Raw genomic sequence first — 72,089 nt, 5'->3', positions numbered from 1 at the left:
AATGACTTAGAATAGGGTTTACAAGTCGCGAAAATGACCAAAATAACCCTAGAAGAATGCAAAACATGTCTAAAACATTTGGCAAAAAGTTCTACATGGAAGGCTATACGGTTCGTGAAGACTTTCACTGACCGTATAGGTGTCTGTGAAGGTTTTCTTATCTGATAAGGCTTCATTGAAATAGGCACAACTTTTTAATCCGAACTCTAAATGAGGCAAACTTGGTGGCGTTGGAAAGAAAATTCATAGAACTGTAATTTGATAGATTATGGGTTACCTAACTATTTATATTCTAGGATGTATGATTATTTGAAGTTTATTTAAGTAAAATCTTATATCAAAACTCAATTGGTAAAGAAGCTTTCAACTTAACTTGTGCTAGAGGATTCTTGTGACCTTAATTCATCTCCAAATCTATTCTCACACTAAAAAATTGACTTTAAAACCTATGAACAATTAAGAATCTTTAGGTATAACCCTATATGTGTATAAAAAATGGTTGAGGTCTTAACTTAGAAATGTTTGGGGTGTTACAATGTGTAAAACGATTGTTAGGTTTGTCATACCCTAAGTTTACACCCTAGGTATGACCAGCACCCAGAAACCACTGTTGGTTCTAAAGCGTACCCTTGGCTTAGCTAACTACTTAGCAGAAGATTCAACTCAATCAAATAATTTAAGATGGGTATGCGAATTTATATAAATGCTACTTCTCATAAATAAGTCTCAAAATACTCTGAATATATATAAAGGATTGTTAAAACATAATCTCTAAAAAAAACTAAATAAACTCTAAACTATGTTTGTGTCTATAAAGCCTCTAAAACAGGCTCTGAATAGGTACCAAGACAGGCCCACAGCTATCTCAAAATAACTACTAAATAAATACTGAATTAAATAATAAAACTGAAGGAGTTCCTCCGAATTTAAGGAGGTCTCACCAAAAGATAGATGGAAGGTGATTTTCAATGATGAGCCTGTTTAGAATCTCTAATATCTATATCTGCATCATAAAATGATGTAGCATCGAAAGACTCCAGTACATAAAACGTACAGTATGTAAAATAGTTGAAAGGAAATATACTCAAGGAATAATAGGCTATATGAATACTGAAGTAACTCAACTAAATAAAGCATGCAAATATTAGAATAGACAATGCTTTACAACAAATAAATAAGTGAATATAACTCAGTCTAAAATAATATTTACTCTTTAGAGAGTTTCTCTAACCGACAACCATCACTATGAGCATCTTGATGATACAAGGAACTGTTGTCGTTGCCAGACCCGTCCAATAACTTGTCAGGGTAAGGGATGCAACCAATCTAGTGGATCCAATAAAAGTCCATATCAGGGACTAAAATGAGGAGTCGGTCGAAATAACCGCACAATCCTATCCTACACTGGCTATGTAATTTATGAAATTTGAGTTGTTCTAAACTCTTACCCAAATTGGTGATCAACACTACTCTTAAAAATATTTTATCATGCTCATATACTCAAGTAGGTGTAAGTACTCAAAATAATATCCCATTAGCCCCGTTGGACTTTACTCAATCTAACTTCACTCTTCTCAAACTCATTACATTCTTTCTAAAAATAGTTATACTCCTCAAACTTAGTATATGTGTAAAACATAACTTTTGATTTCTCAACTCAGTCTCAAAATAAATGCATAACACTCTAACTCATTAGAGTTGATAAGGATCATGCTCAAAATCAGTGAATGAATGACTTCACAACTCAAATAATATATTATGCTCAAAACTTCTTTTTCAAGTAAGATATGAAATTTAAATCATTCTTTAAACTCAAAACAATGCATAGAATTCAGTCATGCAAATATCAACTAGGATACATGCGAACGTAAACATGAACAATAATTTAAGAACTCAATCATGAGAATCATCACAATAGAATAAATATACAGAGAAATCAATAAAATATTACATAACTAACTCAACAACTCAATTTATTGGGATAGAAACTCAAGCTTGAACTCTTAAATTATGAAATTGAAATGTAGGGCACGAGTATGAACTCGGTTCAATGTTATGAATAGCCTTAAATACGTGGAAGATCGTTTATCTAAGCGAAACTTAAAGAACTTGATTGAAATAATTGAACCGTAGCTTTTCTCCTCTGCAAATCTTGCTCTCAAAATATTCTAAGTGTTAATGAGAGAAAAATATTATGGAGTACTGATATGGGTCTTATTTTATCCCCTAACTTCAGGATTTTGGTTTGGAAAAGGCGGAAAAGCAAAATTTTACCCCTTATTAAAACTATCACTAGGCCATCTACGGGTCATTCTAGGATGTTAGAAGCTTCTACGGACCGTATAAGACCAATCGTAAGAACTGAATACCAAAATGTTGACCTACTGGACCTTGATGCACTGGGTATATGTACCCCTTCTACGGGTCGTAGAACTTATGACGGATCGTAGAAAGTGGCTCATAGAGTCTTACTAAGGAAATTAGGCTTGAGGTTTATGGAATCTCCTACGAGTCGTAGATCCTCATACGGGTCATAGAACTCTATCATAGAATTAGGGGCATATTCCAGTAGCTACTAGAATGTGACATTGGGTCTAGGAATTCCTTTTATGGGTCGTACTTTGACTGATCGTAGAAAATAACTCGTAGGACTAGGTCTTCAGACCGTCTTGGATACCTATTCTACGGACATATCCTACAGTCCGAAGAAACTCCTATGGGATGTAGAATCCATTCATAGGAGGTTCTTAACAATTGAAAAATTTATAAAGTGTTTGGGGATATATGCATCATCCCTTCGACTCGTAAAACCTTCTATGGGCCTTAGGTTGTACTGTGATCCACTGAACAATATACTGCCCTTAATTTCTCTGAGATTCTCGAAATTAATCTAAGTTAGAATAGTACGAGGTGTTACGACATCTCTGCCTTGGTATGATTCATCCTCGAATGATGACCAAGCTAAGATTTATCTCAAGATACGAATGTAGTACAAGAACTCAAAGACTCAAAGTCATGAATAAATACTCAAATACTTAAAAAGGCGCTAAATTTGAGATAGGGAAATGAATATTACTTTCAACATCAATACTAGGAGGAACGAATAGATGAGGATACTTGGATTTCATGTTTTCTTCGTCTTCCCATGTAGCCTCTTCAACAAACTGATTTCTCCACAAAACTTTGACTGAAGTGACGTCTTTGGTCCTTAATTTGTGAACTTGATAATCAAGAGTTTAGACAGGAATCTCCTTATAAGATAAACTATCTTTCACACCACTATTTTTGTAGAAACAATGAGCGAAGGATCTCCTAAGCACTTCTTAAGTATGGAAATATAAAATACAAGATGAAAGGATGCTAATTCCGATGGTAGCTCTAACTCATAAGCGACATTACCAATCTCTTAATAATCTGATAGGGACCAATGTATCAGGGACTAAGCTTCTCCTTCTTCTCAAATCTAATAACACCTTCATGGGAATTTCTTTTAGATATATCCAATCATTACCTCAAACTCTAAGTCTCTTCTCCTAACATTAGTGTAGGACTTTTGATGACTTTGCACGATGTTTAACCTCTCTTGTATAATCTTAACCTTCTCTATAGCTTGATGAACCAAGTATGGTCCTATCAACTCAGTTTCAGCAGCTTCAAACTAACTAATTGATGGCCTACATCTCCTCCCATAAAAAGCCTAATAAGGAGCCATTTGAATACTAGTTATTATTGTATGCAAATTCTATAAGTAGCTACTTAAATGTGACATTGGGTCTATGAATCCATTCTTCATAGATCCTTCGGCAGGTCATAGAAAATAACTCGTAGAAATGGGTCTTCAAACTATGCTTAGGACCTCTTCTAAAGATGTCTCCTACGTTCCGTACAAACCCCTAAAGAGTACATAAGCCATTCTACGAGGGTCTTAACAATTGAAACTTTTACTAAGTGTATAGGGGACCTATGTGTCATCCCTATGACTTGTAGAACCATCTATAGGTCATAGGTAGCACTCGTCGTCCATTGAATAGTGAATTGCCCTTACTTTCTTTGGGCTTCTCAAAATTAATCTAACTATAATAGTTCGAGGTGTTACAAGGTTGTAGTGGGTTCCTAGGCTTGTATGAATGTGGAAAATGGGATGAAAAAGTAAGGTACTAAGTTCGTGGCATTAAGAAAGGGATTTCCTGAAAATGGTCGTATGCTTCTAAATAAGTCCAGTATGGGGATGTTTGTGTCATATGCTTAATTGATTAGGCCAGGGTTATTCTTCAGATGTCTTCTATGTTGGGATAATGAATTAGGTCAGTGGTAATAGGTGATGGTTGAATTGTTTTCCAAATTACGTTATATGTACATGTTAATTCTTTTGCCAGCATTGCTGTACATTTCGTGTTTTAGGGGATAAGGGAATGAATGTTAATGATATTCTATTGTTAATCTCATATAATGAACTGTCTTCAAAACTTGATTTACAAGTGTGAGTTGTTTTTCATTGTGGCTGTTATTATTATGATGTTTGTGATATTCGATTGGCTCGGGCATCACACTTGGTATGAAATACCTATCGATCGGCTTGGATACCACGCCTAATATAAATTCTACTATGGTTGACTTGGGTTCAACGCCTATTACATGTTTGGTTGTGCTTTTGAGTGTTCGTTCCGTGAGTGAATCGAATTTTCTTATTGTGAGGTAATTATTACATGTTGATCTATGAGTGGCCGAATTGTTGTATTTAAATACTAGAGTGATTCTTATGTAGACTGACATTGCATGTTAAACACTGTAGATGATATCTTAGGGATCCTTGGACAGTCCAGGTTACTTGCAAGTGGTGACATAGATATAGGTAGTATGTTTACCGATGCAGTTGGGTGTAACCCATTTTTGTAGAGTCTTAGTGTTATAAGGGTTTAGGTTATGACCAAGATGGAAAGGTTAAATGACTTTTAAAGGTGCATTTGGCAACGAAATGAGGAAGGGAGGTTTGGAAAATAGTGTAAGAAGTTCATGGATATTATACCCGAGATAGTAAAAACATGTTGATAAGGACTTATTGTCTAACTTTTATATTGTATGTTTCTTTTAAGTATTTACATGATATTATGTGGCGGATTCTGATTGACCGGTGATGTCTATTAGTACGTGTTGTTTGTAATAATACTACTTTTTCTATTCTCTTTGGATATAGTCTGGTTGCGCGGTCAGTGATGTTCCTTAAGTGACGTGGATAGCAATCTCCAACAACTTGTACTCATCTCCGCCTATGGTGGGAGCTGTCTCTTTTCATATTGTTTCATATTCTTAAAAGTTCTTGTACCTATTTAGACTAGTTCCTAGGGAGAGTTTTTCGTTGTTTTGTAAAAGATTTCCTTGTACTTGATTTTACTTAACTGTTTTTAAATACTAAAGGCATTTCTTACGTTTTTTATATTTTTGTATTGCCTGTTTTAAATTGAGTGGTAAGAGTTCTCCTATCTAGATGACTAAAGTAACTGCGCGCACGATTCGATGGCTAGGTCATGACAGTTTTATTTTAGTACTATATGCTATTGATAGTAGTAATGAAGTGAAGATATGAAAAAAAATCAAATCAAGGAAAGCATATGATGAATCATCTATTTAAGGGACAATAAAAATCAGCAAGTCGTGGAGAGGTTTTTGAACAAGAACCTCCAAACTTTCTAGGCTTTGTTTCAAGAGGTGAAGGAATCAAAAGTTGAATGTCATTCATTCCAAGCTAATGTTAATTAATGATGTCGAAGTTGAAGATACAATTTTAGAGGTAGAGAAGGACATCAAATATATAATTGACGTTGACGCAAGTGTATATTATGATGAGGATGCGAAAAAGTTTTTGTCTTTACTTCTTATTTAATGCTAAAATTTTGGCTGAAATACTTATGTATGAACTAATTTCGCAATTTAATTTGGAAGATATAAGTTAGAGATGACTCGTCTTATAGGGCAAAAGTTTAGAGGACTAAAAGATGTAATTTGAGAGTTCTGAAATTGATTTTATGCCTTGTAAAATTTGTGGTTTACAAATTTTGTCTTGCAATTGTTTTGTGTTGATCTTGTAAGACAAAATTTGTGTATTGTAAACTTTGTAAGGCATAATATTTTCAAAGGGAAAAGGCATTAATTTTTCGTGAAGTTGTATTAAAAAGTCAGTTACACACTTAAACTATCATGGCGATCTATTACACCTAAACTATCTAAAAGTGAATTTATTACCCCCTAAAACTGACGTGGCAAAAAAATAAAATTAAAAAAAATATAGTGCGTCAGAAGTAAAAAAATAAATTAAAATAAAATCACCCCACCCCAACATCTTTTCTTCTTCATACCCACCCACCCTCTTCTTCTTCACACCCTACCCATTATCCTCTTATTCTTCATTCTTTATTTTTCAACACAATTCTTTATTTTTCATCACACTTCTTTATTTTTCATCCCAACCTCAAAGTGTGAGACCACGAAATAACATCGAAAAATCTCCCTCCGGCTACCGCCACCGCCGCCAATGAATCTTCAAGTGTCTTTGGAACCTACCTGCCCCACCTTTGCTTTCCTCCATTTATTCCTCATTTTCAATCTTGCTTTTTTTTCTTTCAAAATCCATTAAGAAGAAGAAGAATTGTAGCTAAAAACCTATAAGTCAATCTTCTTTTTTGTTCCACTTTAGCTATGGAATAGAAATTATCTTTCATTCAAATTGTTCAAATTCAAGCAAATTAAATTTGTGAACATTTAATATATTTTGACTAAAAAAAATAGAGTGTTTGGGTATGGCTGAGAAGACGAATGAGTGCGAATTTGATTTTGGTGGAGAAGACGATTGGGGTTGAGAGTCGGGGGAATGGGCGGTGATATTTGGAGTTAATTAGTATAAAATATAATTAATAAAAGAAAAGTTAATTAATAAAGAAAAAAATATAAAAAATTATAATTTCAGATGTGACGTTCACGTAACAGCGAGTGTAATACACCACATACTGTGAGAGTGGTGTTTATACATTTCAAGAGGTAATAAATTCACTTTTAGATAGTTTTGGTTTGTAATAGATCGTCATAATAATTTAAGTGTGTAACTGATTTTTCGAGGTGAGAATTTATGTTTTTTCCCTATTTTCAAACTGAATTAATGTCTTGAAAGACATAAATTGTGTCGGCATAACTTATGGATTATAAAAAATTTTAAAGAGATAATCTTTCTATTACTTTGAAGTGCTGAAGTCTACCAATTAGAGGGGCAAAAATGAAAATTCATCCCAAAATAGAGGTATTGGTGTTAAATGACCCAAAATTATTTACACAGAGAAGCAAAAGCAAACGGACTTTTTATTGGGCCCATCAGCATGTTCTGTATGGACTTGAATGAAAGCAAAAGTCCATTTAAAGAAGTTATGCCGCAATCACATACATTCCCCTACTTAGGTAACTTATAAATACATAGATACAAAACAAAAGACAATAAGATAACAAAGGAAAATTGGCAGAATGAGTGATCACAATGAGATTCAATTCTGAAACTTCATTTGGACTTGAATGGGATGGCCCTGATCACAACTTGGTGGTATAGAGCCGCTAGTGCTGCCCCAATGAATGGTCCAACCCAGAATATCCACTGTAACAGTCACAAAATAATCACATGTTAGAGAAAATTTCGTTTTAATGCTTAATTAATTCCAGCTAACACTTACATATTCTAGATTTAACGTTGATCCCATAAAATTACTTTAAAAATCTAATTAGAAGTTATTATCCACAAATTGTGGAGATTATTTTTTTAGAATGATAAAGGAAAAAGAAAAGAAAGTTAGTAAGATAATTAAATATGTACGTGGTCATTCCATGCGTGTTCCTTGTTATAGATGATGGCTGCCCCAAGACTCCTAGCTGGGTTAATACCAGTTCCAGTGATTGGAATTGTAGCCAAATGCACTAGGAACACCGCAAATCCAATAGGCAATGGTGCCAAGATCTGTGTACAAGAATAAAATTAATTTCAAGGAACGTACACATGATATATATATATATATATTATTTCTAGGTGGAGGGCAGCAATACTTACAGGGACATGAGAATCTCGGGCGCTACGTTTGGCATCAGTGGCAGAGAAAACAGTGTAGACAAGAACAAAGGTGCCGATTATTTCAGCGCCTAGGCCATCACCCTTTGTGTAACCAACATTTACGACATTGGCTCCCCCACCCTTTGTTTCGTAAAGTGTCTTTCCAAACGCTTTGACAACTCCGGCACCGCAGATGGCTCCAAGGCATTGCATAATCATGTAGAACAATGCCCTTGTCAACGACAATTTCCTTGCCAAGAAAAGCCCAAATGTCACTGCTGGATTTATGTGGCCCCCTGCACAACAATCAACCAATTGGTCAATTCATCCGAAAAAATTAATAAGATGATAAATAAATATATGTACCTGAAATGCCGGCAGTACAGTAGACTAAGGCAAAGATCATGCCACCAAAAGCCCAAGCAATGCCTTGAATTCCAACAGTTGAACATTTGGAATCGGATTTAGAAACACCCATTACGGTTAAAACAGTGATATAAAGGAAGAGGAAAGTGGCCACGAATTCAGCAATTCCAGCACGATAGAAAGACCAAGACATCAACTCCCCTGGCTCAAACAGGGGAGCTGGTGGTGGCTCCTTGTAATCCTTGTCTTGACTCTGTGCTGCTGTCCCAATTGCTTGCCTCTCTGAGTATTTGTTAGCACCCAATCTCACATCCTCTTCTCTGTGCTCCATTTCTCTCTAATTAATGGTCAACAAAATGAAGAGTAGTCTCAAATTCCTATCTTCTTTACAATTGAGTGAGTGAGTGAGTGAATGGGTGAGGGGGAAGGGTTTATATTTGCATTATTGGTAGGCTAAAGGGGCCCCGGGTGGTGATCATTAATGGTTTTAAGTTTCATTATCATTGTGACCGACCATTCATAATTCAGTATTTTGAATCATTATTCTTTTCATGCGGATAGTTGTTGGGTACTACAAAACACTGTTGTTTTTTTGTAAAAATAAATATAAATAATGGTATTGTGGAAGAAGACGTTGGATTTAGGATTTGGCAGTGTTTATGTCCTGTAGCTTTAAGTACTTTTTTGCATAGTTAGATCCTAGGTGGAACGAGGATGTCCATATGACATACAGCGTTCATTTGATGATGGGACCAGTCGGCCACCGCCCAATTTGGTTATGTGGTGGAAATGGAAATACGGCTATCCCAATTCCTGAGCTTTACTGGATCTAGACTTCTTTCGGTGACTTGAGTTACCACTTACCACCCATTTATTTGTGAATCCAAAGTAACGTTGTAAAACATTACACTATGGGTATAATTTAACACATGATAATAAAGTTTACATTTATGTATGTAAAGTTAACCAAAAAAAAAATCGCATAAATTGTGAGAGGGGGAGTATTAGATATGTTGTTATTTAACTCTGTAGGAATAGTAGTGGGAATAGTAATACTTCTTTGTTTTGAGCGTCGGTAGCTTTTGTGAATAGTAAAAGATCACGTTTTGTTTGTATTTAACTTGGAGAGACACATGGCCAAAGCTTGTTTGTTTCATTTTGCAAATACCCAAATTCAGTGCATTTAGTCAAAGATACAGAAATCAGAAGCTTGTGAAAACTGGAAAGAAATCATGGTTGTTGAGCCAATTTTGGCAACCATGTGCCTAGTATCACCTTAATTAATTTACGTGTTGTCTTTAAAAGTTATTAAGAGTCCGTTTGATTTAATTTATCTAAAACAGTTTATAAGTTGAAAACAATTTATAAGCTGTTTTAGATAAGATAAGTCAAACAAGTTCAATTATTTTTTTGGATTTATTTTAAGAACAAAATGATTTTAAATTGATCAGACAAACACTCAAAAAAACTGAAAACAACTTATAAACTATTTTCATCAACTTATAAATCAATCCAAATAGGTCTGAGACTTTCATAAACACATAGCAGTATGTCGTATACAATTTTTTACATAAGATCATCTTTGATTTAGGTTCTAAAAGTTAAGAAAGGGAAACCATTGAGAAAAGCAGCTAGTACTGCACTGATTTTTTAGACCACGGAATATTGGTGGATTATTTTCTTATTTAGGTCCACCATCTATTTTTAAAATTTTGATATTAGAGCCAAGTTAATTATAGATCATGTTTTATTTGATTTTGATTCCTATTTATATTGTTCAAACTCCACATATCAAATTCTACCTGTGCAATTAGGGGATGGTATCGGTGTGACAATAAGAAATTGATCTCTTTAGGTAGTCTTAGATCCTTTTATATCAAAAGGCGATTTTCGAAATTGAATAAGGTCTAAAATCTAAATTTTTTAAAATCATCTTTTACTATGTTATTAATCTTTACTGACAGATGGATTTTTAACTAAAAGAAATTATAGGGGGAGAAGATAGCAAACTTATGAATTATTTTCTCATTTATACTCGAGTTGACGATTGTTCTTTTGCGAGCCAACGATTGATCTTTCCCAAATTAAAATGGAGTTTCTACGCTGGCTTTTTGGTAGTCTGGTCTGTGGAAATTGGAATGACCAAAAGAACACTGGGATACGTAGAATACAAATATGTTTAATGGAACAATTTGTGGTTTAAGTATTACTCTCTCCTTTTACTTCTATTTATCCATTATAATAATAATAGATATTTATTTTTATTGTTCAATTTAAAAAATTTAAAAATAATTTATCATTTAATTTCTAAATTACCTTTATTATTAATTATACTTATTTTCTAAAATATTGAATTTATTATATTCAAAAAATAATATGATAAAATTATTATTCTATTTATTACTCATCAGTGTTTTAATAGGCGAAGGCATGAGGCGTTACACAACACGGGACGAGATGTAAGCCCCGAGACATAGGATGTAAGTCCCATAGATCTTATCTCATGTATTTTCAATTTTATAATTTTATTACTAAGAAAATAAATAAAAGTAAATATTTTATTAATTCTGGCAATAAATTCAAATAAATCACCAATAATATAAAAAAATATAATAATTATTATTTGAGAAAGGTAACAATTCAAAAAATGATAATGATCTAGATATTGTTTAAATAAATCATCATCAATCAACACAACTGCTAGTCCTTCTCATCCTCAACTAACATTTTCACTGATTATTATTTATATATGTCAAAGAAGGAAAGGGTAAAAAGTGTGGTAATGACAAAAAATGGATAAACATAAACCTATTAAAAAATTTATCTTATGCATGATTATCTAAAAAATTATTTATGTCAGTGTCATTTTCTATGAAAGTTACTTTATTTATTTACATATTCAGTAAAAATATGATAGCATAAAACATAAATATCATTACACACATAATAAAAAGTACTTAAAAAATATTTTTTTTAAAAATAAAATTAACGCACAAGGCATACGCTTTTAAGCATGGGACTTATGATTTACGCTCTAGGCTTATGCCCTAGAGATTTACGCCTTCAATTTGCACCCTAGAGCATTTTTGGTATGCCCTACTTTGGAATTTGCCCTGAGACTCACCCCGAAAACACTTTTGAAAATACAGTTACTCGTTAAGAGATGTGTCAAATTAATACCGCATAAATAAAAATTGACGAAGGAAGTGATGATTTCTTCCGTAATAAATTAACCATGTTTTTGCTAAAGACGTGGACAACATTTGCAGATCATATTTACAATAATTCACTAAAATTTAAAAAGGGTACAGTGTTGTAAAATTAAGCTCAGACAATATAAGTATAAAGAGAAGAAGGCAAGAAATGTAGATGAAGGAGAGAATTTTTCTTCTATTCAAGTGTTACTTACAATGGTGAATAATACCTCTGTTTATAGGCTGAGATATCATCGTATAGATTATCATATTAAATGCCCAAACTAGTAGATACATTGACATTTAAAAAGGTTTGTATCACCTTGAAAATATACATACACGAATTTGCTAGTTCATGAATAAACCAAATGGACAATCCACTATTCATGTATTTATAACACTCCCCCTTAGATGTCCATAAGTAATGTGCCTCGTTAAAATCTTAATAGAAAAAAGCCTAGTGAAGATAAAAAAGTACACACATCTCATAATACGCTTTAAATATTGCCACATTAAAAATCTTACCAGAAAAAATCCAATTGGGATAAAACCATGGTTAAGAAAAAAAGTACAATGCGTATTTCACTCCCTCCTGATGAAAGCTTCATTTGATATCTCGAAAACAGCGCATTCCAATCTTATGTCTCAACTTCTCAAATATTGATGTAGGCAATGCCTTAGCGAATAAATCGACAAGATTATCACTTGAACGGATCTGTTGAATTTCTATCTCACCATTTTGTTGAAGATCATGTGTAGAAATATTTTTTGGTGAAATATGCTTTGTCTGATCTCATTTGATGTATCCTCCCTTAAATTGAGTTATACATGTAACATTATCTTCGTACATGGTGATTGGTATATTTTTTTTCAAAGAAAACCACACATTTCCTGAATATGGTGGGTCATTAATCTCAACCAAACGCACTCCCCACTTGCTTCATGCATGACTATTATTTCTGCATTATTTGAAGAAGTGGCTGCAAGTGTTTGATTCATTGAATACTAGGATATTGTTATGCCTCCACATGTACACAAATAGCTCATTTAAGAATGAGTTTCATGTAGATCGGATGAATATCATACATCTGCTTAACTAATCATTTTTGTCTTGGATTTATTGGAATAAAATAAATTCATGTCCATGATTCTTCGAAGATATGTCCTTGACGCCATTCGAACATCTTTTTATTGGAGAGGAGCTGAATTTTGCCAATAAACTCATTATAAAATGTTTGATCATGTATAGCAAGATTTATCGGTGTACAAATTGATTAATATATGGAGTTTCATCACTAAGAAACTCTTCATCCTTATTTTGATATGGATCTTTATTTATGTCAATCAATCTCACAATCACTGGGGTACTCAATGAATGTGATTTATCCATGTAAAATCGCTTCAATTTTTTTTGTGTATGTTGATTAATGGAGAAATATTCCATTTGTCAAATATGTAGGCCAAGACAAAATTTATCTTACCAAAATTTTTCATTTCAAATTTCCTTTACAAAAACTCAATGGCTTTTGAAAGCTCTTTAAAAGTGTCAATGATGTTCAAATCATCAACATACACAACTATCCTAACAAATTTAGATCTGACCTTCTTATAAAAATGAAAGGACAAATAGGGTCATTTTTATACCATTTCTTCCCTGATTGTTTTAATCCATATAAGGAATTTTGAAGCTTTAATGAACAAGTTTCATCCAAACTTTTATATGCTTCAAATACCTTGAATGCTTCAAGTATTTTCATACAACCTTCATCATCTAGCTAGACATGACAATCATCCATTACACATATTCAAGTATTTTATTTATTTTCAGACTTAAGAAAATCTTATTGCATCCACCATTAGAAAATATATCTCAATTTAATAATGCCAAGACTTTTGCGAAAAACTCTTCATGCCCCGATAGACATTATATCTTCAACTCTTCAAGCAAGTCTTATCTTCGTACATGGTTATATTCTTAAGGTTATACTTTCGCATAATGATTCATTTGTACCTACATAGACATTATATCTTCAACTATGAACGATAAGTCCAAAAACATCACTTTTCTAAGTGAAATAAAATATACTTGAATCGTGCATTTTATTTGGCCAATCATTTATCTATCCAGACTATATGACATATTTAAATTTAGGATCCTCCTTACCATCTATAGCATTAAACGCTACTTGATATCAAAGATACCGTCGATGGTCATTTGACTCGATTCCACTATGATATCACTTATTGAGATCTCTTCATTTTTCTATCATTTCAGGTATCTGAATCTTTGTCAAAATTTTATGAAGTGTTATATCATCGTGCTTCTTTAAAACACTTGCCTCATTATCCTGATCATCTTGGTCATGTGTCCTCTCCTTCCTCAATGAGTTTTATAGTTGAAGTCGATTGGTCTATCACGCTTCAGGCTTAACATAGACTCTGTTCTTCAAGGATTTCTCATTGGAGCATTTGCAGCTGAATTATAAAATAAGGTCAGCAAAATCATCTGACAATTAATTTTCAACATTATGCAAATGAATTATCTCTTGAACTTCAAGTTCACATTTTTTAATGAAAATCTAAATAATTCATCTCACTCATAATTTTCAGCTGTCAATCATCTCTCACCCTAGTATTAGAAAATCTAACATTCACCCCAACCTCATTTGGGGATCAATCTTTGTGCGTGGTGGAACAATTAAATCGAATATCATACATTTAACCTTTATATAGAAATTATTTGATTCCTGACCCTTAACCAATTATAATGGAGAAACATCGTTAGCTTGATGCATACATGTATTTTTACATGGTAAATAAACTTATCTCATACCAAATATTATTTGAGAGTTTTGTTCTCATAGCTATGGTTTAGCTATAATTGGAGGCATACAATTTCTGCTAAACCAACCAGCATTATCTGTAACAACCCCTAAAATATTGTATGTCGGTATTTCAATTCTCGACGAAAATAATACAGCCTCTATATTTTGGGCATAACTTTTCATAGGTTAGTCCAGATTAGGTGATTCAAATTTCTGGGTAACCACAACATCCTTACCTACAACTTTCATGGGAACATATCTTATGATTCGGAGTATAAGTAGGTCAAATAAATTAATCTTTGCAAGATATAGTACTATGACGGAATTGAGTATTTATAGAAGAAAATTCATATCTCACTGTAGGTTGCTCCAAATTGGTTGATTCTTAAACGATATGAAACTAGACTTCCATATCTACAATTCTTATGAAGAAACCAAATACTAATAAGGAATTTATCTTATTCAAACGCAGCTTCGAAAAAGAGTATTCTGTTAAAAAGAACCCATCTTACCTACCATGGAAACATCTAGATACATTTGACATCATGCATTACATAAATTGTCCTCCATTTAACATCATCCATGACATCAATATATTCCATTAAATTTTCAGATTTTTCTTTATAATTATTTTATTTATTGTTAGGTCCCTTTTTTCCACCTATAAATACCCACCTTATTTCCTCATTTTATTCATCAAGCTTTCTTAAGCATTTCTTCTCTCTATATACTTCTTCTCAAATATAGTTTTAGTTTTAGTAGTATAAAAATACTACTCCGGTTATTCTTATACTCCGGGTAGTACACAAAACGCTCCGGCGAGAAGAAAAGGCTAGGGGTCCAAGAGTGTTCAAATTCGGAGTAAACCTTCGGATTTAAGGTATGTAAGGCTTTCATAGCATTGGATTGAGTTCGTCCATGCGCCCAATATTTAAATTCATTATAATTGAATTATAGTTGAATTTTATCCAAATTTTGAATTCTAAATAAAATAATTCTTCTTCTATTGAGTTGGATATATTTATGCATTAATATTATTATTATTGTTATCTCTCATATTATTGAAATTATTGTTCATGGCTACTTTCCCATGAATCCTAATTGATTTAATGTTCATGAATATTTTTATACATGTTTTGAGTAAAGATGTTGGCTTTTTATTATTTTCATTGATAAAAAGAAAGCTATATGAATTAATACTATATATGTATTTTATTGAGTTTTGAAAGAGCAAAAGAGTTGAGTTTGAATGAATTTGAGCAAATGATATTTTGAGTAAGATGTTTTGATGAGATGTAAATAATATTTTTGGAAGTATAATGATTGATGAACATGAAATGAGATGAGTTTGATGATTTAAATTAAAGTCCAATGAGACTAGATGATGAGTTTAATATGAGCACATATTTTGAGAGTAGTATTGAGCACCGAGTTGGGTAAGAGTTTAATTGGCTCAAACCCCAGAACTACGTAGCCAGCGTAGGATGGAGGCTATGCCTCTTAAGTCCCAAAAAGAGGACTTTGATGAGTGGATCCAAGATGGTGATGTCCTTTACCTTGGCAAGGTATTGGATGGATGTGGCAACGACATCGCTTCGTTGTATCATCGCTAGCTCATAAGTGATGGTTGTCGGTTAGAGAAACTCCCAACTGAGTAAGCAATTCTTATTACTATTATTTTTATTATTATATTTTAAACTTGCATTACATATTGATGTTGAGATGATGTTGAGTTCTGAGCTGAGTTTTATTGAGAGGAGTATCTTGATATCTGTCCTTACCTTCCTGCCATTTTACATACTCGTACATTCCACGTACTGACGTCATTCGATCTGCATCATTTTATGATGCAGATACAGGTGTTAGAGATCCTCAACAGGCGCATCGTTGAAGATTATTTCTTTTCGGCTATTTGGTGAGTCCTTCTTGTATTCGAAGGAACTCCTTATCCTTTTATTATTGTTGAGTGTGATGTTTCTTTTGAGGTAGCCATGGACATGTCATTGGCACCATCTAAGAGTATTAGAGGCTTCATAGACAGAGTTTAATGATGTAATTGGAGTAGTTCTCCTTTGAAACTATTTCTTCTAAAAACTTCTTCTTTCATGAGATGTTGTTAATGGAGAGCCCATATAAGTATTCTTATTAAGTCTTCCGCTGATGAACGAATAAGTGATGAGACCAAGTGGTTCTCTCAGAGGCCAGAGATAGTTTTTAAGTGCCGGCCACGCCTAGGGTACCCTCTCGGGGCGTGACATTATCAGTATACTTTCATAATTTGGAATTGTGCTTTTAATTTGATAATTCGAGCAAAAAACTTTACAAAAATTAATTTGGAAATTGAAAACAAAGTACGTGTGACCATTTCATAGGTGTAACTATCATTAGTTGCAAACGGTCCACATAACAGGTGAAAGGATCCATATTTACCCTTTTATAAGTTCCAAAATCTCAGAAAATACAATCTCAATCTTAGCTGGTACAATGATACAATGATCATTTTATCATGAGAACAAGCAATACAAGAGAATTCTTGAAGAATATTTTACTTCATCATCATATAGTCACGTGAATTTTCAATTACTTTTACATCACATTTGAACCAAAATGGCCAACCGGTCATGCCAACTGATTTTTATTCCAGTAAACATTTAGTTTACTTTTTCACGTGATTCCATCATCATGCCCATCTTTGTATACAACAAACAAGAGAAAAATACGGATAATCTTTTACATAAATATTTATAACCCGCTTCAGTTATAGTAATCTGAAGATATTAAATCTTCTCATAATTTATAGTCTCAATTATAATAATTTTTTTATTTTCAATTCCTCTGAAACTTTGAGTTTCTTGTGAGACTTGCTACAACCCCAATATTATTCCTCCGATAGTATAATAGCTCTTTTGAAGTTCATAATTAATTTCATGTACTATCACATGACACCATCCGTATGGTGAACATCTCCTTTAAGGAGAAAATTATATTATTATTATCATGATCAAAATTATTACAGACAAGACATGTTTCTTGCTTTACTTTTGTCGTACCATAGGTACACAACCAATGACTATTTATATCAAAATAAAATTTATTTATTTCTTTCAAACCTCCCGTAGAAGTGAATTGTAGCATATATCCAATCCATAATATTTTTATTTGTTTCTCTCAAACCTTTCGTAGAGGTAAGTTGTGGCATATATCCAACCCATAATATTTTTTATCACATCTTGTCTCATTCACTTTCAGAATGGTCAAGCATTCATGATGCTTATCACGAGTCATATTTTCTTCAGGAAATGAACTAATCATGTGTATATGCTTCATAAATTTGCATTATTGCCCATTGCCATGACTTTAAAATTTATCATTTTTGAATGATCCACCTCAACATCATTTTTAAAGGTCAAGTGTACCATCACTTTATATTCCTTTCTTTTGATGGATAATTTATAAATTCATCAAATTATTAGGTTGCACAATGACCACGTGTCCAATTACCTTTCAGTCATTATGATGATAAAAATTACCTTCACATTTTGAAGGACTATTTGGAGAACCCATAGTGTTCTTCCTTTTATAATTTCCACAATGATGACTATTATAATTTTGTCCATCCACGTCCTTATTCATATATTAAATCATTTGTCATGTTTCATACTTATCATTCACTGCTACCACATTCATACAATAGAATGGAGGAAATCAATTGGGTGGATTTCAAACTTATCATGTACTGCCACCACATTCTCTTTAGGGAATGGAGAAAATTCAATGGAATGAATTTCATGACTTTTAATCAAAAATATATTATTATTGTCTTAGTCATCATTGTGTCATCACTACGGTGCATTGATATTCAAACTCAATACCTTATTATCATGGTGCATCAAAATTTAAATTGATGTCTTACCCTTTAGGTGCGATAGAACTTGAATCTACCATTTTACCATCAAACATTTTTCATTAGGGTGCATACAAACTTTAACCTGATGTCTTACCCTTTTTGGTGCGATGAGACTTGAATCCACTGTCTAAACCTCAGCAAATAGTATAATAGATCGAAGTACAACATAACTCACCTTTTGAGTTTTTCAAGATATTTAAATAAAATTCATAAAATATAATCACTTTTGTGAGCTAATGCCTTTGATAATATAAGTAATTGTAATAGGATAAATATGAAACTTACCCTCAAGATTAGCGTAATGAAAATAATACTCTAAATCATGCTACCAAAACTTTATACCATCTTCCATTTAAGAAATTTTGTAGACTAGAGAATATTAAACTAGAAGAGTATATGCCTTTGGTTCCTAGTCATTGTTAGTGATCGAATTGTAATGACCCTGAAGGTTATTTTGAGATTTTTAGAAAAATTACCATTTACCCCTTCCATTAGTTTCCTTGAGTCACCTTTGGTTGGGTCTGACATCTAGGTTTTGGAAATCTTGTGAAAAATTGAGGTTTTGTTAGAGAAATGAGTTTTAAAGGCTTAAGTTGTCAAATTTTGAGTTTTGGAGTCATTTGAAGTTTTGAGTCTTAGAATGGAATTATATTGATTCAATCAATTTTGGAATGTGAAAATTGATCTAGAAGTGTTATCGAAATCAAATTTGGAGTTGAAATGTAGATTTTACATACAAAGTTGGAGATTGAGATAAAATTTGATCAAAGTTTGACTTTGGTAAATATTTGGGGTTCGGGTACTCGACTCGGATTTCTAACGCTAGAAGTGGCTTCGTTGTAATTTTTAGAGGTTCCAAGGGTATTTTGGGTATTTTAAGTGTCGAAACTAGTTGAGCTACCACTTATCGGATTTCGGGTGAAGAAGATCTCGAATTTGAATTCTATGATTCTATTGAGTCCAGAACGTCGAATTTTGGTAAGGTTTTATATATGGTTTGTATATATGGGGTTTCGAACAAATCTCGAGGGTTCGATCGGAGGCTTGAGCTTAACTTAGTTCATTTTGCTGGTACTGATGTAGGGTCCACTTAAGCAGACCAGGCTTACTAAAGAGAACCTTCGCTTAAGCAAGACCCATCACTAAAGTGAAGGGGCTCTTTGTTATGTTAAACCTTGTATTTTTCTATGTGAGTGGATTAGTGTATATTGTGTTATTAGATTGAGGTGAATTATATAATTTGAAGTTTGACAGTGTAATATCAGAAATGGGTAATTGTCTAAATGTTGTGTAGTATGAGATATTGATTTATTGTGTGATTGTGGGCTATATGACATCATATGTGAACATTCATCTTATTTCCCTAATTACTTGTGCATATACTTATATGTGATGGCTGAGAAATGATATGAGTGAGATTTTGGATATTGGGACCAAGGTTTCTATCGATCGAGATGATTAGTCGAGGTGTCTTTCGGTGGATATTATGGCCGAGGTCTGTTTTAGAAGATATTGGCCGAGGTCTTTTCTGGAAATGATGATTGATACTTGGTCTATGTGAGGACCTCATAGATTTTGGTCTGAGGTGATCAATGGATGTGTATCGTAGGATAGACATACACCACGATTATTTGACATTGCATTTACATCTATTTCATCCCGTGACTATTTATGATTGAGATTTCTTATGCATGCTGGAGTATGTTGATAAGAATATATATGTACTTTCTACTTATGGAATGTTTAATATTTTGAGATAATTTAGTATAAATTGTATAGAATGGGTTTTTTGAGTACAGGTGTTTAGTCTTGGAGGATTGTGGTTAGGATGTCAAGAGTACCTGTGTTCCGCATTGCTTTACTTAGGGTTTTGTTTTCCATTTTACTGAGTACCGTGTTGTTGGTGCTCACCCCTTGCTTCTACACCTGTGTAGGATCTAAGATTGGTACCTCTTTCTCTTAATATTTCTATGGATTAGACTGAACTTTCGAACATGTGAGAGGTAGCAGCTTGTCTTCTCCGGCATACTTTCGTCGCTCATTTATCTTATTTTTGTTTCTATTTGAGGACTGAGACATTGAATTTGTACTTCTTAAATCTGTCATAATTAGTGTCTTGTACATTTGACACCAAGTCTTGGGTAGTTTTAGACTTATCTTCCGCTTATCATTATGTATACATGCTTGTTAGACTTTACATTTCCACTTTTATTTCAGCTTATTTTGAATTGTTAAGAATCTTAGGCTGACTCGCCTTGGTGGGTTAGGTGAGTGCCATCACACCCGAATTCGGGTCGTGATAAATTGGTATCAGAGCCCAGGTTCATAGGTCTCACATATATACAAGCCCAGTCTAGTAGATCCTTGAGGATCAGTGCGAAGACGTCTGTTACTTATCTTTGAGGGGCTATGAAGACGGTTAGATAATTCTCTTTTTAATTCTTTCAATTATGTCGTGTGTGGGTTCTTGTATAAGTGCTGAGTTATCACGTGTTCTTTTGACAGATGGCTAGGACTAGAGCCTCAGCTTCTACTGAACGAGGGGAGCTAGCCCCCAAGATTTCTACTGAGACCTCAGCTGAGGGTAAAGGTAGAGGCAGAGCTAGAGGTGAGGTAGGGGCCAGGGCGCAGGAACGAAACCTGTCAGGGATCATGAGAGTGGTATTTCACCCTAGCTTGCGACAGAGGCCAGAGGAGAGCATGTTCCTCCTGAGTATGCAACAACGCCATTACTACAAGATAAACTACTGACGGTTTTCGGTGTGCTTGAGACTATGGCATAGACTGGTAGCCCAGCTGGCACACTAGGTATATTACAGACCTGAGTAAGGGTCCAGGTCCCAGGCCAGTAGCAGGCTCCTGAGGATCAGAGACAGCGGGACAGCTGATGGCAGTCCCTATTGTTAGATTCCTCCAGCACCAATAGTTGACGGTCAGGATGAACCAGTAGCTGCATTGACTGAGGATGAGCAGTGTTGTTGTTACAATTGCACACGCAAATGTACGTAGTCTCTCAAGTAGTAAAGCGGCTCTTTCAAGCCAGATATCGAACCTACAGGGACCTTGATAAGGCAAACCGTTTCTTTTAATTGACTACACTAATTATAATTGTGTAATGGATTTAAGATGTTGTATTAACGATTTGGAAGTATGAAAAATTTTCTACAAATGAAAACAATGCAGTAATTCTGTTTGTTAATCAGATTTCGAGAGATTCCAGGGCTATATCATAACGTAAAATCAAGTTTATTATTATTCAATCTTAATTTCCGATAGGCTATTTAATTATTGATCAGAAAGGGTTAATAATCCAATTATGGTTTCCCAACCTATAATTGCCTATCTTCATTGTCAACCTAACTACATCATTGAGCGGGGATAGGTATGAAACAATAAAAAAGCATTTAACTATCATCCTTTATCATAACCAAATGTGGTAAATAGGTATGTGTCACAAGCATCCTATATACTAATCATCCTAAAACACATTAGCATGAACACATTCCTTCCATTCTTTGTTCTATCTACTTTTCCTCTTCCGATTTCAAGATAGACAACACATATATCTTAATGTTGGCCAAACATCAAAATCATCACCAAAAGAATGGAAGAGTAATTAAAATCAATAACGCATCTTCAACAAGCTTAAATGCTATTAAACCATGACTTCGTAGCTATAGCCCCAGAATTTGGGTGTTTAGCTACTCATATTCAAATAACAACCCAAAGTAATTGAATTCATACAATTTAAGAGATACAACAAAAGAGGAAAAGGAACCTAAGATGCTTTATTCTTCTTCTCTTGCTTCTTCTTTCCTTTCCTCCTTTTCAGCCTCCAAAAAACGTCCCCTCCTTTTTTTCCCTAGCACACAAACTATTTAAAGTGCTTTTTCCCTTTCAATTATTGATGAATAGAATAATAAACAATTGAAAAGTGGATGGCGCTGTAGGGGGCGTCGTGCCACTATCGCGCCCATAGTATGCCTGTAGTTTTGTACTTGACGCTGCAGTGGGGCGTCGCGCCACTATAACGCCCAAAACATGCCTCAGTAGTTTTACTCCTAGCGCGTCGCGCCACTAAACTTGTTGCAGGTTTTGGCACTATAGTGGCACATCGCGCCACTATAGCGTCATGACCATTTTTTCTGCTCTTTTGCTTTGCAAATTCCTGCATATGTTGGAACTCATACCTTATTGCACACTTGCTTGATATTTCATCCAAAATACATCATTTGGCTCTAAATCTTCTCAAAACGCCTCACAAAAGATGGCCAAGCATAGTACATGGGTTCATAAATGCGCTCAAGATCACCACCCACACTTAGACTTTTGTTCGTCCTCGAATAAACACCTAAATTAAGGGTAGACGTTGATCCTAACACGAACATAAGGCAACCTATCTTAGATATACAATGAGCTCCTAGCTACACATGTTCAATCATCATAACTAGTTCAACACCTCTTAAACTCAAGAACTGACTCTATAACACAGCAAACACATATGAATCATTTAATTGGACATTCTATAGATTATCAAATCCTTACAATTTAACATGTGCTTCTCATTACATCGAAATACCCCCAAGCGCTAAATTAGCATTGTGGGTATATTTCAACAAAATCACTCACTTTCTCAAACGATTTCATGTGCAACACAAGGATTTACATAGGCTTGCCCTTAGTGTTTTGCTCTACTAATACAAGAATGCAATAGTTTTAGGATTACTAGGTCTTCATAGGTTGTGATGTAAAATGGTGGGAAGGTAAGCATCATTATTTCTTACCTTTTCCAAACACTTCAATACATCACCCTTATCAAAAAAAATTATATGTATATATATATATATATATATATATATATATATATTATCTTTTTTTTCAACACACTCCTCCTTCTTGCTTATCCCTTCTCACTCACTTTTAACAGGTGAGATATAAGCTTTTCATTTTCTTTTCCCTTTTGTTCGATCATTATCTATTTCTCCGAGTGTTTAGAATTTTGGGTCGGATTAATTAAAATACAAAATGAGTATTAATAAAGATAAAAGGGTATTGAAAACTTGGGTTTAGTACAAAACAAGGGAAAATAACCAAGGCTATCAAAGAAATGCCTAGTTTCTTTCCTAAACTATACAATCTTTATTTTGTTTCGCATACACTCCGGGCAAGTTTTAGCTATCGATATGTCTGCACTGAATACATAAAATCCTCACTCACACATAGCACATGTACAATTGATGGATGATAACTATTGAATGCTAACTACATAATCATATGAATTAAAATTAAGCATGCATCACCTGAGTCAACTACAATAATTTAAGTGTCTTAAACTAGTCATTTCATTTCATAACATGCCTTCTCTCATATGCATAGCCTAGTCAGACACTTTCCATACTAACAAACTGAAACACATTTTTTTATACTGTTCAAAAGGGACTATCCTTGGCTAAAGACCCCAAAACAACTACCAAGAAACCCAAAATGAAAAATGCACTAAATAAAGTCTTTACAAAGATACAATGAAATATCATTCCTACTCTCACCCCACACTTAAACAAAACACTGTCCCTAGTGCTCCACAACAATGCACAATGTAAGAATGAAAGAAGGAACTCCTTGTATTACTCAGTCAGCATCTCCTCCAGCTATGGCAGCTGTGTCATCGACCACCATAAGAGCAGTGGTGGCTGTATCCTCCAGTTCGTCATCGTCCTCTTCATCACCCACTTCCTCCATGGTGGATTCATCATCATTCAGAGGCTCTTTAAATGCTGGCCCCACCTTACACATATGCATAGCACTATCCGTAAAGGGATAGCGATGTACCAATTCTGCCATCTCGTTGTCCGTTGCTGGATGACCACCAATATGCAACTGTAATTCTGCCATTCCAAACATGCGACCCATCCAACTTTCGTCGCGAGCTTGTCATTCTATGGAAGACAACATTTGTCCTTGTGCTGCATCATGACTCCTTGTTTTTTTCATGTCAACCACCTTACAAATCAAATGTGGCACCCTTGGTGCACTTAGATCATGACTTTCTTCCTCAACTCCTTGAGCCCTCAATATTCAGGTTATTATGCTTTCATAATAGAAACACCACCTCTTATTCTTTCTGAATTTCAGCATATTACGATGGATCACCGATCCTGCATTTACCTGCAACCCTTTCATCAAATGGTAAACTAGGAAAACCTTTTCCCTAGTCACTTCTGACACATGCTTACTTAGCAACAAGACACTGCACACAATTTTCAACCACACCTTGGCTTTACTATTCAAATGTGAATAATGAAGTGTACTGTGCCTAACGGTATCTTTTGCCCTCTCCCATCTTGCAACGAAGTTAGTACCACAAAGAGTATGATGAATATCTCTATATGATGGCTGTTTTTTCATATCTAAAAATTCGTTATAATCACAATGTGGTATCCCCAAAAATTTATTTAAAGCCCTAGTTGAAAAGCGTATACTTTTGCCCTGTACCTCTACCGTGTTGGTACTCGACTGCTCAGTATTCCAATTTGCATAAAATTCACGGACAAGAGTTAAATTGCACTCACCTTGGTCTTCAAAAATGAATTGAAGACCCAAATTGTAGACTATCTCGTGAATTTGAGAAAACTCCGTCTGCAGCTTTCCTTCATTGACAAATTCGTCTTCCATGTATTTGGCTTCTTTCTGGAAGTCAAATCAATCTAGTTCATATTGCTCCACTACTTACCAACCAAATCGATGCTGTGGTATCCCTGAGCTTGTTTGTCAAGTGGTTGAAGAAGCCCCAGTTTTTCGGGACCTCTTGCTACTAACTCTTTGGGCCACTTATTTTCCTTTTGATTCCATTAGAGAGAAGAAGGATAATTTGGAAAAAAGAAATCTGATTCTTGGCAATGTGGTTGTTTGGAAAAGTTAAAATAGGAGAGAAGGAAGATTTAGTGAGGGTTTGGTGAGGTAAATGATTTATGGGATAATGTGTGTGTGGAGGAAGGTGATTTATAGTAGAAATTCGAGTGGAAGTTGAAGGGGAAAGGTTGTGGGAGATTTAGGGTCACTAGTGGAGGAGTAAAAATGGAGATAATGGAGGGTTTTGGTCTATTTTAAACCTGATATTCAGGTTTTTGGCCAAAACCCACTAGTGGCACTATAATGGCGCATCACGCTAGTATAGCTCCACAATAAAATTCTGCCTAATTTTGTTATGGCGCTACAATGGGGCGGGGCGCCACTATAACACCCAAAACATGCCTCAGTAGTTTTTCTCCTGGCGCATCGCGCCACTAAACTTGTTGCAGGTTTTGGTGCTGTAGTGGCGCATCGCGCCAGTATAGCACCCAGAAATGTTTTTTTTGCCTTTGCTTCTCCAAACCCCTGATTGTTCTGCCTTGCCCCCTATTGTTCTGCACATGGAATTTTCACAATTGTATCAAAAATTCAATGAGTTGCCTTCCACCTAGCACCTTATTTTTGGTCGTGGCATGACACTTCAACATCTATAAAATAAAATAAAAAAAATATCACACTTAAACTATGTTGCAATACCAATCACGGGTTGCCTCCCATGCAGTGCCTTATTTACCATCATGGCACGACTCAGCTCCAGTTGGTTCACTCATTTTCCAGTTCGATGGTTTCTTCTTCCTAATTAACATCCTTACCAAAGTAATGCTTGACCCTTTTTCCATTCACCACGAATATGGATGTCTTTGTTGCATTCCAAATTCCACCGCTCTATGTGGTATCACCTGTACGACCTCAAATGGTCCACTCCACTTGGATCGTAGTTTCCCTCGAAAAAGCTTAAGTCTAGAATTAAAAAGAAGTACCTTTTCTCTTGGTTGAAAAGTGCGAGTGATGATGTGCTTATCATGCTAGCATTTCATTTTTTCTTTATAGAGCTTGGCATTCTCATAGGCATAGAGCCTGAATTCCTCCAACTTGTGCAATTGATCCATCCTCTTCCGACCTGCTAATTCTGGGTTTAGATTAAGCTTTTTGATTGCCCAGTATGCTTGATGCTCCAAATCCACTGGTAGGTGGCAAGCTTTACCAAATACCATTTGATATGGGGAGGTTCCAATGGGTGTTTTGTACGCTGTTCGGTATGCCCAAATAGCTTCATCTAACTTCTCTGACCAATCTTTCCTTTGAGCATTCAGAGTTTTTTGCAATATCTGCTTCACCTCTCTGTTGGATACCTTAACTTGCCCACTGGTTTGAGGATGGTATGCTGTAGAAACTTTATGCCTCACCCCATATTTAGCCAATAGATTCTTCACTGTTTGATTTATGAAGTGTGATCCTCCATCACTGATAATTGCCTTGGGAGTGCCGAATCGAGTGAAAATATACTTTTTTAAGAACTTGCTCACCACTTTAGAGTCATTTGTGGGAAGCGCCACGGCTTCCACCCATTTGGACACATAATCCACTGCCACTAATATATATTGATTTCCACATGATGACAGAAACGGACCCATAATGTCTATTTCCTATACATCAAAGATTTCAATTTCTAGAATGTTGTTCAAAGGCATTTCGTGTCTTCGTGAGATGGTGCCCGTTCTTTGACATTGGTCACAGTTCTTCACATACCCTGCGGCATCTTTAAATAATGTAGGCCAAAAAAAACCAGATTGATGTACCTTATGTGCAGTGCGCTCTCCTCTATGATGGCCTCCATATGGTGATGAGTGGCATGCATCCAACACTTGGTGTGCCTCTGCTTCTGTCACATATCTCCTCACCATGCGATCCATACCTCGATTGAATAGATAAGGCTCATCCAATATGTAGAAACGCGCATTATGCATCAGCTTTTTCTTTTGTTGCGAGGTAGTATCAGGAGGGAACACTCCACTAACAAGGTAGTTGACAACATCTGCGTACCATGGGAGATCTTGTACCTCTATTTCCAGTAGTTTCTCATCTGGAAATTCCTCTTTGATCGGATTCTGCTCAGCCATATGGGATGAATCCTCTAATCTTGATAGATGGTCCGCTATTTGATTTTCGCAGCCCCTCCTATCTCTGATTTCAATATCGAATTCTTATAGCAACAGAATCTATCTAATGAGCCTTGGCTTGGCATCTTTCTTGTTGAACAGGTACCTTAGAGATGCATGGTCAGTAAAAACAATTACTTTTGTACCTACCAATTAAGAGCAGAATTTGTCAAACGCATAGACTAACACCAGCATTTCCTTCTCCATGACCGTGTAGTTGGCCTAAGCAGAGTTAAGAGTTTTGCTTTCATAGTAATGGAATAAAAAAATTTCTCCTTCCTTTGTCCCAGCATTGCTCCCACTGCTATGTCGCTTGCGTCACACATCAACACAAAAGGTAGCTCCCAATTAGGAGCTAGCAGGATAGGGGCTTCAATCAGCTTCTTCTTCAAGAGTTCAAATGCCTGCAAACATTCATCATCAAAAACAAATTTTACCTCTTTTTCGAGCAATCCACACATTGGTTTGGCTATCTTTGAAAAATCTTTAATGAAACGCCGGTAGAATTCAGCGTGGCCTAAAAACCTGCGAACTCCTTTTACTAATACTAGTGGGAGGAGTTTCTCAATCACTTCAATGTTTGCTTTGTCCACTTCCATCCCATCTTTGGACACTTTATGTCCCAACACAATACCCTCTTTTACCAAGAAATGATATTTCTCCTAGTTTAGGACGAGGTTTATTTCTTCACACCTTGCAAGTACCCTCTCTAGATTTTTAAAACATAGATCAAAAGACTCTCCAAAAACTGAAAAATCATCTATGAAGACCTCTACTAACTCTTCCACCATATCATAAAATATAGCAATCATGCACCTCTAAAAAGTGGTAGGAGCATTGCAAAGACCAAATGGCATACACTTGAGTGCGTACATCCCATAAAGGCATATGAATGTTGTCTTTTCTTGATCCTCTGGTGCAATGGTGATTTAATTGTAACTTGAATACCCATCTAACAAACAATAGTATTCTTGGCCTGCTAACCGATCAAGCATTTGGTTAATGAAAGGCACAGGGTAGTGATCTTTCCTAGTGGCATCATTCAACTTTCTGTAGTCCATGCATATGTGCCAACCAGTTACAATTCTTGTGGGGATTAATTCATTTTTTTCATTGGTTATCACAGTCATTCCCCCCTTTTTTGGTACACACTGAACTGGGCTCACCCACTTGCTGTCAGAAATTGGGTATATGATGCCTGCATCTAGCCACTTAATCATCTCTTTCTTCACAACCTCTTTCATGATGCGGTTCAACCGGTGTTGTGGTTGTGCACTAGCTTTATGTCCTTATTCCATAAAAATTCTATGCATGCATAAAGCGGGGCTGATGCCATAAAGATCAGCCATTTGCCATCCAATTGCCTTTTTGTATCTCTTTAGTACCTCAAGTGCTGCTATGACCTATACTTCAGACAAAGCAGATGAAAGAATTACAGGTAAGATATTATTTACTCCAAGAAAAACATACTTGAGGTGTGCTGGTAGTTATTTCAACTCCAATTTAGGAGCTTCTTCCAGAGAAGTCTTTGGTGAAGGCCCCAATTCTCTAATTCAGAGGTTCCACATTTTTCTTCCACATGCTGATATTTTGCATGTCCAGCACAGTGGCTAACCTTTTAGCTTTGTCCTCTTCAATATCTTGACCCATCACAACTTTTTCCAATGGATCACTTACTATAGTGCAATAAGCTGAGACTTCCTCATTGATGATCGTTATAGCCGACAACTCTTCGTAGATTGTAGGTAACTTCAATGCATGATATACATCAAACACTTTCACTTTGTCGTGTGCTCTCATAGTCAATCTACCTACAGCTACATAAATAAGTGCCCCCCTATTGCCAAGAACGGGCGTCCCAAGATAAAAAGAACATTGAGGTCAGGATCAAAATCTAAAACAACAAAATCGACAGAGAAAATAAGGGATCTTACTTGTACCAAAACATCTTCAATAATACCATCAGGTCTAGCTACAGATCGATCAGCTAACTATAGCAAAATAGTGGTTGCTTTAAGTTCTCCCAGGCCTAATTTCTTAAGCATGGATCTAAGCATCAAGTTAATACTAGAACCTAGATAACAGAGACCTCTGGCATTACTATATTTACCAATGGTTACCTGCACCATGAAACTACCTGGATCTTTTAGTTTAGCTGGAAGCTTGCTTTTGTTCAAGATTCCTGAACTACACTCTTCAATGAGTGCCACTGTTGCAAATTCAACTAACTTGCTTTTATTGGCCACAATATCCTTGACGAATTTAGCACACTTTGGGATTCCCTGTAAAATATCAATCAAAGGAAAATTAATTTGCACCTGTTTTAACAAATCTATAAACTTCGCAAAACACTTCTCTTCTTTCTTCTATTTAAACTTTTGTGGGAAAGGAGGAAGAGGTTTTGCCTTTGGTTCCTCAATTTCCTTGGTACAGCTAGGTTTACCTTCTTCTCTAGCTTGTTCCTTTCCTCTTACCTCTGCTGATCTAGCTTTGGGAGCCAGTTCAGTAAGTGAGTGACCACTTCGGGTACTCACAACATGTACCTATTTGGGGTTTGGGTCAGTGTGACCTGGTAAACCTCCTTGTTGGTGAGAACTTTGTGTGCTTGCTAATTGCCCAAGCTGTTTTTCTAACTGTTGGGTAGCTAACTGATTTTGTCGAACATCTGCAGCTAGTTTAGCCTGGTCTGTCATGATTTGTTTCAATATATCTTCTACACTTATGCTTCCTGACTTTCCTGGTCCTTGCACACCTTGACTTTAGTTATTATATTGGTGACCATGATTGTTGTCTTGTTATCCACCTCTCTGTGGTCTGTATTGATTCTGACCTTGTTGTGGATTTTGCTGATTTCCACCCTAAGAGAAGTTAAGATGGTTTCTCCAATTTGGGTTGTAGGTGTTTCCATAGTTTTGATTTCCACCATTTCTAGGTGCATTACCCATAAAATTTACTGACTCTGGATTTGCTTCACAATATTCAGCCACATGTTCACTGTTTCCATATACCTCACACCACATAAGTGGTTGCTGAACCATGCTTACTGATGCTTGCTGTTGTCCTTTGACTATCGTGTTGAAATGCGTTGTCATTATATTTTGTATTGATGCAATTTGTGTTGTCAACACAGTTACTACATCAATCTCTAACATACCTGCTTGTTTTTGCATAACTGGGTAGGAATTTCCTCTATTCCATTCCGAATTTCCTTGAGATATGCGATTTAGCAATGTATATAGCTCATCATATATTTTCTCCAAGGCTTGTCCACCTGCAGCAGAATCAAAAAGAATTTTTGTGTTAGGTTCCAAACCTTCAATGAAGGTGTGGACCAATACCTCATTATCTTGATAATGATGAGGGCAACTAATGAGTAGTGATTTAAATCTGTCCCATGATTGGTACAAATTCTCTCCACATTTTTGCTTGAAACTCAAAATTTTAGCTCTTAATTTTGCCGTCTTCCCCGAAGGAAAGAACCTGATAAGAAATTTGTGGGCCAAATCATTCCATGAAGTGATTAAATTTGGTGGCTCCGACTTTAACCACCTCTTGGCTTCCCCTAACAAAGAGAATGGAAACAATGTTAACTTCACATAGTCAGAAGAGACCCCAATAAGCGTTTATTTGTCGCTAATCTCCAAGAAGTTCTGAATGTGGACTTGGGGATCTTCATGTGGTAAACCTGTAAACTGACCATTAGAATGCAATAATTGCACCATATTCTGTTTTAGTTTAAATCTTCCTCCAGCTGGAGGTTTTTGGATGCTAGAAATGACATTTGCTGCTAGTGGGATTGCCACATCTCGCACTTTCCTTGCTGCCATCTCAATGGGGATCTCCTCTGGCAAGACCTCTCCTTCTAGATTGTGATTATCTGCCAGATTTAGTTTATATATTAAGTTTTACGAAGATACTATTTGCCTTTTCCGCTACAAGTATCATTCAGGATCGGATAACGGATCTACAAATTTCTTGTCTCTGTCCAGTGTAATGTTTAAATTGCCTGCAAAAATTTCACAGCTAAGACCAAATTGTTAAATCTAGAACAATCAATCAGTATAGAATTTTTAGAAAAGTGCCTAATTCTTATGGTCTCCGACAACGGCGCCAAAAAATTGTTGTTGTTACAATTGCACATGCAAGTGTACGTAATCTCTCAAGTAGTAAAGCAGCTATTTCAGGCCAAATATCGAACCCACAGAAACTTGATAAGGCAAACAGTTTCTTTTAATTGACTACACTAATTGTAATTATGCAATGGATTTAAGATGATGTGTTAATGATTTGGAAGTATGAAAAACTTTCTACAAATGAAAAAAATGTAGTAATTCTGTTTGTTAATCAGATTTTGAGAGATTCCAGGGCTATAGCATAACGTAAAATCAAGTTTATTATTATTCAATCTTAGTTTTCGATGGGCTATTTAATTATTGATCAAAAAGGGTTAATAATCCAATTATGGTTTCCCAACCTATAATTGCCTATCTTCATTGTCAACCTAACTACATCGTTGAGCGGAGATAGGTATGAAATAATAAAAATGCATTTAACTATGATCCTTTATCATAACCAAATGTGGTAAATAGGTATGTGTCACAAGCATCCTATATACTAATCATCCTAAAACACATTAGCATGAACACATTCCTTCCATTCTTTGTTCTATATACTTGTCCTCTTCCGATTTCAAGATAGATAACACATATATCTTAATGTTAGCCAAACGTTAAAATCATCACCACAAGAATGGAAGAGTAATTAAAATCAATAATCCATCTTCAACAAGCTTAAATGCTATTAAACCATGACTTCGTAGCTATAGCCCCAGAATTTGGATGTTTAGATACTCATATTCAAATAACAACACCAAGTAATTGAATTCATACAATTTAAGAGATACAACAAAAGAGGAAAAGGAACCTAAGATGCTTTGTTCTTCTTCTCTTGCTTCTTTTTTCCTTTTCTTCTTTTCAGCCTCCAAACAATAGCCCCTCCTTTTTTCCATAGCACACAAACTATTTAAAGTGCCTTTTCCCTTTCAATTATTGATGGAAAGAATAATAAAAAATTAAAAAGTGGATGGCACTGCAGTGGGGCATCGCGCCACTATCGTATCCATAGTATGCTTGTAGTTTTGTACCTGACGCTGCAGTGGAGCGTCGCGCCACTATAGCGCCCAAAACATGCCTCAATAGTTTTACTCCTGGTGCATCGCACCACTAAACTTGTTGCAGGTTTTGGCGCTGCAGTGGCGCATCGCGCCACTACAGCGCCATGACCATTTTTTCTGCCGTTTTGCTTTGTAAATTCCTGCATATGTTGAAACTCATACCTTATTGTATACTTGCTTGATATTCCATCCAAAATACATTATTTATCTCCAAATCTTCTGAAAAAGCCTCACAAAAGATGGCAAAGCATAGTGTATGGGCTTATAAATGCGCCCAAGTTCAAGCAGAGTCGGTATGACAATTTTAGAAAGATAGACCCACCTCAATTTGAAGGTGGGAAGATCGAGGATGCATATAAGTTTTTGACCACTTTTTAGGAGTTTCTTGAGACAATTAGGTTGGCTGAGTCCCATGGTGTTTGATATGTTACTCTTCAGCTTCGTGGACCTACTAAAGAGTGGTGGAGGACATATTTTGGGTCTCTACTAGTTGGGTCTCCTTTAGTGACTTGGGAGACCCTTATTAGTTCTTTTTATAATTGTTTCATCCCTTGGAGTGTGAAGGAGAAGAGTTGCATTAGGTTTCAGAGCCTGAGGTAAGATAGGATGTCCATTTCTAAGTATGAGGTTTGCTTTTATCAGCTCCGATGAGACCGAGAGAGTTCGATGTTTTATGAGGAGTTTGACTTATTCTATCAAGCAGTCTGTATTTTGGGTATTTATAGATAAAGCCTCATTTCAGTCTGTGGTTAGTCTTTCCAAAGAAGCGTAGTTGATGGAGAGGGAGGAGTTTGGTAACCCCAAGAGGTCCTACTCATCTGGTCAGTACTTCGGTGCCTCATCTAGAGGTAGAGACATTCCACATGGTAGTGGTTCCTTACAGTTCCACAGGGTTCATGCATCCTTACCTGCATTTGAGTGTGGACAGGGTCATCATGGTTCATACAGCTTGGGTTAGAGTTTATGCGGTTCACAGCATAGGCATGCTGGTCGGGGTGGTTATAGTATCCATTTTGTTTCTTCATAGCAACCATCCACTCCGAGATCATATTTTGGATGTGGATCCCCAAACTATATGGTTCGACAGTTCCTCATGCAGACTCATTATGCTCCACACCATTCTTACACAACAACGCTAGTCAGGGGTTCAGCACCACCAACTAGAGGTTCAGCCCTACAGACCTGGGGTTATGGTAGGGGCCTGTTTGATAGATGTGGTTGTACCAGAGGTAGGGGAGCGGGTGATGCCCTAGAATAGCAAGGTGGTAGAAGCGTTTTCTAGACAGATGGAGGACGGGGAGCTCATTGTTATGCTTTTTAGGTAGACCTAAGGCTGAGGCATCTGATGTAGTCATCATAGGTATTGTTCTGATTTGCCATTGCCCTGTATTTGTATTATTTGATCTCGGGTTTAATTATTTGTATGTGTATGCATATTTCACTTCAGGGTTTGACTTGCTATGTGATAGTATGTCCGTGCCAATGCATGTTTCTACCCCAATAGGAGAGCCCTTAGTAGTGGATTGGATGTACTGATCCTGTTTTGTGTCATTGGCAGGTTATGAGACTTGGGTGGATATGATTATCCTTGATATGGAAGACTTCGACATCATTTTGGGTATGATTGGTTATCTCCGTATCATGTTATTCTTGATTATTATGCCAAGATCGTGACCTTAACTATGCCCGGTAGGCCGCGGATAAAGTGGAAGGGTTTGAGTGGTTACTATCCTAGTAAGGTTATTTCTTGTATTCGGACCCAACGATTGATCGATAGGGTTTTTTTGGCATATATTGCATTTATTCATGATACTGTTGTTGAGTCACCTTTTATGGACTCTATTCTTATGGTTTGAGAGTTTATAGATGTATTGATCTTCCAAGGGTTCCACCTGATAGGGGTAATGACTTTGCTATTGAGCTTGAGTCGGGCACCATGCCCATTTCTATTTCTTTTCATATGTTTGCAGCTAAGTTAAAGGAGATAAAGAAGCAGCTTCAGGATCTATTGAGTAAGAGTTTTATTCCCCTAATGTTTCACCTTGGGGTGCCCCAGTCTTAGTAGTGAAGAAGAAAGACGGTCCATGAGGATGTGTATCGACTATAGACAGTTGAACAAGGTGACTGTTAAGAACAAGTATCCTCTTGCCCGCATCGATGATTTCTTTTATCAGCTCCAAGGAACGACCTTATTCTCTAAGATCAACTTGAGATCCGAGTATTATCAATTGAGAATTCGGCCTTCAGATATTCCTAAGACAGCCTTCCGAACCAGATATGGCCGCTATGAGTTTTTCATTGTGTTTTTTGGGCTGACTAACGCCCTAACAATATTTATAAAGTTGATGAATGAGGTATTTTGTCCGTATCTAGATTTATTTATGATTGTCTTCAATGATGATATCTTTGTTTACTCTAAGACTGAGGCAAATCATTTGCAACACTTGAGGATTGTACTCCAGAGGCTTAGGGAGAAAGGACTTTATGAAAAGTTCTCCAAGTGTGAGGTTTGGTTGAGTTCGGTGGCGCTCTTAGGACATTAGAATCAATTCGTCTAAGATTGAGGTGGTTCGAGGATGGACTAGGCCCACCTTAACTATAGAGATTCACAATTTTATGGGTTTAGTGGGATATTATCGCCACTTCGTTCAGGCTTCTCTACTATAGCAACTCTATTGACCAGACTCACTCAGAAAAATATGGCCTTTTATTGTCGGATGAGTGTAAGGAGAGCTTCCATAAGATCAAGGTATTATTGACTGTCGCGCTTGTGTTGACCTTGCCTTAGGAAGGTATTGACTTCACCGTGTATTGTGATGCATCAGGAATGGGTTTAGGTGGAGTGTTGATGCAAAAAAGAAAGGTGATTTCCTATGCTTCAAGGCAATTGAAGACTCATGAAAAGAACTATCCCACCCATAATTTAGAATTGGCAACAGTTATCTATGTTTTAATGATATGGCGACATTATTTGTATGGGTTCCATTGTGATATATTCACCAATCACCAGAGTCTACAATATATTTTCTACCAGCGGGACTTGAATTTGAGTCAAAGGAGGTGGGTTGAGCTTTAGAAGGATTATGACTTGACTATTCTAAATCACCTTGGAAAGGCCAATGTGTGGCCGATGTATTGAGTAGAAAAACTTCTAGCATGGGAAGTCCTGCAGTTATTTGAGTTGAGGAGCGACCCTTAGCTAGAGATGTTCAGAGATTGGCCAATGGGTTGTAATATTGGAGCTTTCTGATAAGGGATGAGTTCTTACTTTCATAGAAGACCACTCTTCTTTGATGGATCAGATCCTTGAGAGGAAATTTGAGGATGCAAAGTTATGCCTCATTTGAGACAAGGTGACGAGAGGTGAAGATAAAGAAGCAGCGCTTGATTCTAAGGGTGTTGTGAATATTGTGAGTCTCATTTGTGTGGCCAAAGTAAGTGATTTGATCAAATCGATACTTGAGGAGGCATATTTCACTCGATATTCTATTTACCCGGGGATAACAAAGATGTATCATAACTTGAGTTAGCACTATTGGTGGTGTGGTATGAAGAAGGACATCACCAAATTTGTGTCCAAGTGTTTGACATGCCAGCAGGTTAAGTACGAGCACTAGAGGCCCGGGAGTGAGTTTCATTGGATGCCCATTCCCACTTGGAAGTGGGAGAGATTTACTATGGATTTTGGGGTAGGTTTTTTTCCTACTACAGTGGGAGGATTTTATGCCATTTGGGTTATGGTCAATCGATTGAGCAAATCTACTCACTTCATTTTGGTTAAGGTTAAGTTCATGACGGAGAGGTTAGCTCAGCTCTATATTAGTTAGATCGTTAGACTTTATAGAGTTCTTGTTTCCATTATATCTGATCAGGGTTCATTATTCACATCCCAATTCTAGGATGCCCTGCAGCGTAGGTTGGGTACTCGATTGGATCTGAGTACCGCATTAGACACTCAGAGGGATGGATAGTCTGAGAGGACTATTCAGGTGCTTGAGGACATGCTACAGGCATATGTGATTGATTTTGGTGCTCGGTGGGACCAACACTTTCCTTTGGCAGAGTTCACTTACAATAAAAGCTACCATTCTAGAATCCAAATGGCTCCTTTTGAGGCCTTGTATGGCCGGAGATGTAGATCGCCCATTGGATGGTTTGATTTTATAGTGGTGGATAGCCTAGATACTGATCTTCTCAGAGATGCCATGGAGCGGGTTTGGTTGATTTAAGGTAGGTTGTTGATAGCTTAGAGTTGCCAGAAGAGCTATGCTGACAAGCGGGTTCAACCTTTGGTGTTCATGGTAGGTGACCAGGTATAGTTGAAGGTCTCAACCTTGAAGGGTGTCATGAGGTTCGGGAAGAAGGGAAAGCTTATCCCTAGGTTTATTGGTCCTTTTGAAATCTTAGATCGAGTGGGAGAGGTGGCCTACATACTTTTCTTGCCACCTAGTCTATCTTTTATGCATCCAGTATTTTATTTCTCGATGCTGTGGTGCTACATTCCAGATGAGTCCCATATGATTTCCCTTGATTCGGTTGAGTTGAGCCTAGATTTGACCTATGAGAAGGAGCCTGTGGCTATTTTGGACAGACAGGTCAGGAAGTTGAGGACTAAGGAGATAGCTTCGGTGAGGTTCAATAGCGGCATTAGCCCGTAGGGGAGGCTAGTTGGGAATTCGAGTTACACATACGGACCCTTTACCTCCATCTTTTTGAGACTCCAAGTATGTCCTTTACTTTATGTTCGAGGATGAACATGATTTTTAGTAGTGGATGATGTAGTAACTCTGAAGGTAATTTTTTGAAATTTTCAAGAAAATTACAATTTTACCCTCCCATTAGTTTTCCTAAGTCACTTTAGATTGGGTCTGAAAGCTGGTTTTTGGATATCTTATGGAAAGTTGAGATTTTGCTAAAGAAATGAGTTTTAAAGGCTTAAATTGTCAAATTTTGAGTTTCGAAGTCATTTAGAGTTTTATATCTCGGAATGGAATTCTGTTGATTCCAACAGTTTTGGAATGTGGAAATTGGTCTAGAAGAGTTGTCGGAATAAGATTAGGAGTTGAAACGTAGATTTTAGGTCCAAAGTTGGAGATTGAGCTAAAGTTTGATCCAAGTTTGACTTTGGTCAATATTTGGGGTTCGGGTGCTCGGATCGAATTTTTGATGGTTCCAATGATTTTGCATGCGTGATTCTAACACTAGAAGTGTGGTTTTATTGTAATTTTAGAGGTCCTGATGGTATTTTAGGTATTTCAAGTCTTGAAACTAGTTGAGTTATGACGTATCAGATTTCGGATCAAGCAGATCTCAAATTCAAATTCTGACGATTCTATTGAGTCCGGAACATCAAATTTAGTAAAGTTGCATAAATGGTTTGTGTATATGGAGTTCCGAACAAATTTCGAGGGTCCGATCGGAGGCTTGTGTTTAAATTAGTTCATTTTTCTCGTGCTGATGCAGGGTCTGCTTAACCGGACCAGGCTCTCTAAAGGGAACTTTCGCTTAAGCGAGACCCATATCTTAAGCGAAGGACCTCACTTAGGTGGGGTTTTCAAAAGACAACCTCTGCAAAAGCGAAGGTCCAATCCCTTTAGCGATAATTGAGGGGGTGTGGGGTGGGTGTGGGGGTGGGGGGTTAGGCGAGATTTAAGGTGTCTCACCATTTTATCATTCCCAAGCTCGGTTTAAGCGATTTTATTGAGGTTTCTAGTGACAAAACTATAATATATTTCTAATCCTTTCCTTCAATTTCCATTGAATATGTTTGGAATTTAACCTCAAAATGTGGTTTTCAAATTGGAGATTTTGGATTTTCTTGAACATGAACTTTTGAAAGAAAAATTGGGCTTGTGAACCCCTTTTAACCTCATTTTTGAAATGGTTTTCACCATTAGATTCTTTATTACTTGAAGAATGTTTTCACCTAACAATATTCAGATTTTGAGTTCGTTTTTCGACATTGATTTTTTCACCATTTTATCCCTTTTCATTCGAATTGTTTGATTTTAGTGTCAATAGCTTCAAAATGTGATTGTGAGTTCATATTTGATTAGATTGTGGTAATTTGGAGTATCATCGGAGAGAAAGAGCTTTTATTTTGGATTGTTCATGACTTTTGGATAAGACAAGTGCAATTCTAACCTTTGTTAAATATGTTGAACCTTGTATTTTCCTATGTGAGTGGATTAGTGTGTAATGGATTATTAGATAAAGTTGAATTATATGATTTTAAGTGGGACAGTGGAATCTCGAAAGTGGGTAATTGTCTAAATGTTGTGAAATACGAAATATTGATTTATTGTGTGATTGTGGGCTATATGACATCATATGTGAACATTCATCTTGTTTCACTCATTACTTGTGCATATACTTATCTATGATGGTTGAGAAATAATATGAGTGAGATACTGTATATTGGACTGAGGTTTCTACCAATCGAGGTGATTGACCGAGGTCTCTTCTAGCGGATATTATGGTTGAGATCTTTTATGGCAGTTATTGGCCGAGGTCTCTTTTGGTAATTATGATTGATACATGGTCTATGTGAGGCCCCCATGGTTTTTTGTTTGAGGTGATCAACGGATGTGTATTGTAGGACAGACATGCATCACGATTATTTGACATTGCCTTTGAATCTATTTCATCCTGTGACTGTTTATGATTGAGATTTCCTATGCATGCCTGAGTATGGTGATGCAAACATATATGTACTTTCTACTTATGGACTGTTTAGTAGTCTGAGATAATTGTTGTATAAATTGTATAGACCGGGTTGTCTGAGTGGAGGTGTGTAATTGTGGAGGATTGTGGTTGGTTTGTCCAGAGTTTCTGTGTTCCGCATTGCTTTACTTACAGTTTAGTTTTTCGTTTTGCTGAGTATCGTGTTCTTGATGATTACCCCTTGCTTCTATATCTGTGTAGGATCTGAGCCCGGTACCTCCTGTTCTTAGTATTTATGTGGATTGGACCAAGCTTTCGGACGTGTGAGAGGTAGCATCTTGTCTTCTCCGGCAGACTCTCGCTGTCCATTTATCTTATTTTTGTTTCTATTTGAGAACTGAGACATTTGGACTTCTACTTTCTTATTTTTATCAAATCTAGTGGCTTGTACATGTGACACCAAGTCTTGGGTAGTTTTAGACTTATCTTCCGCTTATCATTTTGTATACATGCTTGTTAGACTTGACATTTCCACTTTTGTTTTCACTTATTTTGAATTGTTCATGATTCTTAGGCTGACTCGCCTTGGTGGGTTAGGTGAGTGCCATCACACCCGAATTCGGATCATGACACAAATGCTATTGTATTATCGAGTATCGATTGAAACTTATTTCTAAATCATAAAAAGATTAATGAAAAATACATGATTTTATGCATAGAATATTATTGATTGCAGTAATTATCATTTTCCCTTCTCGATTCTCATAACGAGATCAAGTAGAACATGAGTTAAAACAAAACTAAGAGCCCATTTGGATTGGCTTTAAGTTGGTCAAAACCAACTTAAAGCCCCTTTTCAGCTTTTAGACGTGTTTGCCTAATGCTAACTTTAAACCAGAAAGTTCTTAAAGTCAGTCAAAAATGAAAAGTTAGGATTCCTAACTTTTTTTTTCTAAGTGCTTAAAGTCATTTTCTTTGACCATGAAAATTACTTTTATATCCCTTATATTTTAACTAAATTCCCAAACTACCCTTTTTATTCTTTTAACCCTAAAATTCACATAATTTTCCTCATTTAAGCACTTTTATCCAAACACTGAACTGCTTATTTATAAAAATAACTTTCAGCACTTTAAAGTTCTAAAAGCACTTCATACATAAAAGTTACTTTTTTTAAGCCCATCCAAACGGGCTCTAAAACTCAATCTCATTTGGCTCGAGTCTCGTACTGATAACATGTTGTAAACTTAAGCTCAGAACAATATAAGTATAAAGAGAAGAAGGCAAGAAATGTAGATGAAGGAGAAAAACTTTTTTTCTATTCAAATGTCACTTACAATGGTGAATGACACCTCTATTTAAAGATTGATATATCATCTGAAAGGTCACCATATTAAATGTCCAAACTAGTAGATAAATTGTCATTTTAAAAGATTCATATCACCTTGGAAATATACATGAATTTTCTAGCTCATGAATTAACCAAATGGACAATCCACTATTCAATGTATTTATAACATATAGGACATATGATGCATTGCCATTCTCCTTATTTTTTTCTTTGAGAACTGCTAAATTGCCACAAAAATTTGGACTAAAATTGGCCGCAATCATGAAAAGACGATTATAACTTTTTTCCTCCAAACTAAATTAACTCTTTCTCATTTACTAAATTTTATGAGGAATTTATTATTTTGACATGATAAATTTTTTGGGTTTCACCTATCGAAACATTTAGTGGGTTTATTCTTTTTTCTTCTCTTTTTCTGTCATTTTACTTTTTTTTTAGGTTTGCTCTTTTTAAAAATACTAGATGCACCGCGTCTGCATTGCACGTGGTTGCCTTGTCTCGAGATGCTTACAACTTTGAGAAAGTGTCTATTCTATATTTTTTTCATAATATATCGTTTTTATTCTCTGCATACTTTATTTTACCTTATTTAATTGTGCAAATGTATGCATACTTCATTTGGTGAACATAATGCATATGTCTTTAATGAATTGTTTGAATGGATGTGTACAAGTCATTAATTTTTTTCATTGTAAATAATACTCCATTCCGGTCGCGTAATTGGTTGGAATGGGATTCTGAAAACATGGTGCCAAAGCTCTAGATGACATGTGATTATGTAATTTTTCCCGAATCCACGTTTTGTATCCGTATTTAGGCCGTCCAGGTAACAGACATACAGAGTACTGTTGAGTAAAAAGGCTTAAATCTAGCAGTACTAGATGACACTATGAGAGACAGCCTTCTACTCTGTAAGCACATTATAGATTCCGTGCTTTAACTTGGTGATCACTGATTACTGTTTACCAAAGTGCATTATCTGCATCAAGTTAATGGGGTACTACCCCATTGAAGCGACTATACAAACTAATTACTTCTTACAATATTACAACAAATCAACCATACTGACAAGAGAATAAGAAATGATAATAAAATAATATGCGGGAAATGTATATATCAACCCTACATATGTTGTAGGATTTATCTACAAATTGTTAAGAATTCCATTTGAAAGTCAAGTAATGAAGGAAATGTAAAGTCCATGTATCGGTCCAATTATTCAGTACAAAAAACAATAGGCAATGAGATACTACAACCCACAAAAAGTAAAAATTATGAGGACTCATTTCCATAAACAGTCATCATAAAATACCTAAACCTGGGTAATCTGCAAGAGACCAAGGCACAATCAATGATGCCATAATCTGAAGCAAGGTCTGTTTTCATATTGTAAATAAATGGACAATTAATCTGACTCACAGAAATAAAATATCTGTCTTTATGAAGTTTAAGCAAAATATGTATATATATAGAGAGAGAGATATATATATGTTTATTTCAACAGTGATGCATACCTGGAGACTCTCATTATTCCCCCTCAAAATTGTAATTCTTTGGGAATAGCATACTTTACTACTAAAAAAATACTGCATTTAGCTATGAACGTCGTCGTTGATCTGTCGCTATTTTGCTCATAGCTAACAAAAATTTATTGCTAATTCATTGCTAAGTAGGATTAGCAACGAATTTTGCTGAACCACAGGCAAAATGAGAGCCACGAAAAGCTGAAAAAGTGAACCACATGCAAAATGATACATCACCAGCATGATAATTAACCATGAAAGCAACCATCACATAAAAAAAAGAAAGCCCAAAATCGATAACCCATGATTATTTCCACCTTAAGTTCACTGTTACAGCAATGTCGATCTCTTCCAAAGTGTAACTAAGAAAATAAAATTAGGGAGGCAATCAAGTAAGTAAGTGTGACATGACATTGTCATAAACAACTGACACATCATTTATAGTTAATGCACAAATCATTCAAATAGCAAAAAGAGTTTAGGCCTAAGAACTCACGGTTATTGTTTCACAAAATAGTATCCACGATCCACATAATCTCCCATGAAAAGATAATTAGTATGAGGACACTGCCAAAAAACAAAACAGGATAAGTAAAAAAAAAACAAATCTAATTCCTAGGCCACTTTTGACGGAAGTGGAATAAAAGCAGCCAAGGAAAACAGTGCAAGAAGATAATATTCGTTTCAAAACAAGAACGCTGGTTTATAAAATAACAACAAGCAGGGCATACCGATGCACTTTCTGGAGAAGTTTGATTTTTAATGTGAGATGACGATCCATAATTGGGTGATATAAATAGGGAAAATACAGAAGTTGCATCACTTGGAAATACTTGAGCATTGTCGTAGCTGTTGGTGAAAGAAGACGACTGTTAAGTTTGGGAGAGTTGGGAGTAGCGTCGTATCGTATGGGAGGAGTTCCTAGCGTGGGGTGTGTTTAATTAGTTTTATTTAAAATTTTTAAATAATGGGTATTAACATAATTTAAGGGTTATTTAAGTGAGGGGTATTTTTTATAATTTAACTTTTAATTTTTGAAGTTCATGCTTTTAAGGTAGTATAAGGTAGTATAGATAAAAATATGATGAAAACAAATGATTACATCTTAAGCATTCAAATTGGTTAAATTCATCCTATAAAATGAAGTTTAAAAAAATAATATTTACTTTATGTATCTAATGAAGCTTCATCAATATAAAGCATTTTTTAAGATCATTCAAAAAATCATAAGATTTAATTTCAAATTCTCTATATACAAATAATTAATACATTAACAACTCCTAAAATATGACTCAAGTTTAAATACATTCTCTATATTTTAAAATCAATCACTTACACTACATGTACTATAAAAATTCCACACTTACACCTTTAATGAAGTTTATCTACAACTAAATATATTAAAATATAATTATTAAACAATAAACTAATATTATATAAAAAAATTATTTTTATGAAGTTATTCTTACAAACTCAATTAGGGTTGATACTGTGACACCCCGAAATTTTTTTCGCTAAGATTCGAACATTTCTTCACGTGAGTGTAGACTCGGACCGGAGGACTTGAAATTTTTGACATGAGTTAGGATGAGTTCCTAAGTAATTAAAGAGCGTTAGAGGTGATGTGGGGTCATGAAGGACCCCTAGGACCAAATCAAGCCAAAAGGCTCGTCGTGGCTAAGTTTGAGGAGGAGTTTGCATGAGGGGTTGACTTCTAACGACCCTATCTTTTGATAAATGACGATCTGGGTAGCCCACGACCTAGTAAATTAATGGTCGTCAAGTCTTCTTTCCAACGCCACCAAGAATGTAAATTTTAGAGTTTGGAGTCGAAAGGTATGGCGATCCTAAGATGAACTAGCACAGTAGAGATTTTCAGGCCTGGGTTGCAATTGCTGGAAAACTGGGCTTGGCGCCGCAGAGGCGCGACACGCCACTATCGCACCAGAAACATGCCTCAATAATTGGGGCTCTGGCGCGGCGCGCCACTAAAAGGTGTGCAGGGTTTTTCAAGCCAATTTCCAGAACCCAGAAAATATTGGCCTTGGCGCAATAAGGGCGCGACGCGCCACTATCGCGCCAAGAATGTGCCTCAGTAGTTTGGTCCTTGGCGCGGCGAGCCACTACTAGGTTGCAGGTTTTAGGCGTAATCAGCCTGGCGCTGCAAGGGCGCGACGCGCCACTATCGCGCCAGGTGCATTTTTAGCCTATTTTCAGAACTTTTAGGAAAGGGTAATTTGGGAACTTACCCAAATTATATATGTATCAGCCCTAACACATTTTGAGATCATTTTCAATCCCTCACTCTCTCTCTAAAAGCCCTAGGAGCTTCTCTCTCTCTCTCTCTCTCTCTCTCTTTCTCTCTCTTCTTTTTCTCCATTTCCAACAAGAAGAGTCCAAGAGCTTCAAGATTTGAGTCCTCCATTGAAGACCCAACCACAAGGTTTTCTTCAAGTCTTCACTAAGGTATGTAAGGCTAACCTAAAATATGGATTAAGTTCTTCCATATGCCCATAGATGTGTTGGTTAGGAGTTGTGAAAGAGTTGCACCTTCTAGAAAGGTTTTCTTGAAAGTTTTCCCTAAACTATGGAATGTTTTTAGATACAAATGGTTGATTGATGATTTTAATGACTTGAGTTACTAAATAGTTATTTTTCATATTATTAACTACAAATGTATCTTTATATATAGATTTATAGGTATTGATGATATTCTTGAGTTGAGTTTTGTCGAGAGTGTGGGTTCATGTTTCATTCACATGAACCCAAGATGAGATTTCTTGTCATAAATGTCTTGAGGTTGAGATGGATAGTTGTGTGTATGTATTTATTGATTGGAATGAAAAGAATGAATTGGATAGTTAAGAATGTCCTTTTTCTTCTATAAAATAAACATAGGACTAAAATAAGGATTTTGGAGTGGATGTTTGACGATTGATGTGATGATGATATTTGATGATGATGTGATGATAATGTTTGATGATGATGTGAATGATGATATATGATGATGATATTTGATGACGATGTGAATGATGATATTTGACGATGATGTAAATGAAGAGGTTATGTTGATGATGATGTTGTGTGATGAAGTGGATTGGGGTCTAATGTGATTTTGTGGTATATGACGTGCATAATTTGAGTTGATTTGAGTCTTAGGAATATTTTAAAAATAAATGATCTTTTGAGGAGGAGCTTTAAATAAATTATTTATGAACCTTTTTGCATAAATTATTTATACACTACTTTGAGCCTAAAAAACTATTAGTTTCATCTTTGATTTAGAAAGGAGTTTAAGTATGAGTTGAGTATGAGGAGCCTTTAAATGAGTTGAGTATTTTTTCATTAAAGTATCTATTTTGAGTTTGAGTTCAGGAGTTGAAATTACATTTTAATGTACATAATATTTTTTACATTCATTGAGTTGAGATTGTATAAATTTTTAAAGAGAAGAGTTTGATGATTTGAGATGAGTCGATTTGAAAGAAGGTCCAATGAGACTTGTCATTATGAGTTAATTGAGTTGAAATGAGAACAGAGTTGATGAGGTGGCAATGTTCCACATGAAACTAGCCGTGAGGGCTTGTTTGAGATGATTGGAGGAGTTTTATGAGCATGGAGTCATGGGAGGAGTATCGAGCACCGAGGCGGGTAAGAGTACAGTCCATACTCGAACCCTAGAAAACTACGCCGCCAACGTAGGTAGGGATGGAACCGTTAAAGTCGAATGCTTCCCGTGGGATTGAACCGTTAAAGTCGGATGTTTCCCATTTTTATTATCCTGAAATGATAGGACTTGACTAATCGATGGTATCCATGATTAGGGAGGAGTTCATGCCCGGGCAAGGTATGGACGGACGTGGCAACTACGTCTGATTGTTGTACTATCACTGGCTCATAAGTGATGGTTGTCGGATAAGAAAAACTCCCATTTAGGTCTTGATAGTGCTCCGAGTCAGTTGAGTTGAGTTTCTTATGAGTTAGTCCCATCTAAACTATTTCTTTCTAGACTTAGGGCATTTGAGTGAGTTCCTATATGCTTATGAGTTAGTCCTGTCTAAACTATTTCTTGTTAGACTTAGGACACTTGAGTGAATTGTTACATATTTTTTGAGTTGAGTCCTTTGAGTTGAATTGTAAAATGCTGCATAATTTAATTTGCATATTTACTGAGTTGAGTCCTTTGAGCTGATTGTTGAGTTGAATATTGAGTTGATGGTATATGGTCTGATTGGATTAGATGAATTGTGATTGGATTGAATAGAATGGTATGTGACTAGATTGGATTTGATTATTGAGTTGATTGTTGAGTTGAGTGTATATAATCGGATTGTACATGATTGAAAGGGATCGAATTATAGATGATTTGATTGAACTGTATTATACATAGTTGGATTGGATTGTATGGTATATGATTGGTCTCTGTCTAAACTGTATCCTTACTTTAGATTGACGACGCCTTATTTGAGTCTCTCTTATCTTTCTAATTTGAGATATGTGGACCGATGTTATTCTTCCTCGAGTTATGTTTCATTCTGCCATATTACATGCTCGTACATTCCACGTACTGACGTCCCTTTGGACCTGCATCGTTTTATGATGCAGAGACAGATTTAAGAGATCATCAGTAGGAGCATCATTGGGGATCTATTTCACACTCAGCGTATTGGTGAGTCCTCCCCTACTTTCGAAGGACACCGCTTATGTAATCTTGCATTGAGTTAGTCCTTTTCATTTTTATTTGAGGTAGCCATGAACATGTCATTGGCATCAATTAGATAGTAGTGATAGAGGCTTCATAGACTAGATAGTGATGAGTCGATTGGGTATTTCTATCCTTGAGTTATTCTTGTCAAACTATTTTTAAATGACAATATCCTAGTTGATTTGTTGGCCCATGGCCTTTATTTTGTAGATGAGTTGGATGGGTGATTTGAGTTGCCCACTAAATTATTCTTTATTTTTAAACTTTCCGCTGATTGAAATAATGGACGGATGTGTGATCAGGCTATGTGGTTCGCTTGGAAGCCAGAAATGGTTTCTGAGTGCCGGTTACATCTAGGGTACCCTCCCGAGGCGTGACAAATATAGTATCAGAGCACAGAGTTCAAGTGTCCTAGGGAGTCTATGAAGCCGTGTCTAGTAGAGTCTTGCTTATGGATGTGTTGTGCACCACACTTATAATCAAGAGGCTATAGGACATTAAGAATTTGTTTCCCTTCTTTCATATTCTGAGTTCGTACATTAGAGTTTGACTCTATGAATGTTCCCTCCTAATTCGTGCGTTGCTCAAATCTATTTGACTACCCCTCATACTCAAGGTAGTTGAAATGGTATATATGAGATTCTTGTTGATGAGTTAAGATAAAGTCTTGAGGAAGGGAAAAGATGGCACAAGGCTTGAGAGGTGCCAATTACTGTGCTTAACTCTATTGATCTGGAAGGGTGTACTCTCATTCGTATGGATCGTGCGTTGAGTCAGAGCGAGATGTATCCTAGAATCTTATCCCTACATCTTGATTCAAATGTCACCTTCGAGGGGGAAGTTACGTATCTAAGTAATAAATGATGGTGATAGTTCTAGTTTTAAGATTTTTTTAGTAGGCTTGACATGACGTATGCAAGAGATTAAGATATTAACTTGCGAGGAGTGTGTGTTATGAATGGAGGGGTTATGTGACCCTCAGATGTAAATAGTGAATTGAGTCTAAGTCATATGGTAAGAAGAGGCTTAAGAGGTGTATATGAAACAATATAGAGTTATATGAGATTCTAAATTGTGAGTTGCTCTAAGTGACTAGTTAGTATTCTTTAGTTGATGCCTTTAAGCTAAGGGGGAGATGATAGGGTAATGAGCCAAAGTAAGTCTTGAGCTTCCAATAGTGATGAGTTGGCCAAGATGATAGTGGATGGAGTTGAGCGAGAGTAGATGAGGGAGAGTGAGTGCTTCCCGATTGTGATAGTTGTGTTGTACTTGTCTAGTTGAGGATAAATGTATAGAGGAGGAGTGAGATGAGGCCTTGTGATGAGCAATAGATAGGTAAGAGTATTTTATTGTGTCTCCGAGAAAGAGCTCATACGATGATGAGGGTATAAGTGTTAAAGTAAGCTCGGGAACTCTTAGATATGAGTGAGGTAGTTAGAGTGATAAGGTTGAGTGTATGGTTGTCACTGTGAGAGTGATGGTAGTAGGCTAATGACAACATTTGGGGGAATGATTGGACGTACATGAAGGGTGTTGTGAGGCTTGGAAAGGAGGGGAAGTTTGGACACCGATATATTGACCTTATGAAATTGTGAAGAAGATTGGAAATGTCGCTCATGAGTTAAAGTTCGACGATTGACGATCTAGAGGTTGGAATGATTCGGTTGATGGAGTTTCGATGTTCTATTCGTGCCAAATGATGAGAATAATGAAGGTGATGTCCCTATTCCTGAGTTGAAATGATTTGTCTATTCTTGAGTTTGAATAGCCAATTGTCTAAAGTGCTCGATTGGTTGATTTGATTGAGTTTCAATTTTTATTCGTGCCTCGAGTCCACCATTGATTTACTCATCATTCGAGGACGAATGATCCCAAGGGGGAGATAATGTGACATCCCAGAATTTGTTTTGCTAAGATTCGAACATTTCTTCACGTGAGTGTAGACTCGGACCGGAGGACTTGAAATTTTTGACATGAGTTAGGATGAGTTCCTAAGTAATTAAAGAGCGTTAGAGGTGATGTGGGGTCATGAAGGACCCCTAGGACCAAATCAAGCCAAAAGGCTCGTCGTGGCTAAGTTTGAGGAGGAGTTTGCATGAGGGGTTGACTTCTAACGACCCTATCTTTTGATATATGATGATCTGGGTAGCCCACGACCTAGTAAATTAATGGTCGTCGAGTCTTCTTTCCAACGCCACCAAGAATGTAAATTTTGGAGTTTGGAGTCGAAAGGTATGGCGATCCTAAGATGAACTAGCACAGTAGAGATTTTCAGACCTGGGTTGCAATTGCTGGAAAATTAGGCTTGGCGCCGCAGAGGCGCGACGCGCCACTATCACGCCAGAAACATGCCTTAGTAGTTTGGGCTCTGGCGCGGCGCGTCACTAAAAGGTGTGCAGGGTTTTTCAAGCCAATTTCCAGAACCCAGAAAATATTGGCCTTGGCGCTGTAAGGGCGCGACACGCCACTATCGCGCCAAGAATATACCTCAGTAGTTTGGTCCTTGGCGCGGCGCGCCACTACGAGGTGTGCAGGTTTTAGGCGTAATCATCCTGGCGCTGCAAGGGCGCGACGCGCCACTATCGCGCCAGGTGCATTTTTAGCCTATTTTCAGAACTTTTAGGGAAGGGTAATTTGGGAACTTACCCAAATTATATATGTATCAGCCCTAACACATTTTGAGATCATTTTCAATCCCTCACTCTCTCTCTAAAAGCCCTAGGAGCTTCTCTCTCTCTCTCTCTCTCTCTCTCTCTCTCTTCTTTTTCTCCATTTCCAACAAGAAGAGTCCAAGAGCTTCAAGATTTGAGTCCTCCATTGAAGACCCAACCACAAGGTTTTCTTCAAGTCTTCACTAAGGTATGTAAGGCTAACCTAAAATATGGATTAAGTTCTTCCATATGCCCATAGATGTGTTGGTTAGGAGTTGTGAAAGAGTTGCACCTTCTAGAAAGGTTTTCTTGAAAGTTTTCCCTAAACTATGGAATGTTTTTAGATACAAATGGTTGATTGATGATTTTAATGACTTGAGTTACTAAATAGTTATTTTTTATATTATTAACTACAAATGTATCTTTATATATAGATTTATAGGTATTGACGATATTTTTGAGTTGAGTTTTGTCGAGAGTGTGGGTTCATGTTTCATTCACATGAACCCAAGATGAGATTTCTTGTCATAAATGTCTTGAGGTTGAGATGGATAGTTGTGTGTATGTATTTATTGATTGGAATGAAAAGAATGAATTGGATAGTTAAGAATGTCCTTTTTCTTCTATAAAATAAACATAGGACTAAAATAAGGATTTTGGAGTGGATGTTTGACGATTGATGTGATGATGATATTTGATGATGATGTGATGATAATGTTTGATGATGATGTGAATGATGATATATGATGATGATGTTTGATGACGATGTGAATGATGATATTTGACGATGATGTAAATGAAGAGGTTATGTTGATGATGATGTTGTGTGATGAAGTGGATTGGGGTCTAATGTGATTTTGTGGTATATGACGTGCATAATTTGAGTTGATTTGAGTCTTAGGAATATTTTGAAAATAAATGATCTTTTGAGGAGGAGCTTTAAATAAATTATTTATGAACCTTTTTGCATAAACTATTTATACACTACTTTGAGCCTAAAGAACTATTAGTTTCATCTTTGATTTAGAAAGGAGTTTAAGTATGAGTTGAGTATGAGGAGCCTTTAAATGAGTTGAGTATTTTTTCATTAAAGTATCTATTTTGAGTTTGAGTTGAGGAGTTTAAATTACATTTTAATGTACATAATATTTTCTATATTCATTGAGTTGAGATTGTATAAATTTTTAAAGAGAAGAGTTTGATGATTTGAGATGAGTCGATTTGAAAGAAGGTCCAATGAGACTTGTCATTATGAGTTAATTGAGTTGAAATGAGAACAGAGTTGATGAGGTGTCAATGTTCCACATGAAACTAGCCGTGAGGGCTTGTTTGAGATGATTGGAGGAGTTTTATGAGCATGGAGTCATGGGAGGAGTATCGAGCACCGAGGCGGGTGAGAGTACAGTCCATACTCGAATCCCAGAAAACTACGCCGCCAACGTAGGTAGGGATGGAACCGTTAAAGTCGGATGCTTCCCGTGGGATCGAACCGTTAAAGTCGCATGTTTTCCATTTTTATTGTCCTGAAATGATAGGACTTGACTAATCGATGGTATCCATGATTAGAGAGGCGTTCTTGCCCTGGCAAGATATGGACAGACGTGGCAACGACGTCTAATTGTTGTACTATCACTGGCTCATAAGTGATGGTTGTCGGATAAGAGAAACTCCCATTTAGGTCTTGATAGTGCTCCAAGTCAGTTGAGTTGAGTTGCTTATGAGTTAGTCCCATTTAAACTATTTCTTGCTAGACTTAGGGCATTTGAGTGAGTTGCTATATGCTTATGAGTTAGTCCTGTCTAAACTATTTCTTGTTAGACTTAGGACACTTGAGTGAATTGTTACATATTTTTTGAGTTGAGTCCTTTGAGTTGAATTGTAAAATGCTGCATAATTTAATTTGCATATTTACTGAGTTGAGTCCTTTGAGCTGATTGTTGAGTTGAATATTGAGTTGATGGTATATGGTCGGATTGGATTAGATGAATTGTGATTGGATTGAATAGAATGGTATGTGACTAGATTGGATTTGATTATTGAGTTGATTGTTGAGTTGAGTGTATATAATCGGATTGTACATGATTGAAAGGGATCGAATTATAGATGATTTGATTGAACTGTATTATACATAGTTGGATTGGATTGTATGGTATATGATTGGTCTCTGTCTAAACTGTATCCTTACTTTAGATTGACGACGCCTTATTTGAGTCTCTCTTATCTTTCTAATTTGAGATATGTGGACCGATGTTATTCTTCCTCGAGTTATGTTTCATTCTGCCATATTACATGCTCGTACATTCCACGTACTGACGTCCCTTTGGACCTGCATCGTTTTATGATGCAGAGACAGATTTAAGAGATCATCAGTAGGAGCATCATTGGGGATCTATTTCACACTCAGCGTATTGGTGAGTCCTCCCCTACTTTCGAAGGACACCGCTTATGTAATCTTGCATTGAGTTAGTCCTTTTCATTTTTATTTGAGGTAGCCATGAACATGTCATTGGCATCAATTAGATAGTAGTGATAGAGGCTTCATAGACTAGATAGTGATGAGTCGATTGGGTATTTCTATCCTTGAGTTATTCTTGTCAAACTATTTTTAAATGACAATATCCTAGTTGATTTGTTGGCCCATGGCCTTTATTTTGTAGATGAGTTGGATGGGTGATTTGAGTTGCCCACTAAATTATTCTTTATTTTTAAACTTTCCGCTGATTGAAATAATGGACGGATGTGTGATCAGGCTATGTGGTTCGCTTGGAAGCCAGAAATGGTTTCTGAGTGCCGGTTACGTCTAGGGTACCCTCCCGAGGCGTGACAGATACTTATAAGTTATAAGAATTTTATAATTTCTATACTGTGTTGATGTTTATTATGTATAAAGTATTTTGAGTTTTGATTGTCTTTATTGAAATATTTTCAAATCATGCTTAAACAAGTATTTAAATATATAGTTTAAATTTACATAAACACAATGATTTATAAAATTACTTAATTAGAGCTCATATTAATAACAAATATAAGTAATATTTCACAATTTATCAAATCGGCATAACATAGGGCGCAAGACTACAACATTAATGCGTGAACACTCTCTTTATTTGTTGTTAACTAGAGATGTCAGTTAATTATTTAAGTATGTAATTTAATTTTTTTAAACATAATAATTAACAAATATGCAAAACTACAACATTAATGTGTAACTCTCTTGGGTTGTTGTTAAAGAAATTATCACCCCATGTATGTATTTAAGAACCTATATTACATCACATGAAGCTATTAATTAGAAATTACTAATATAGCAACTTAATGACTACTGATAACATATTCGAATTAATTTATTTAATTTAAATTTAATTTGTTATTTATTTTTTTGTTTAATGCATGTAAGAGAAAATAAAAGGCATGTCTTTTTTATTAGTTTTCAAGGTAATTAGATTACTACATTTTGGTTATTGCATTTCGCACGTCTCCCACAACAGTAGTGATCTCAAACTGGTCTTAGAATACACAGAATCTCTCCCTTCTTTTTCTTCTTTTTTGATTAAAATTCTTGATTTTTGTTGTAGATTTTTACTTATTCGAAATCATGAACAAACATTTCAATTCTACTGTTAAGCCCCCTGTAAGAGTTCCAGATTTGACCACATGCATGGTGATATCGATCTATCAATCTTGGATTAGCTCACACAAACACCGAAAAAGGAGGTCAAGAATAATACAAAAAATCACAATGTTGCCATCGATATCAACTCCATAAAATAAACCTTTAAAAAGAGAAAGTGTAAGAATATTGAATCTACTCCGTCTGTAGATTCAGACTCTGACTTTATTCATGATTCACAATTTAAAAAAGGCAAAAAAAATTCAAGAAAAGACTTCACGAGCAAAAAAGCTCAAATGAGATTTGAATCATTCCCAGAACAAAAAAGGACTTAGTGTGCCGCTACGTATGTTGTCCACTGTGTCGTACCAACGCATTCAAAGGGCTTGACTGTCAAAAGTTGGGCTTTAAACTTTTAAATTGGCGCATGCCATGTGCATCGTCCTGGAACACCTCATCAATGTGTTTTGCGGCCTGTTCTATTTTTTTTTGGATCATTAAAGGAATTTTATTAAATTGTCCCAACATAGTATAGATACATCACAAATACATTTTCGAGAAGTATAAATTACGAAGGTCATAAGGAGCGCTAGAGCATTGGGAAGCGAATATTTGCATAATTTATCTCTTTCTTTTTTTTTCTTGTGGTTGAATGTTAATTATAATTTATGTTTCATTATGGGCATGAATAACTAGTTTGTTTTGTTCTAGAATTGCAGGATATTCATGAATGTTATTGTTGAAGCTTTTAGTTAATGTTTGATCGTTTGATCACCAATTAAATACACATTTAGAGTTGAATAATGCAAGGGAATCATGAATTATATATAGGAATGAATATGATTTGTTAGTGAACTCGGGTCTGAGGGACAATTTCATATTTAGGATAAAAATATATGCACTCGTCTTGCTTCATGATATACATAAATTGTAAATGTGTTTTAGTTATTGATAATTTTATAGGAATATAGCGTTAGAATAATTTGTGTACGAGATACACCTTCCACATTCGAGAAGCTCAAGTTGTTATCCTACATGATCGCGCCAATATCAACCACTAACATGAAAAAGGTTTGACTCAATTTTCTCCTTCGCAGTCACATAACTCACATTGACGATGCCCTTCCCCCAGTGTTTTGTATTAAACATTGATGTCCTCGCGATTGTGAAGAAGGCTCACTACTAAAAATGGGTCAAAATTGAGGGATAAAGTCGATTTTTAAAGAAAAAATGATGTTAAATCGATGGAATGTGCATTGTCAATCAATTTGACATTCGTGCTTTTGTGAAACCAACAGACAAGTCGGTTAAGAACGACGGACAAGGTTTGTTTTAGAAATATATATAAAAATGTAGCTACTTGGAATTTCACCCTGATATTTTCAATGACTTTTGAAAATTCTATCACTAAATCATACATGCTCTTTGATAAAATATTTTCATCATTTTTAATTATAATCTACAACTGCAATTTCGCACTTTAGAAATAACCTTGTCCGTCGATTTCTATAAAAAAAATAATAAAAAATCAAAGAATTTAATGACCCTCTAGGTCATTTTCCTTATACTGCTTCCGTTTATAGCCTGTTTGGATTGACTTATTTTTAAGCAACTTATAAGTTGAAAACTGCTTATAAGTTAAAAAAAAGTAGGTGTAGGCCAACTTTTTATTTTTGACTTATAAACTGTTTTCAACTTATAAACTGCTTAAAATAAGTTAATCCAAATAAATCCAACTATTTATTGGGGCTTATTTTAAGCATAAAATGACTTTAAGTTAGCCAGTCAAATACTCAAAAAGCTGAAAATAGCTTATAAGCCAATTCAAACGGCCTCTTAATCGTTTAGAGCATTCCTATAGTGACCCCAGGTCATTTATGACTTATTGGCGCTGGTAGCTCGATTGCCTGGTCATTCGTTTGGATTTTATGCAGGTTTTCGTATTGGAAGACCTTTATAACTTGAAAAGTAATTTTTGAGTTAAAGTGCAGCGAAACAGCCTCAAAATGGATTTCTGACAGTTCCATAAGCTTTTGGAATGATCAAATTAGGCTAGAAGTACAGTTGGCTCGAGTTTTGAGGTTTTCGGTGCGAGTTTGAACTATTTTAGCTTTGATAACTAGTGAGCGGTTGACTTTGATCAATATTCTTGGAAAACATGCTCGGTTGAAAATTCTGACAGTGCATTTAGCTCTAGAATATCGATTTTGGTTTAGAATGACTTTTCATTTGACTCCCGAGGCTTTCAGACTCAGTTCGAGCCCCTTGGTGGAATTTGGTTAAAATGACATTGGGAGTGGGACCCAAATGATCTCGTATGGAAATTTTAACTTGAATTTGGAACATCAAATTTAGTGGGGTGGTATAGTCCTTTTATATTTATGGAGTTCCATACGAATTCCGGATACCCCGTCGGAGAACAAAATGGTTGCCTATAAGTGCACCAGGTTCAAACCAAAACTTTTTCCAAAATTTGAGAAGCTGTTTCTTGATCATTTTGGAGCCAATTTGAGTGATTCAAAAGCCTAACTCTCATGTAATTTTGAGGAAAACGTTGTGTAGGTGTCAGAATTTGTTGTTGGTGTGTCGTTTGAGGTAAATCTCTAATTTTTGTTGCTAATATAACTGTTTAGTTGGAGTTTTTATTGGAGATTTTGGGAAATTGGTAAGTTGGACTTTTAGGTCAAAATTGAGTAGTTCTTATGTAATTTTTTGAGGTGATTGTTATGGTTGGTCGGAACATTCAATTTGAGCTTTATTTGAGGTAAAATCGTTGTTTTTGCTGCTGCATTAGTTGATTTTCGAACTTGAGTTTTGATGAACTTTGGGGTGTGATTTCTTAGGCAATATAGGTCTAAATTTAGCGATTCAAAAATCTAAATTACGGGGTCTTTTATGAGGATTGTTGTTGTGTGATTGGTTTTAGCTGTTGAGGCTTCATTTTTGTAATTTTTCCATAAATAGTTGCTGTCCTACTCTTATTTTTTGAAATAAAATGTCATTCTTGTTGAGCTGAATTCTATCACTTCTGGGCCTCGGATTGTGCCCTAATTTAGGGTACAAGTTTGGAGAGATGTAAGGACCATTATATGGGGTTTGTTTTGGAAATTTGGATGTGGGTAGTGAGCCCCGTTCGGGGGGGGGGGGGGTTACACCACAAGTCAGGACACCAAGGGATCATGTCCTCTTCCTTCCTATCGCGAGCGAGTTATTACAGGGTACTCAGCTTCGAGTTGTTTTAATTGTGGTTCACTAGAGCACTGGTCCTGAGAGTGCCACAATTGATCTAGACCATTGGCAGTAGTACCATCTCTACCCGGAGGTGGAGATCAAGGTAGAGGCCAAAGAGTTAGAGATCAGCCACAGGCCGTGGTGGTGGCCAGCTGTCACACCTCGGGAGGATACACTAGATGTGGCCGGCACTCGAAGACTATTGCTGGTGTAACACTCTCCAAAATTTTCCCTAAGATTCGGACCTTTCTTGTATACGTGTAGGGTCGAACTCGATTATTGTGAAGTGTATGCATGAGTTAGGATTAGTTCCTAAGTAATTAAAGAGTGTTAGAGGTGATGTGGGGTCATAAAGGATCCCTAGAACCAAGCTAAGTCCAAAAGGATTTTTGTCTTTGGAAAGTTGTTGAGGGAGTTTGTATAAGGGTCGATTTCTAACGGCCATATGATTTGAAATATGTCGATCTGGGTAGCCCACGACCTATTAAATTAAAGGTCGTCGAGTCTTCTTTCCAATGCCACCAAGAATGTAATTTTTGGAGTTCGAAGTCAAGAGATATGACGATCCTAAGACGGACGGGTACTGCAAGAATTTCAGGCCTGGGTGACAACCGCTGGAAACCTGGGCTTGGCGCCGCAGTGGTGCGACTCACCACTATCGCACCAGGAACAAGCCTCAGTAGTTTGGTCCCTGGCGCGGCGCGCCACTACGAGATGTGCAGGTTTTTCAAGTCTATTTTCCAGAACCCAGAAATTATAGGCTTGGCGATGTAAGGGCGCGACGCGCCACTATCGCGACACAAAACAACCTCAGTAGTTTGGTCCCTGGCGCGATGCGCCACTATTGGGTTATAGGGTTTTTTAAGCCTATTCAACTTGGCTCTGCAGTGGCGCGATGCGCCACTATCGCGCGAAGAGTGTTTTTAGCCTAATTTCCAGATTTTTTTGAGAAAGGGCAATTTGGGAATTTTCCCAAATTATATATGTATCAGCCTTAGAATGTTTAAGGACCATTTTCATCCCCCCTCTCTTTCTCTAAAAGCCCTAACATTTCCCTCTCTTCTTCTTCTTCTCCAAATCCTTCTCCAACAAACAGTGCCTCCAAGAGCTTCAAGAATTCAAGCCTTCCATTGGAGACTCAACATCAAGGTCTTCTTCAAAGTCTTCAATAAGGTATGTAAGGCTATTTAAAGCATGGGATGAGTCCACCCATGTGCCCTACATCTTCTTTGAGGTTAAATGTTCACAAGAGTGGGGTTTCTTGACAGAGTTAGGTCCAAGTAGGTCCCTTTCATCTATTACCCTAATTTTTATTATGTGGATGTTGTGGAGTCGAGAAAGTGATGTGCTTCATGTTGTTATAAGTTGATTGAGATGAGAGGTCGAACTCATTGTCATCTATTAATTTGATTCTTGTTATGTTGATGTTGTTGAGTCAAGAAATTTCTAAAAAGAGCCTTCATGTGAGTATGAGTTGATAGAGATGAGTTGTTAAACATACTTTATTGATTTTCTTAACCATGTTGATTTTGATAAAGATGTTGATTTTCTCGATATGTTATTCATCTTGAATTATTGGTTTAAAACCTTTGAGTTGTGATGAGTTCCAAAGATGTGTTGAATGAATAGAGAAATGATTGGATATGTTTGTATGTTGCTATAAACATACATTTAAATTACTCTTGAAAAATGTGATTGGGATTGATCGGATAGTATGATTGGGAGAGATTTGATTGTGATAGAGTTGATGAGTTGACAAGGTTGTAAATGAGACTTGTCGATATAATTTGATTGAGTTGATTGGATGGAGTTTCATGAGCATTGAGTCTTGGGAGGATTATCGAGCGCTGAGTGGGTAAGAGTATAGTCCATACTCGAATCTCATGAACTACGCCGCCAACGTAGGAAGGGATTAAATTGTTAAAGTCGGATGCTTCCCATGAGATCGAATCGTTAAAGTCGAATGTTTTCCATTTTATTGTCCTGAAATGATAGGACTTGATTGATCGATGGGATCTATGATTGGTTGATTCATTCATACCCTGGTAAACTATGAACGGACGTGGCAATAACGTCGGTTTGTTGTACTATCACTGGCTCATAAGTGATGGTTGTCGGATAAGAAAAACTCCCATATAGATCTTAATAGTACTCTGAGTCAGATTGAGTTGAATGGTTTATGATTGGTCTCGTCTAAACCATATTCTTGTTTAGACTTAGGACACTAGATTGAGTTGCTATTTCTCTTGAGTTGAGATTCCGAGTTGATTTGATTCTTCCTTGATGTTTGTTTCATTCGGCTATTTTACATACTCGTACATTTCATGTACTGACGCTATTTGACCTGCATCATTTCATGATGTAGAGACAGATACTAGAAATCATCAACCGGTGCACTGTTGAAGATCTACCCACCCCCAGCTAGTTGGTGAGTCCTCCTAGTCTCCGGAGGATGCCGAGATTGTCTTTATAGCATTGTTTTGTCTCTTTTATTTTGATTGTTGGTAGCCATGGGCTTGTCATCGGCACCTCCTAGATTGTTGATAGAGGCTTCATAGACTAGAGTGTGGGAATGTTGGATTGTTCTTTTGAGTAGTTCTATTAAAGCTGTTTGTTGATTTGATAGTTGTTTGGCCTTCGTCCCTAAATTATGAATAGTATTCCTGTGATTGAGTCTTCCGCAAAGAGAATGTGATTGAATGAAAGTGTGACTTGACCAGGTGGTTCATTTGAAGGTTAAAAATGGCTTTTAAGTGCCGGCCACGCTTAGGGTACCCTTCCGTGACGTGACAAACATGGCATCAGAGCATAGAGTTCAAGAGTCCTAGGGAGTCTATGAAGCCGTGTCTAGTAGCGTCTTGCTTATGGGTATGTTGTGCACCACACTTATAATCAGGAGGCTATAAGACATTAAGAATTGTTTCATTTCTTTCATACTCTAAATTCGTGCAATAGAGTTAAACTCTATAAAAACTTCCTTTCTAATTCATGCATTTATATGTTGTAGACAATGCCTCCTAAACGTACTGCTAGCTAGAGGAATGCTGATAATGCAGAGATGCCACAGTCAGAGGTACTCCCATCTAGGGCTAGAGGCCGACCAGCGAGGTATGCGGAGGCACCTCAAATGCTTACTACTCCACCTGCACCAACTTCAGAAGCAGACTTTAGAGGAGCGATTGCCATGCTCGCTCAATTAGTGGCTGCCCGAAATGGTAACCAGAGTTCGTCAACTCTTAGCTTTAGTTCCCAAGAGCCGTCTGCTGCCGTCAGAATTAGAGACTTTCTGAGAATGAATCTGCCGGCATTTACGGGGTCTAATGTTGATGAAGACCCCCAAAATTTTATTGATGAGATGTGGAAAATCTTGAAAGCTATGCATGCTACGGAGATTGAGGGGGTTGAGTTGGTGTCTTACCAGCTCAAGGATGTGGCAAACATCTGGTATAACCAATGGGAACAAGGTAGAGGTGAGGATGCTGAACCTGCTATGTGGGGTGAATTTGAGGGAGCCTTTCTTGACCACTTCTTTCCCCGAGAATTGAGGGAAGCGAAAGTGGAGGAGTTTGTGAATCTGAAACAAGAAAGTATGACTGTTAAGGAGTATAGCCTGAAGTTCATCCAGCTGTCCAGATATGCTCCAGAAATGATCCCAGATATGAGGTCGAAGATGAGAAAGTTTGTCTCCGGATTGGGAAGACATGTGAAGAAGGAGTGCAAAGCAGCATTGTTGATCTCTGACATAGATATTTCCAGATTAATAGTGTATGCTCAACAGGTGGAGGAAGAGAAGAGGAAGGAGAAAGAGGAACATCTGAGCAAGAAGGCAAGATCAGCTGGGCATGAGAATGAATAGAAGCAGAACAAGGGCAACAGGTCCTTCTTCTAGAAGAGGCCTTCCAATTATGCCTCATCTACCGCCAGTGCACCTATGCCGCAGAACAGGTATGATCTGCAGGGACAGAGTCGCCAGAATTTCAGACCCCAGAGTTTTCAATCTCAGGTTAGTGTGGGTCAAGGTTTGAAAGGGAAGCCACCATGAGGCAAGTGCGTTAAGCTCCACTTGGGAGAGTGTAGAGCGGGAAGGGTTAGTTGTTATAAATGCGGCCAAATGGACAATTTTTAGAGGGAATGTCCAATAGGGGGGAACAGAGCACAGTTTTTTACCATTGCACCGCCAGCTAGAGGTAATCAGAGGGGCACTACATCAGGTACGAGTGGGGGCACAAACCGCCTATATGCCATGGGTAGTTGCCAAGATTAAAAGAACTCTCCAAACGTCGTGACGGGTATGATTCGAGTCTCTTCTCTTAACTGTTATGTTTTGATGGATCTGGGTGCCACCCTATCTTTTGTGACTCCTTACGTGGCTAATAAATTCAATAAAATCCCTAAGTGCCTCCTTGAGTCTTTTAGTGTAGCTACTCCTGTCAGTGATTTTGTCTTAGCCGAGAGAGTCTATAGAGATTGCACTGTGTCAATTCATCACAAGGATACCTTGGCTGACTTAGTTGAGTTGGACATGGTTGATTTTGATGTGATCCTTTGCATGGACTGGCTTCATATCTGTTATGCTTCTATTGATTGTAGGACTCAGATTGTTAAGTTCAAATTCCCGAATGAGGCGGTTATAGAGTGGAAGGGGAGTCCTGTCATGCCTAAGGGTAAGTTTATTTCCTATCTTAGGGCTAGGAAGCTAATCTCAAAAGGGTGTATTTGTCACCTTGTTCGAGTGAAAGATGACAAGGTTGAGTCTCCATCCCTTGAGTCGGTTCAGATTGTCAATGAGTTTCCCAAAGTCTTTCCTGAAGACCTGCCCGGAGTCCCTCGTGATAGGGAGATCGACTTTGGGATTGATGTTCTTCCTGATACCCAACCTATCTCAATCCCTCCGTGTAGAATGACTCCGGCTGAGTTGAAAGAGTTGAAAGAACAGTTGAAAGACTTGTTAGATAAGGGATTCATTAGGCCGAGTATCTCACCATGGGGTGCTCCTATCCTATTCGTGCGAAAGAAAGATGGGTCCTTTAGAATGTGTATTGATTACAGGCAGCTGAATAAGGTCACCATAAAGAACAAATACCCTCTCCCCAAGATAGATGATTTATATGATCAACTTCAGGGTGCCACCTGTTTCTCAAAGATAGGCCTAAGGTCGGGCTACCATCAATTGAAGGTGAGCGAGTATGATATCCTAAAGACAGCTTTTCGGACCCGCTATGGCCACTTTGAGTTCTTGGTGATGTCCTTCGGGTTTACTAATGCCCCCGCAGCTTTTATGGATCTCATGAACCGAGTATTTAAACCATATCTTGATATGTTTGTAATTGTATTCATAGATGATATCTTGGTTTACTCTAAGAATAAGGAAGAGCACGCCCATCATCTTAGAGTCGTCTTACAAACTTTGAAAGACCAGGTATTGTATGCAAAGTTCTCCAAATGTGAATTTTGGCTTGCGTCAGCGGCTTTTCTAGGCCACATTGTATCTGGAGATGGTATTCGAGTTGATGCTCAGAAGATTGAGGCTGTGAAAAATTGGCCCAGACCCACATCCCCGACAGAGATCAGGAGCTTCTTGGGTTTGCCCGGCTAGTATCGAAAGTTTGTAGAGGGATTCTCATCCATATCATCACCATTGACCAAGCTGACCCAAAAGAAGGCTAAGTTACAATGGTCCGATGCTTGTGATGAGAGTTTCTAGAAATTGAAGACCAAGCTAACCACTGCTCCTATTCTAACCTTGCCCGATGGAACGTAGGGTTTTGTGATCTATTATGATGCATCTAGGGTTGGTTTGGGCTGTGTGTTGATGCAGAGAGGGAAGGTGATAGCCTATGCTTCAAGACAACTTAAGGTTCATGAGAAAAATTACCCAACTCATGACCTTGAGCTGTCAGCTGTGGTATTTGCTCTAAAAATTTGGCGCCACTACTTATATGGAGTGCACGTTGATATGTTCACCGATCATAAGAGTTTACAATACATCTTCAGCCAGAAGGAACTCAATCTGAGGCAGAGGAGATGGCTTGAGCTACTCAAAGACTATGATATGAGCATCCTCTACCATCTAGGTAAAGCTAACGTTGTTGCTAATGCTCTTAACAGGTTGTCTATGGGTAGCACTGCCCATCTAGAGGAGGGAAGGAGAGAATTGGCTAAAGAGGTGCATAAATTAGCACGATTAGGAGTTCGTCTTGAAGAAAACAATGAAGGCAGAGTTAATGTTCAGGATGGGTCTGCATCCTCACTCGTGGCAGAGGTAAAAGAGAAGCAAGACCAAGATCCCATCCTTCTCCAGTTGAAGGAAGTTGTTCACAAGCAAGAGGTGATGGTTTTCACCAAAGAGGGAGATGGTGTGTTGAGGTATCAAAATAGGTTGTGTGTACCCGACGTCGATGATGTTCGAGAGAGAATTATGGCCGAAGCACATAGTTCCAGATACTCTATTCATCCTGGCTCTACAAAGATGTATCACGACTTGAAGGAAGTTTATTGGTGGAGTGGGATGAAGAGAGATATTGCGGAGTTTGTTTCCAAATGCCCGAATTGTCAACAGGTAAAAGTTGAGCATCAAAGGCCATATGGGTTAGCTCAAAATATAGAAATCCCAGCATGGAAGTGGGAGATGATCAATATGGACTTTATTACAGGTTTACCGAGGTCCCAAAAGCAACATGATTCGATTTGGGTGATTGTGGATAGAATGATGAAATCAGCTCACTTCTTGACAGTTAAGACTACTGACACCGTAGAGGATTATACAAAATTATATATACAGGAGATCGTCAGGTTGCATGGGGTCCTCTTGTCTATCATCTCAGACAGAGGAGCTCAATTCACTTTCAATTTTGGAAATCCTTTCAGAAGGGACTGGGTTCGAAGGTGAACTTGAGTACGGCCTTTCATCCCCAGACGGATGGCCAAGTGAAGCACACCATTCAGATATTTGAGGATATGTTGAGAGCTTGTGTGCTTGACTTCAAAGGAAATTGGGATGATCACTTACCTCTCATAGAGTTTGCATATAATAATAGTTATCATGTAAGCATTCAAATGGCTCCTTATGAAGCTTTGTATGGGAGGAGGTGTAGATCGCCAATTCGATGGTTTGAAGTTGGTGAAGTTGAGTTGATTGGGTCCGATTTTTTTCACCAATCCATGGAGAAGGTACGAGTTATTCAAGATAGGCTAAAGACAGCCCAAAGCCACCAAAAATCTTACACCGATATGAGGAGGAGAGACTTAGAGTTCGAGGTGGATGATTGGGTGTACTTGAAAGTGTCACCCATGAAGGGTGTTATGAGTTTTGGAAGGAAGGGGAAGCTTAGTCCCTGATATATTGGTCCTTACCAGATTGCGAGGCGGATTGGAAGTATCGCCTATGAGTTGGAGTTACCCTCGGAGCTTGTCTCTATTCATCCGGTATTTCACATTTCGATGTTGAAGAAGTGCTTAGGCGATCCCTTGTTGGTAGTCCCCATTGATAGTATTCGAATTAAGGATACCTTATCCTATGAAGAGATTCCGGTCCAAATTCTTGATCGCCAAATTTGCAAATTGAGGAACAAAGAGATCGCCTCAGTCAAAGTCCTGTGGAGAAATTAGTTTGTTGAGGAAGCCACAAGGAAAGCGGAGGAAAATATAAAGTCTAAATATCCCCATCTATTCGTGCCTACCGATGAGAATGTTGAAGGTAATGCCTACTTTTTTGACTTGAATTCGTTTATGCATTTTGAGTATGGATAGTAATTTAATTGAGAATTTGGTTGGTTGATTGGCTGAATTCTGATTGTGATTTGTACCTAGATTCCATTCTTGGTTTACTCATCATTCGAGGACGAATGATCCTAAGAGGGAGATATTGTAACACCCCCCAAAAGTTTCCCTAAGATTTGGACTTTTCTTGTATACGTGTAGGGTCGAATTCGATTATTGTGAAGTGTATGCATAAGTTAGGATGATTTCCTAAGTAATTAAAGAGTGTTATAGGTGATGTGGGGTAATAAAGGATCCCTAGAACCAAGCTAAGTCCAAAAGGATTCGTCTTTGGAAAGTTGTTGAGGGAGTTTGTATAAGGGCCGACTTCTAACGGCCATATCATTTGAAATATGTCGATTTAGGTGGCCCACGACCTATTAAATTAAAGGTCGTCGAGTCTTCTTTCCAACGCCACCAAGAATGTAATTTTTGGAGTTTGGAGTCAAGAGATATGATGATCCTACGATGGATGGGTACTGCAAGAATTTCAGGCCTGAGTGACAACTACTGGAAACCTGGGCTTGGCGCCGCAGTGGCGCAATTCGCCACTATCACGCCAGGAACAAGCCTCAGTAGTTTGGTCCCTGGCGTGGCGCGCCACTCCGAGATATGCAGGGTTTTCAAGCCTATTTTCCAGAACCCAGAAATTATAGGCTTGGCACTGTAAGGGCGCGACACGCCACTATCGCGCCACAAAACAGCCTCAGTAGTTTGGTCCCTGGCGCGATGCGCCACTATTGGGTTGCAGGGTTTTTGAAGCCTATTCAACTTGGCGTTGCAGTGGCGCGATGCGCCACTATCTCCCTAAGAGTGTATTTGGCCTATTTTCAAGATTTTTTTGAGAAAGGGCAATTTGGGAATTTTCCCAAATTATATATGTATCAGCCTTAGAACGTTTTGGGACCATTTTCAGGCCCTCTCTCTCTCTCGAAAAGCCCTAACATTTCCCTCTCTTCTTCTTCTTCTTCTCCAAATCCTTCTCCAACAAAGCGTGCCTCCAAGAGCTTCAAGAATTCAAGCCTTCCATTGGAGACCCAACATCAAGGTCTTCTTCAAAGTCTTCAATAAGGTATGTAAGACTATTTAAAGCATGGGTTGAGTCCATCCATGTGCCCTACATCTTCTTTGAGGTTAAATGTTCATAAAAGTGTAGTTTCTTGATAGAGTTAGGTCTAAGTAGGCCCCTTTCATCTATTACCCTATTTTTTATTATGTGGATGTTGTGGAGTCGAGAAAGTGATGTGCTTCATGTTGTTATGAGTTGATTGAGATGAGAGGTCGAACTTATTGTCATCTATTAATTTGATTCTTGTTATGTTGATGTTGTTGAGTCAAGAAATTTCTAAAAAGGGCCTTCATGTGAGTATGAGTTGATAGAGATGAGTTGTTAAACATACTTTATTGATTTTCTTAACCATGTTGATTTTGATAAAGATGTTGATTTTCTCGATATGTTATTCATCTTGAATTGTTGGTTTAAAACCTTTGAGTTGTGATGAGTTCCAAAGACGTGTTGAATGAATAGAGAAATGATTGGATATGTTTGTATGTTGCTATAAACATACATTTAAATTACTCTTGAAAGATGTGATTGGGATTGATCGGATAGTATGATTGGGAGAGATTTGATTGTAATAGAGTTGATGAGTTGACAAGGTTGTAAATGAGACTTGTCGATATAATTTGATTGAGTTGATTGGATGGAGTTTTATGAGCATTGAGTCTTGGGAGGAGTATCGAGCGCCGAGTGGGTAAGAGTATAGTCCATACTCGAATCCCATGAACTATGCCGCCAACGTAGGAAGGGATTAAACCGTTAAAGTCGGATGCTTCCCATGAGATCGAATCGTTAAAGTCGAATGTTTCCCATTTTATTGTCCTGAAATTATAGGACTTGACTGATCGATGGGATCTATGATTGGTTGATTCGTTCATACTCTGGCAAAGTATGAACGGACGTGGCAACAACGTCGGTTTGTTGTACTTTCACTGGCTCATAAGTGATGGTTGTCGGATAAGAGAAACTCCCATATAGGTCTTAATAGTACTCTGAGTTGGATTGAGTTGAATGGTATGTGATTGGTCCCGTCTAAACCATATTCTTGTTTAGACTTAGGACACTGGATTGAGTTGCTATATCTCTTGTGTTGAGATTCCGAGTTAATTTGATTCTTCCTTGATGTTTGTTTCATTCGGCCATTTTACATACTCGTACATTCCATGTACTGACGCTATTTGGCCTGCATCATTTCATGATGCAGATATAGGTATTAGATATCATCAACCGGTGCACCGTTGAAGATCTACCCACCCCCAGCTAGTTGGTGAGTCCTCCTAGTCTCCGGAGGATGCCGAGATTGTCTTCATAGCATTGTTTTGTCTCTTTTATTTTGATTGTTGGTATCCATGGGCTTGTCATCGACACCTCCTAGATTGTTGATAGAGGCTTCATAGACTAGAGTATGGGAATATTGGATTGTTCTTTTGAGTAGTTCTATTAAAGCTGTTTGTTGATTTGATAGTTGTTTGGCCTTCGACCCTAAATTATGAATAATATTCCTATGATTGAGTCTTTCGCAGAGAGAATGTGATTGAATGAAAATGTGATTTGACCAGGTGGTTCGCTTGAAGGTCAGAAATGGCTTTCGAGTGCCGGCCACGCGTAGGGTACCCTCCCGAGGCATGACAACTGGTCTCTAAGCGAACCACTTGGTCCAATCACACATCTAAACTCTTATTGAAAGGTTTAATATAACTCAAAAGAGAGATAACTCAAGTAGGCACTCGAAACATCACGAATAATGGTTTAATATGTTGAACATTTCTCAAATATGATGTGACTCAATGTCATATACTCAATACTAAAGTTAAGTTAATAAACTCTGAAACAAACCCATCTAACTCAACTCTGACTTTGTCCATGAAGCCTCTAACTCAATACTAGAGACATGCCAAGACAAGTCCAAGGCTACCTCAATTGACTATCAACAGAATGAAAATGGAAGGAAATAAATATGAAGTTCTCCAAATGCTAGAAGGTCTCACCAAAAGATGAGTTGGATCTAGTCTTCAATGATGCGCCTATTACGGACCTCTATCACCTATATCTACATCATAAAATGATGCAGGCCAAATAGCGTCAGTACATGGAATGTACAAGTATGTAAAATGGCTGAAAGGAACCTTACTCGAAGATACTCGGCTCAACTCAACTCATAGGACACAACTCTGAAATAGCTCAACTCAATAAAGCATAAAGTAGAATAACATAATGCTTTAAATAATATGCAATAAGAGATATAACTGAATATGCGAAAGTATGATAATTTACTCTTTGTGAGGTTCTCTAACCGAAAACCATCACTTAGGAGCTAGTAATGATACAACACTTAAGAGCTTCCATTGTCGCAACCGTCCAATACCTTGCCAGGGTAAAGGATACTCAACTCAATGGATCTAATATAAAAGTCCTCTTTTGGGACAAGAGAGGCATGACCTCTATCCTACGCTGACTACATAGTTTATGGGCTCACCCCATATCAATACTCAATACTACTCCCAAAATACTTTATTATTCTCATATACATCAAGTGAGTAAAATACTCAAAATTCTCATTTTGGTCTCTTTTGGACTTTGCTCAGAACTCACCTCATCTCAACTCATCTCTTTTTTTCTTTTTTATGCTGGGTGCAAATTTCAGCTCAATGAATGTATTTAAAATATAATTTTATCTCCTCAACTCAAATCTCAAAATAGATGTTTTAATGTAATAATGCTCAACTCATTCATACTCGAAATACTCATACTCAAATTAATAATTAAGAGACTTCTCAAACTCAAATCATGCTCAAACTCAGTCTCAATCAAGGATGAAAATGTTCATTCCTTGAACTCAAAATGGTGCATAAATATTTAATGCAAAACGTTCACAATTCATTTTTTAAAACTTCGTCAATGCATAATGTACAATAAAATCTCAATTAGGATTCATGTGAATGCAAACAAGAACCCACACTCTCCACAAGACTCAATCCAAGAAACTCATCAAAGAATATCATAATACATATACAATAACACAATAGGAATGATAGATAATTTAAAAACTCGATTCATGGAACTTTGAAACTCATCTCAATTAAGAAACCTGAAGATGTAGGGAATCGAATAAACAATTGAAACGTGAAGACGTCATTTGAAACCTTGAACACTAGCCTTTTCTCCTCTCTAATTTTTTCTTCAAATAAATCTAAGTATTTATGAGGATATAAGTGAATAGGGTACTGTTAAGGGGATCAAAATAGTCCCAAAACATTGATGTTTTGTTTTGGAAAAGTGAGAAAAGACTAGAATATCCTTTAAAATAAATTGACTTTGGTCATCCATGGGTCGTAGAATTAGACTGAAGGAAGGCTTGGCATTTTACGACTCATGTTTATAAGTCATAGACTATTTGACGAGTCGTAGATATGGCTCATCCTATAGGCTTTCAAAACTCTGAGAAACTGACATGAGTCATTTTTATGACCTGTAATCATTTCTACAGGGTCGTCCTGTTGAATCATAACAAAAGTACTGAGGTTTGTATTTTTAAAATTTAGGCAAAGGCTCTACGACTCATTTCCATAGGTTGTCAACATCCTTACGAGTTTTAAGGTGACTCATAAACCCTCTTCACACTTAACCAAATTTTCCCTCTCTAGTGCCCACCCTATGAGTCCCTCCTATGATTTGTAGAATCCTCTACACGCCATAGGTTGACTTGTAGCAACTGGAACAGTCAATTTCCTCAATCTTTCTCAACTTTTTACATGGTTATCAAACTTATTCTAGGATAAAATAACACGAGGTGTTGCAATATCTCTCCCTTGGGATCATTCGTTCTCGAATGAAGACCAAGCTAAGGGTTTACTTAAGACATTAATACAATCAAGAACTCAACAATCAAACATCCAAACAATCAACTACTCAAACTCAGGAATACTCATTAGATACTCGAACTCAGAATGAATTTTAATTCAAAGATAGGAAAAAAAGGACATTACCATCGACATCATCATTAGGAGGCATGAATAGATGGGGGTATCTAGCTTTCATATCCTTTTCAGATTCCCATGTAGCCTCTTCAACAAACTAATTCCTCCATAGAACTTTGACGGACACTACCTCCCTGGTTCTTAATTTGCAAGCCTGGCGATCAAGAATCTGAGTCGTGATCTCTTCATAACTAAAATTCTCTTTCACCCCAATGATCTAAGTCGGGACAACAAGCAAAGGATATCCTAAACACTTCTTAAGCATAGAGATGTGAAACCCGAGATGAATAGTTTCTAACTCTGGGGGCAACTCCAATTCATAAGCTATGTTACCCACCCTTTTCACAATCTAGTAAGGACCAATGTAGCGGAGACTAAGTTTCACTTTCTTTCCAAATCTCATCACACCCTTCATGAGTGAAACTTTCATGTCTACCCATTCGTGCACTTTGAATACTAAATCTCTCCTCCTAACATCAATTTAGGATTTCTGGTGACTCTGCACAGTTTCTAATCTCTCTTAGATGATCTTTACTTTCTCTATAGCTTGATGTTCCAAGTTTGATCCAATCAACTCAGCCTCACTAATCTCAAACCAACTGATCAGCGATCTACATCTCTTTCCATACATAGCTTCATAGGGAACCATTTGAATGCTCGAATGGAAGCTATTATTGTATGCAAACTCAATTACCTTTGAAGTCGATGACACAGTCTCTCAACATATCCTCCAAAGTCTGAATCGTACGCTCTGCCTAGATATTTGTCTACGGATAAAAAGCAGTATTAAGGTTCACTCTTGATCCCAAACCTTTCTGGAATGACTTTCAAATTATAGTAGTGAACTTAGCTCCCGTATACGAGATGATAGACAAAGAAACTCCGTGTAGTCTAACAATCTCTCAAAGATATATCCTGGAATAATCCTCTACGGTGTCTGTTGTAATGAGTCTAAAGGTCATTTTTGGAATTTTTCATAAAATGACCATCTTATCCCTCTCTTTAGTTGATCCGAGTCATTTTTGATTGGTATCGGATGTTGGATTTTAGAAAATCCTATGAAAAGTTGAGTCTTTAGAAATTTGAGTTTTCAAAAGCTTTAAGTGTTCAAAAGTGGTGTTTAGGGTCAACTGGATCTACAGGCCTCAAAAATGGAATTCTGTCAATTCCTACAGCTCTAAAATATCAAAATTGGTGTAAGAGAGTTCATGGAATCAGTTGGGAATTTGAGAAATTTTAGACCAAGGTTTGACTTTGGTCAACTTTCAGAGTTTTGATGATCGGAATCAAATTCTGATGACTACTTTGGATTCGAGGGATGTTTTTTTGTCTAAAAAAAATATAAGTTGCAATAGGTCAAGAAGACCTCGAATTAGAATTTTGATAGTTCTATTAGCATCAAAATAGCTAGATTAGGCTAGTATCATTATCAATACGAGTATCGAGGCAATTAAAATGAATTTGAGGTCATTTGGCGCTTTTGACTTTGAAAATTAGCTTATGGTTAACTTTGGTCAACATTCTTGGAAAATGCACTCGGATGAAAATTTTGATAGCTTGGTTAGTTTTGAAATATTGAGTTTGGTCTGGAACGACCCTTCATTATGTTCCCGAGGCTTTTGGTCTAATATCGAGGCCCATTGTGGAATATGGCCTAAAATGGTACTTGGGTGTGGGATGCACTTTTCATTAAAATGACATCATATGGAAATTTCGGATGCACAATTAAGTTTGAAACATCAAATTTAGTGGGGTAGCATATCTGGTTTATTTTTATTGGGTTCTGAACGTATCCCGAGGGTCCGTTCGGAGAGTTTAAATATAGGAAAAAAAATAGAAAATCTGATGCATAGTGCAGATTTTTTCCAGCTTTTCTCTCAACTTTGAACCTCAATTTCTTGAACTTTTCAAGTCCAAATCGAGCGATTCACTAGTCAATCTTCAAGAAATTTTCACAAGGAATTTGTGGTGATTGGAATATTGAGGGGAGGGTTTCGTGTGACGTAAAATCTTGAATTTATCCGCCGTTCTTCTCATTTTCGAATAAGGTTTTCTATGAAATTTGAAATTCAATTTTGTGGTCGTTTTAACTTTATTTTCAGCGATTCTTGGGAATAAGTTATTGGTTTTTTTGCAAGGAACATCGTGGTGTGATTAGTTTCATCCGTTGAAGTGTCGTTTGAGGTAAATTCCGTCCCTACAAGACTGTCCTCTTTCTTGAATTCTCCATTAATGGTGAAAATTATGTGCTGTTTTCCTTGATTTTGAACATCGGAATGTGTTGTAATTTGGAACACAAGTTCATTAAGCTCAAATGCACCTTTTTATGAAGTCATTTTTGAGATTTTCATTGCGGGTCCCATAATTTTATTTTAAACCCAATTTTGGATCCGTCTCTTAAAAAATGCAATTTTAGTGTTAAAATATTCGTATTGATGAGGTGATCAATATTTTTATAGTGTGGAAGCATTTGGATTAATTTTTCAAGAAAAAAACTATCAAAAAGTGGACTTGGAGCATGCATGTTCGGCTTTGAGGTAGGCTACGGTCTCCCCCTTTTAACTAAACTCTATTAGATATCGTGTAGTATATTTTATATGTTACTTAGGTGAGTATTTTCCAAGATTAGCATTCTCCTCATCATATTCCTTTTTCTTGTTCTCGGGTGAGCTTTAGGCTAGAATAGTCCCGTAATATCGTTAGATTAGGTTGTGGGCCTTAGTTGTGGTGTTGACTTAGCATTATTATCTTGTTTGGGGATGATATTGATGGCCTTAGGCTAGGTTTGAACCTTAGGTGCTTTATCAGGTGATTATTGCCCTCTTAGCTAGGCGTAGCTTCCATTAGGGATTATTATGGATAACATACCCTTTATACTAGTGCTTGAGACCTTTGGGGCTCGTCATAGTCGTAGGTTTGGCTTAGTTGTGCTCATTGGGAGATGAGGTGGTATATTTTAGGGTAAAAAATTAATCCTAGAGATATTTCACCCTCTAGCTGATTGTGA

The 72,089-nt window shown here is 36.9% G+C and overlaps 1 protein-coding gene and 1 non-coding gene across 2 annotated transcripts; one reads left to right on the top strand and one right to left on the bottom strand.

Moving 5' to 3' along the window:
* Positions 1-7,329: 7,329 nt before the first annotated feature.
* LOC129895053 (aquaporin PIP1-2) lies at positions 7,330-8,959 on the bottom strand. Its single transcript, XM_055970685.1, has 4 exons — positions 8,447-8,959; positions 8,081-8,376; positions 7,850-7,990; positions 7,330-7,633 (listed from the first exon to the last, which is right to left on the bottom strand). The coding sequence occupies exons 1-4, from the start codon at positions 8,775-8,777 to the stop codon at positions 7,541-7,543; spliced, it is 861 nt and encodes a 286-aa protein (XP_055826660.1). The 5' UTR covers positions 8,778-8,959; the 3' UTR covers positions 7,330-7,540.
* Positions 8,960-30,728: 21,769 nt separating this feature from the next.
* LOC129898079 (small nucleolar RNA R71) lies at positions 30,729-30,835 on the top strand. Its single transcript, XR_008768996.1, has one exon. It is a non-coding gene; the product is annotated as a small nucleolar RNA R71 (small nucleolar RNA).
* The last annotated feature ends 41,254 nt before the right edge of the window (positions 30,836-72,089 follow it).

The sequence above is a fragment of the Solanum dulcamara genome, chromosome 7 (genome assembly GCF_947179165.1).
Source record: "Solanum dulcamara chromosome 7, daSolDulc1.2, whole genome shotgun sequence".
Taxonomy (NCBI): domain Eukaryota; kingdom Viridiplantae; phylum Streptophyta; class Magnoliopsida; order Solanales; family Solanaceae; genus Solanum; species Solanum dulcamara.
Note: the sequence above shows the minus strand (reverse complement) of the source record. Positions and strands in the feature narration are given on the sequence as shown.

What these genes read in the sequence shown, in the direction of transcription:
- LOC129895053 (XM_055970685.1), bottom strand. Translation starts at nt 8,777, where the DNA reads ATGGAGCACAGAGAAGAGGATGTGAGATTGGGTGCTAACAAATACTCA. An exon ending in CTGTACTGCCGGCATTTCAG is followed by an intron (nt 8,377 to 8,446) that starts GTACATATATTT and finishes ATTGTTGTGCAG; the next exon opens with GGGGCCACATAAATCCAGCA. An exon ending in AACACGCATGGAATGACCAC is followed by an intron (nt 7,634 to 7,849) that starts GTACATATTTAA and finishes TGACTGTTACAG; the next exon opens with TGGATATTCTGGGTTGGACC.